General features: G+C 34.0%; 1 pseudogene; it reads left to right on the top strand.

Moving 5' to 3' along the window:
• Positions 1 to 26,747: 26,747 nt before the first annotated feature.
• Positions 26,748 to 54,893, top strand: LOC149194797 (serine carboxypeptidase-like 26; annotated as a pseudogene).
• Positions 54,894 to 72,089: the final 17,196 nt, after the last annotated feature.

Genomic DNA, 72,089 nt, shown 5'->3' with positions numbered 1-72,089 from the left:
TATACTAATCTACAAAAAGTTTTGGAAGGATCGTGTTCAACATGTTGATAGAGTGCTCAAACTATTGGATGAGAAACAATTATATTCCAAAACCTCCAAATGTTTCTTTGGAGTGCAAGAGGTGGAATACTTGGGTCATACTGTATCTCATGAAGGTGTTAAGGTAGAAAATCAACAACAAAAATTTCTCCAACTCTTAAAGGATAACCTCACTTTGGCACAGAATCGAATGAAACAATATGAAAATCAACATCCTAGTGAAAGATGTTTTGATATAGGTGACTAGGTATTTTTATGAATACACCATACAAACAAATGTCCCTCAAGCAAGCTATGAAGGATAATAAATTATCACCAAAGTACTATGGTCTTTACAAGGAACTGCAAAAGATTGGTACTATGGCATATAAATTGGAGCTTCTTGCATCTTCTCGGGTGCCCCCAGTTTTCCATGTTTCATGCTTAAAGAAGTTTATAAGTGACAAGATCCCAATTGAAACAATATTCTCAGAACTTGAAGAGGAAGGAAAAGTCATATTGGAACTTGAAGTAGTCACAAAAACAAGAATCCCACAGCTACGAAATCGATCAATATTAGAGTATATCATCAAGTGGAAGAGCTTACAAGCTGAAGATTCCAGATGGGAGGGCTCGAATTTTATACAAAAGCATCCAGAATTACTCAAACATTGAGGACAACACTTTTTGAATGAGTGAGGCATGTTAGGTCCCTATACTACTAGTGTAACCCCTTATTGTTATTAGTGCAACCCCCTTATTATATTGTTGTGTCCATGTAGTCCCCATATTGTTATTATTATGCCCCATAGAAGCCCACTGTTGTTATTGTTGTGCCCTTACATTATTATTTTTATGTCAGCTCTGATTACATTATGACCCCTTAGACTCCTATATATATAAAGGAGGTATTTTCATTTGTATCATCCAAGAATTGTTCATTTGTGTAATTTAAAGGAAGTTTCCCCTTCGAAGAGCCTTATTTCTAAGGCGTTTATCTATCTTTTCTATCTTTTTTTGAGCTGGTTTCATAACAGTCTTCAGGATTTAGGAGTGAGATTTGTGTTGAAAGGATTGAGGCTTTAAGAGTGTGTGATTCTCTTAAAGGGAAGGGTGAAGAATCCATGCTTGAAGAGTGGACCATGCGCCTAAGGCTTCCTGCTTTATGAGTGTGGCACGTGCTCTAATGCAAGGCTTTGTGCTTCACCAGCACACCATGCATTTTATAAGAGATGGAGGATCCTTCATTCTTGTGAAGTGTGCTTCATTTTTCTAATGTGAGCTCAAGCTTTGGAGAGCACAATTTTCTCCAACAGTGATTGCTTGTTCATTTCGAATGTGATTTTCACTAAGGGAGGCGGAAAAATGATAGGTTACTTATCATAGGAAGTACTAATTCACTTTTAGAGGTAGGATACCTTAGAAGATACTTAGTGAGCAAGTATGAGAGGAAAAAAAATGTCATTTAGGCTCATGAATAAGTTGTGTTCATCACCTAGTAAGAGGGTTAATTCCTTTACGACTTGCATTTAGCAGGAGGACCAAGAAGAACACTCAAAATGGCTAAGTCTGGGAACAACAGAGTAGGAGAAAGAAATTCATCCTAAATGACCCAAACATGGATCACACGCATAAAATCATCAGTACACATGGTTAATAATCAGAACAAAGAAACACTTATTCTGAGTGTGGTAGTTGAAACGACACATTATGACACTTAGAACACAAGTTAATACAACATTGAAGACTATAACCAAAAGGTGTGCTAAGATTTATAAATGTGATTAGCACATATATTAGTGATATATAAGACCATCCCATGCAAAAAAGTGCACCAGAAAGTCATTCTTTTGAAAGAAATGGTCAGTAAAAGCGAGAACTAAGAAAACTGACTGTAATAGAAGTACAACCACAATCAAAGTGAGGGAGACTATTAACAAACATGCACGCTGACTATAAACATGAGTTTATCATTGAAAAAGAACTATTTGAATGAGAAATTCTATACCTTTTCAAGCTTGCATAAAATAAGTTCGTTCATGAACCCATTAGAGACTGAGCATCTTTGTGCAAGTGACTTCGCAATTTGAAACTAGGAAGAATATTTAAATTCTTTACAAAAAATCAAATGACCATGGAGTAACCATAAGATGACAAAACATAATATCCTCAATAAGATCCAAAATGAAAGTGTGCCCAAAATTTTGGAGGGTGTTGATCGCAATGAAAACAACATATAAAAAGCATAAATATCATCTAAAAGACACATTCAACTTCGCTAACATCGTCTAATTATATTCACCTCTAAAACATATAAACATAATTAGCTAGCACACAAGCATAATAATCTAATAAGACATCATCATCATGATCACTTCTAACAAAACATAAGCATTAACTTACATCATCACCACACACATCCTCAAATATTCATCTCATGTCAAATGACAACTATAACACACACATCTATCTGCAAGAAAATTAAATGAGCATATGTAACATGACCTAAAAATGTACAAATCAAAACCAACATAAGAAATATGTACATGAATAGAAAAAATTTCACTATCCATATATATATATATATCTCTCTCTCTCTCTCTCTCTATATATATATATATATATATATATATATATATATATATATATATATATATATCCAAAGAATCCACCTCCTACTTCAACTCTTGACGAGTTGACCATTCATTGTCTTCTGCTACAAACATATTGTCCACTAGTACTATTAGACAAGATAATTTATACTAGTTATTTGACTTGTATATATGTATATGTATATGTATATGTATATGTATATGTATATGTATATGTATATGTATATATATATATATATATATATATATATATATCTATGTACATATACATATATATGTGTGTATATATATATGTGTGTGTATATATATATATATGTATATGTATATATATATGTATATGTATATGTATATATATATGTATATGTATATATATATATATATATATATGTATGTATGTATGTATGTATGTATGTATATATATATATGTATGTATGTATGTATATGTATATATATATATATATATATATATATATATATATATATATATATATATATATATAGATATAAGTCAAATAATTATTATAAATTATCTTGTTCAGTAGTACTAGTGGAGGGTTCGTCTGTAGGAGAATACGATCAATGGTCAACTACCCGAAGAGTTGAAGTAGGAGGTAGAGCGAAAGGTGGAAGGTTTTCTTTCTAATGAGAAACAAATAGTGGGTGAATTGAAGTTGAAGGACTAGGAGGTGGAGTACTACCATGAATATCACCACCCTGATCATTAGCCAATCGGGCAGTACTGGGTGAATACTATGTATATGCATGGTAATCTCTCCTTGCTACTGGTATCCTAGAAGCTCCAACAATATGACGTAAAAAACTCATCATATAGTGTGGAAATTCCCTCTAGAGCTCCGAGAGCCTAGGATTTTCCTTCATGTCTCGAGTCATCATAGGGAAGACTCTCGCCTCAACCAAAAAGACTAGAAGGTCAGTCACCAAACTCCATTCTAAATATATTATCACCTTTACATGGCCATATGCCTACAAATATCTACATCCCAGTACATCCCCCACCCACACCAACGTCAACCTTCTCCTCATCTGCATCTGGTGGGGGAGGAGGAATGCCCCAACAAATGTGCCAATATCTACAAAACATATAGTACACAACAATAATTAGATAATTTCATTAAAAAAATTAATAAAACAAGATGCAGTACATGCTAGAATAAATTGTATTCTAATTAATTAAGAAAATAAAATAAAATTATATTAATTTAAAAAAAACACTAATATTACCTCTATCATTTGTTTCCTTATCCTATGTGAAGAGGATGTTGGGACATTATCACTAATCCATCCCTATGTAATGACACGACACCATGATGAACATGTGGTCAGCCTCACTGGCTAGTAGCTCTAGTAGCTTGGTGGATATCTTAGCCAGATACTCAGGCATGCCCCTTTTAGGCATCATATCACCCCACATGCGCATCCCTCACTCAGTCATCAACCTAGGAAGGAGATGATCAAAACTACACCTCATCTCCAGAAACCTCTCAAAAAATAAACATAATAACTCTGAAACAAAAGGAAATTCTGACCTCCCATGTATCATACCATGACATCTATCTAAAATTATACAAAAATGTTTCAAAAAAATGGTAGACCATGTGACACATTGTGGCGTCTACACCAAAGAACCAATGTAAAATAAGAGAGGGAAACTAATGTGCTTCCCATGATTTGTAGAGTGTGCAATGGTAGTCACTAATAGAGAGAGGAACCTAACCTCCTATGCACCAAAATAATAGATTCAGAGCTATCCATCAGACACCAGAAATTCGCTGCAGAAACTACGTGTTCCCCAACATATCTTTAAGAGTAGATAAGATGAATCTCTACAACAACTCCGTGGGGACATCAGGGAACATGGGAAACTCCTCCCCTCTCCTAAATAGGACGGTGACAAAACACATGTCCTCATCAATGGGCTAGAACCACAAGGAAGGATCGAAAAAGAAAGCCTACAGGTGGAAATCTGACTGATGGATAAGATAGAACAACAACCTTGAGTGCCCCTTTAGGGATGTAGCCTCCTCATAGAAATTAACGAGGCCTACATTCCTCAATAGTACTTGGGTGGTTTTAAATAATAGGGAAAGGCTACAAATATCTCTCCCTCTCTTGTGCCTCCCACTTTGTGTCAGAATGTATTGGCAAACTCCTTGCTCCTACTATTGTTGCTCCTCTCTCCTTTGACATATCTGCATGATTGGCATATAAAATAGATCAACATCATACATAAAACATATTTTTTTTATTTAATGAAAAATCTGTTTATAAACATGGAATATAACTTTTAATTAAAAAAAATCAATTTAACGATGGTGCGCCAAAAACAAAAAAATGCATTGGACATAGTGTGCTAAAAATTTAGGAATGCACCAAAAACGTTGCCTATATGGACTTGGTGCACCATTTTTGGTTCACATACATACATAAAATTAGTTACTTTTATTTCTCAATTTGATGTTGTGACATAACATTTTTCATTGATGTGTTAATTTCAGGTCCATGCACCACACTGGAATATTTAGGTTAACAAACCAACCAAGATATAATTTTTCAATATTGTGAGTTGTATTTGGTAAAAATAAATGCACCAAGAAGTTAATTTTACTTGACGCATCACCGTATTTTTTTTTTTTTTTAAGTTCTGCGTCATGGAACATCATAGCTAGGTGTGTTTCCATTTACAAAACATAACAAATATTATTGAAAACCTACAGTGTGTTAACATTACACACCATTTGCAGTGCACCCTGTACATTTATAGGGTGCACCATGAACAATGCTTTTTTTTACTTAATTTTAAATTCTAATACACTAACAAATTAAGTTAGCAAGAAACATAAATATTACTTGGATATTTTCTCATCGGGGAGGCATGGTTGCCACGTAAACAAACAAAAAAATTTGACCACTATTTGACAAAATTTTAAAGGCACCCAGTGAGAAACGAACGCAAGGACGAAAAGAAAGGGTAGCACTGATGGCACGATGCTTCATAGATGAAAAAATAACACTGGTGCTTCAGAGCTCTATAACATTTCAAACGGTAAAAATGAATTTTATGGCACATAATTTTCTTTTCATTTAACCCTATTCCAGTGTGCTTGAGTACATGGTGCACCTGTCTAGATTATTTATGAACCACACAATTTTTTTTAAATTGAAAACCCTACTTTTGTGCACCATTTATTTACGCACCGGAGCATTCCAAAATAGGAATAACACTAGTGATTTGTGGGAGTATAGGTCTGAAATGGTGAAAATGAATTTTAAAACAATTTTTTTTTTTTTTAACGTTTTTTCTGGTGCTATTGAGTAGTATAAATATTGGTTCTCTAGTTTCACATGCACCATGTTATTTATGGATAGGGGCATTTGGAAAAAGGTAATAACATCGATGCTCGATGGGAGTATAACACCGAAGTGGTGAAAATGTATTTTGCAACCAACGTTTTTTTAGATTTAACACTAGTCCAATGTTATCAAGTACTATATGCACCGATGATCTAGAGTTACTTAGTGCAGACTTATTGTTTTGTTTAAAAAAATAACCCTTTAACGTTACATAATCATCTATTAAGCATTGGAACTTATAGTTCTATTAATGGCACTAGTGCTTATTATATGAGTAGCACACCAATATTTTTTAAATTAAAAAACTTGCGATGGTGCACCATGCTTTTACACATCTGGGCTTTCATAAAATGGGAAAGAATCGGTGCCTTATGTGATCATAACATTGAAATGGTGAAAATGAATTTCTATGACTACCATTTTTTTAAATTAAACCCTTTTCTACTGCTATCAAATAGTATATGCATCAGTGCACCTTATATACGTAGCACATCATCTATTTTATTTGTATAAAAAATAAAATTTTAATGATGCACCATTTGCTATTAAGCAGAAGGTCTTTCAATTTAATTAATGACATTTTTGTGTATAATATATGAAGCACAATGCTCTTTTCAAATTAAAAACCCCGTAATGGTACATCATATTATTTATCCACCGGGGCACTAGTATATGGGTTTAGCATTGGGATGTCATGATATACAACACCGAAATAGACAAAATGAATTTTATGACCAACAATTTTTTAAATTCAAACATTTTTTGGTGTTATCAAATAGCATACATGTGAATGCGCATTAAGTACTTAGTGCACCGTTAATTTTTTATTATTATTATAAAAAATAACTCTACCACGGTGCACCATATGTTATTAAGTATCAATGCATATAATAATAGTAATGCACCCATGAATGAGTGTATCATAGACTCATTGTTAAAAAACATATGCTAAAACATCTGCTAGCCAACTCCGTTAGCAACCTTCGCTATAAAAGGACTTTTGGGTTATTTTAACAGGGGCTTCTACAAAAACCTCTACTAGAGGGTATTTTCCTTACTTTAGAAGATGAAACGCTAAAATATTTATAGGTTGTAGGGCTACTAGTTGGTACATCAACTTCTTAGGGTGCACCTTTTGCATACAATATCTATTCAGGGTGAAATGTAGCTTGTTTTAAAGAACTATTAGACAACTACAACTTTCAATAAAGGGCAGGGCATGTCATAAAAATCTTGGCTTCCCCAAATTTCTACAAAACATCATTTGATAACACAAAATGCCCCTAGAAGTTTTGGTCCAAAAAATCATAGAAAAACTACCAAGAAGATAAATAACCATTGAGTCAATAGAAGAGGTGGAAAGCCACTAATATACACCTTCATAATATATTTTTAGAGAAACAAGTATATGTTTATTGGTTTACCCTTTATTGACTCTTATTTCTACAAAAACATTAATAGAATAAAATAATTGACATCAACATTATCTTGCAACTTATACTTTACTAGATATTATCTAATTCACTACTAGTGCTCAAGGGGATTCTAAACACTTCCCATGCCCATTTTGTAGAGTATTACGGTGCATTGTCGTAGGACATTGATTGCTATTGGCAATCGTAGAGTAGAAAATAAAATCTTAATGTTGATACCTCTAGTGTATATTAAGGATTTTATTGTCACACTCTCAAAGTAGATTATGTACATTGTTATGCCACAACACTAAATGAGAAAAATCTCCAAAGAAACATAAATTTTGACTATAGTTGAAATATTGCAACTAAAACATTCAGAATTGTATTTCCCATGGAGTCTCTAATCATGAAAACCATTTTTCAAGTTATATAACATCAACCAAGAGAAATGGAATATGCTTCAAGTAAGGTGCACTTGGAATTTTAAGGAGGACACATGTGTCCTAAGCATAGAAACTTTTCAAGGGTACATTTTGCAAATGCCATTTTTCTTTTTCTTTTTCTAGAAAAATGATTCAATAATTAATTTCCATTTTCTCTAAAAGTATTTACCCAAATTTTATAATGTAAAATTATCACATCTTAAAAATCACCAAAATTTGATAGAAACCATATAGAATCATTAGAAATTTGAATATTTTTTACAAAAAACTTTTCAAATATATTAATTTTTTCATATTAATAATTAGGAAGATTCACCATGGTTTATAAACTTAAGATGAATTTCCATCGCTAAAATTTTCCTTGATCCAAAATTTGTTGTACATAATGTCAACCCCACATCTATGATCACCATGGTTAATTCCTCCATTCTATGCTCCAAATCTATACATTTTTGTTGAGGTCATCAATTTTCTTTTTACACCATTCATACACATGACCTCCCATAGGTCAAATTCCTTTAGGAAATAATAATGTTGCCAACATGTTTTTCAAAGGAAAGGGTGATTCTTTCAAATATTCTCTCTCTTCTCAATATGAAGACATTAAATCCATTATCAATGTTCTCTTCTATATATACATAGAATTTAGTTGAAAATATAACATTACTATAGAGCTATTAATTGGCACTCAAGAGATTTCCCTTTATCACACACTCCATGACTTGACTAGATAACCAACCATATTTATATGTTCTTTTATACCTCATCAATAAGCAAAAGAATAAATGATTTCATTGTTACATGCATCTGAAATATTTAACCTCAATAATTTCTTTAGTTTATATTGGTACCCTAAAAGACCCTTCTTTCCTACAATAGTACAAGATAGTTACCCATTCCTGCACATGCTCATATTTTATATTAAGATTTATTATAGCACTTTGTTAATAATTCTATACATATTTCATGCCTATTTACATACTTCTTGTAACTCATATTGATTTCCTAGAGTAATCATGGAACTTAGTGTTAATGATGAATGAGTTGACTAGTGCAAGTACATTCCCGCACCACCACGAAGACTGTCAGAGATTTCTGAGAAGCTAAATATTCCACAAGGACGGGTCTCGATCCTCGACTGTGTCTAAATACTGATGAACTAAATTAGGATAATAGGTGGCACACATTTAGGGATTATTCTCCAAAGTTAGGTTACATCCAAGGGAAGCTCATGTGTATTATAACTGTTGGCCAAGTTTGTAATTTCAGTTTTCTAAGTCTATTTGGCCGAAAGGCCTGAATAAGAAATATTTGTAATTAGTGTAAACAACCTAGAGCCAAAAGGATATATATGATATAGATCATAGGTAGGAATCTAACGAACCATCGACTGTCATTTTTTTTTATGTAATCTGGTTGTCACCTTAGCTCTGTGGATGGACTGCTCTGTAATGTATATTTGCCAAATTGAGTAATACAAGAGAGTTGCTATGATTTGCATACGCAAAATTTTGTCTATCTTTGATTTAAATTTGAAGTGCTCATATTTTTCATTCCTTAGAAGGGGAACGAGCTAGTTGACTAGGGCCCAACCAACCCAACTCATTCACCCCTCTCACTTTAGCTATTCAGTAAGATGGTGTGGTTATTTCTTTTGCAATTGTTTGATGTTATAGCTTTAATCACTAATCTTCAAGTTCTGAATTAACATATCTTTTGTAGCTAAGGTGTGAAACAGATCCGTGGTTTAAGAGTAGTTGTGTTTATTTTTCTTATGAAATATGTTTCTCACATTTCCTTTACTCTCATTCTCTATCTTAATTCATTTTCAATCGGATCGTGCAAGGAACTCTTTCCTGCACTAGTGCATGTTGTTGCCTGCACTTTGGTGTAGTCATTCGTTGCAGCAAATAGTGAATCACTTACCTTCATATTATTTTCAGTTATTTCACAAGTGAATGAACTATTAATTAAGTAACTATTTTCAGTATTAAAAGTTAATCTTTAAAATATCTAGAAGCAGTTGCATCAAATTATCATATTATACTTGCAAAGAACATAAGAATTTTGGGTGAAGTACCAAAGTTGATTAGCACATGCAAAATACTAAGGCTACTATTTGATTCTTTTAAAGTGATTTTATTTCATGAAGTTTATTTCCTTTGTAAAGTTTAATGAATTGAAGTGTTTCCTTTTTCACAGATAATTTACTTATAAATTTCATTTACAGTTGCAATTATTTTTTAGCACATCCTTCAGTTCTTTTGAAAGTAACTTCGAAACTGAGTGAAGGGAGTCTCTTGTTGTAGAAATAGAGTGCTCTAAGCCTTGAGGCTTAGAGCACCTTCATTCAGATATAAGTCTTTAGTAAGGAAGGTCAAATATACTCTTAAACATAAATATTGTACCTGCACTAGTGCAAGCAGATTGCAACAGTGCAAGGATAGGTTATTTGTCTAAGAGGAAGATCAGAAGGAAGACAGAATTCTATAAGGGCCCACTTGTCATATTGTTGACCATCCATCTAAACATGAACATAGCATTTCATTCCATCATTTAAGATTTTTTCCATTGTGTGGAATTTCTTTACTTGATTTACTTGCAAATTATCTTTTACATTCCAGCACTAGAGTTGCTTTGGTGTTAATTACCTTTCCGATTGTTTTCTATCTGATTCTGTAAAGAATTTCCTTTAAGAAGTAGGATTAGAGATAGGAAAATTTCATACCATTTCTAGCATTTCCTGTGCTTTTTGTCTAAGTTTACGAAACCATTGGGTTGACAATTAAGTGTTGAGGAGTTTGCTTAAGCGCAATTCCTGCACCCAATATTTTAGTTTTCTCAAGTGCAATTCCCGCACCCAACATTTTGGCACTGTTTCCTTGGAGGATATTTGAACTAGTAAGAATTTTCCATATTTTTCAATAGGGGTAAGTTTGCTATTTTTTTTTTGTAGTGTGCTTGTATTGTTTGGAGGAATTTATAGGTGCCGAATTATTTTTTGAAACTTGCATTTTTTATTGTAATTTTGTTTTTTCATCATTTGCAATGAATTCGTAAAAGAGTTAGGGGTCCGAAGCCCACTAGGGGCCAAATAAATAATGAAAAAAATCTAAAACCAAAAATCATATTCGGCCTTCTTTTGTAGGCAAAAAGACCAAATAAACTTAGACTCATCACGCAGGAACAATCCACGTAGGCCCTTGTAGTAGTGGTTCAGTTGTGACACAACCCATAAACGGGAAGAAGGGGATTGTTGGAATCAATAGTCAGCCTTCTCATCCTGTTAAGATCTGTTTGGCTAGAAGAACAAAAATGGAAGGTATGGAATACCATGTAGAAGAAAGTGAAGAAAATCAGGTAAATGAGGAACAATCCACTTTCGGATTCCCAGTTGTGGATCCTGATACACAAGTACAAATGAAAAATATTTCACCATCAACTCTTCCTCATTTTTATGGTAAGGTATATGAAGACCCAGACTCTTTCTTATTTGAGTTTGATATTTTGTGTAGGATTTATGATTATTCATCTGATTCCCAGAAGTTAAAGTTGTTTCCTACAACCCTCAAGGATGCAACACTCTGATGGTTCATGGTAATAGGAGGAAACACTATATCTCCTTGGGATGGAATGAAGAGAGTGTTCTTGTCAAAATATCAAGAATATTGTAAAACTAGAGATACTCAAGATGAAATCTTTACTATTGTGCAAAATAATGATGAGACTTTAGAGGACTGCTTGAAGTGATTCTTGTATATTCTTCACAGGTCAAAGCACAAATTTTATCTAAGTACCATTAGAAATTTGTTCTTATGTGGGTTAACTGATGATGCTAGAAATAATTTAAATCTATTAGGACATGGGGATATTTCTCAAAAGACTTTTGTTCAGATCTGTGACTTGTGCAGTAAATTCTAGAGGAATCAATATAGATCCGGTAAAGGAATTCAAAATATAAACAGAAAAACCGAATCTACTGATGCTATGATTATTGGATTAGAAAACAAAGTGAACAATATTAAAATTAAAATAATGAATACTATTAGTAAATAAATAGACTCTTTTAATTTTCAATAGAAACTTGTGTTAGAGCAAGAGATATTATCTATTTTTTGTCCTAAATATAGAAGAAAGCATCCTTTAAGAGAATGTCCTCTAGATATTAAAGAAACTGATAAATGTGCAATTTGTGCAGATAACCATGCTATGGATAAGTGTCCCTCTATACCTGGGCTGAAAGATGTATTGGAGGGGCAGAAATCTGAAGCTAAATCATTGCATGCTATGGGTACAAGAAGGAATTGGCCTTAGGTAAGTGCAGGTATGGTTCCTGAACCTCCACCACATTTTTTTGGTTATAATGCACACTCATATTCCCATCCTAACACTCATCACTCTCAAAATTGGCAACATGGGAATCAATATCAATATGGACAACCCTCCCAATCTTGGCAACAAGGATGGAGAGGTCCAAACCATTCACATCATTCACATAATTCCTACCATGCACCTATGCAATCATACCTGCCTACATATGCACCTTACCCAATGTATCAATCATCATTTCCTCAGTTGAGTCAACATATGCCACCATTACCCTTACCTCCACCATTTCAACCTTCTTAGATACGTGCTCAACCTTTACCCAACCCCAATAATAAAGAGGTACAAATGATGCATTCTATGACCCTTCTTTCATCATCCAGATTTTAGACTATGTTAGTTGGATTCAAAGATCTCCAACTGAGATCAGGGAAAGTGGTAACCTCAGAAGATCAAAAGCAGCCAATGGCAGCAATTATTAATGGGAGAGGAGAGGAGGAAAATCCTAATCATTCTGAATAAGATGACACCATTCAGCCTGTCCTTGTATATTCTGAGCCCCTATCATCTTCTCCCAATCGAACTCCCTATCTAGAGAGGTTAGTTGTGGAGAAGAAAGACCACATTCCTGAGTCTAGCCTGGTTTCAGAGGTTAGGAACCTTTTCATTAGAGTACCTTTGCTCCAAGCTACTATAGAGATCCCCATCTATACAAAAATCATTATGGAACTCTGTCTCAAGAAGCCGGGAAGGAGAAGATTGGAATCCCAAACCATTCAATTTGTTGGTAGAGCAACAGAGTTAATGACAAAATGTATGCACATGGAAAAATATACCGACCCCGGAAACCCTATTGTCTCTATTCAAATAGGTGATGTTCTTGTCGCCAATGTACTTATAGACCTAGGGGCAACCATTAATGTTATGATGAAGCAAACCATGGATCAACCTGGATTGGTCCATATTTGTCCTACTCCCAGGATACTTGAATTGGAAGATAGATCTAAAATCAAGCCAGAAGGAGTATTGGATGATGTGGTCGTTTCCCTAGATTCTTGGGAATATCCCACAGATTTCATTATGCTTCTGCCAAAGAATCCTGTGGGAGGGCATCCCTTGATCTTGGTACAGCCATGGCTTGCTACGGCCGATGCTTATATCGGATGTCATTCTGGTGATATGTATATTTCCCATGGAGATTCCAAAAATAAAGTCACCCTATATCCACTTGCTAGATCTATTGAGGACATGCAAGACACTTTATGGTTAGACTACAATAATTATGAGGAGACTCAACCTGTTTCCTTGATACATCAGAAGGCTGAGTCCCCACAGGAGGGGGAGATTCAAGACTTCCTAAACAATCTAGACACCATGCCTATTTTCGAGTCATTGAGTCAAAATTTTAGTCTAGATTTTCATGAAGGATATGACTCTCTACCCCCCACCATCACCATCTCTAGCAAAACCCTTATGTACTCTTGAGCGTGATACTACTCTTGTTGAGATTAGTTCAGGTAAATCCATGTATTACAGTTCAGACTTGGATCCTTCTCAACGAGAGTAGCTTGTGAATATGTTACAAAACCATCTTGATGCCTTTGCATGGGGTTATTAAGATATGAAAGGCATCCCTCCTGAAACTTGTACACACCATATCTATATTCAGGATGGAGCTTGACCTGTACAAAAACCCCAAAGGCGAATGGACTCAGCTCTAAAAGACATTGTAAAAGAAGAAATGCAAAAAATCTTAGGTTTTGATTTTATCTATCCCATTTCTGACAGCCAGTGGGTCTCTCGATTAGTATTAGTCGCAAAGAAATATGGGAGATGTCACATTTATATTAACTACAGACAATTGAATAAAGCCACTCTCAAAGGTTACTCCCCCCTTCCTTTCATCGATTAGGTACTCGATACACTTGGTGGTAAGAACTACTTTTCTTTTCTAGACAACTTTAGCAGATATAACCAGATATAGATAGCACCCGAGGATCAAGACAAAACTACTTTTATGTGTCCATAGCATACATTTTCTTATCAAGTGCTTCCCTTTGGGCTATGCAATGCTCTAGCTACCTTTCAATGAGCAGTCTTAGCTGTTTTTGCTGACCTTGAATGCGTAGAAATCTATATGGATGATTTATATATGTTTGGTGATTCATTTTAAGAAGCCCTCAAGAATCTAGAAAAAGTGCTTCTTCACCGCCAAGAAGCTCATCTCACCTTGAGTGAAAAGAAATGCAGATTAATGTGCAAGGTGGGAGTAGCTCTTGGCCATCTTATTTCCAACAAAGGTATCCATGTTGACCCTACAAAAATAGAAGTCATTTCGAGTCTTCCTATACCCAAAACTCAAAGGGATGTGAGAGGTTTTCTAGGAAATGTGGGCTACTATAGGAGATTCATTAAGAATTTATCAAGGATAGCTACCTTCCTTTTCCGACTTTTGTCTAAAGATAGTGAGTTCTCTTGGTCCACAGATTGCCAACAGTCCTTTGAGACATTGAAGGAAAAAGAGTTCAGGCACTAGTATTGAGAGGAGCAAACTAGTCCCTGTCATTTCATATTTCCTCTGATGCCTCAAATACTGCTATAGGTGCAACTTTAGGACATGAAGAAGACAAACAATCTTATGCTATTTATTTCATTAGTAAAAACTTGTCACCGCTAAACTCAATTATACAATTATTGAGAAAGAGTTTTTAGCTGTAATTTTTTCCATCAATAAATTCAGACATTAGATTACAAGATATGAAGTTTTTGTATACAATGACCATTCCACTATAAGATATTTGATGAATAAACCATTATAGGATGGTAGAGTGACTAGGTGGTTAATATATTACAAGAATTTAATATTACCATTGTTGATAGACTAGGAAAGTCAAATGTAGTTGGAGATTATCTTTCAGGATTAAATAATCTTGGTGAAGCAATTCCTGTTGATGATGATTTTCCGGACGAACATATTTTTGTTGTGTCAACAAAATCTCCATGGTTTGCTGACATAGCTAACTATTTAGTCACTGGAAAATTACCGCCTTGCTTATCCGCTCATGAAAAGTAGAATATCATTTAGAAAAGTGCTGCATATTCCTGGATCCAAGGAGACCTCTTTTACACCAGAGAAGATCTCATTATCCGTAGATGTGTAAGAGAGGAAGAGGTGTTTGATATCTTAAAATCTGACCATCATGAACCTTGTGGAGGTCACTTCACCAATAAGAACACTGCATACAAAGCATTACGAGTTGGCTATTTTTGGCCTTCCTTGTTCAAGGATGCTAAACAATATGTCAAGTAGTGTGATTGCTGTCAGCGAGTTGGCCAACCTATTCAAACCAATGAAATGCCATTATGTCCTCAGGTTATTATTAAGCCTTTTGTAAAATGGGCCATTGATTTCGTGGGAACAATAAATCCTACATCATCAAATACAAAGCATAATTTGGTTTGTACAAATTTAGTTACAAAATGGGTAGAAGCTAAAGTTGTTTCTTTTGCTACTGATTTAGTGTGCCTAGAGAAATTTTTCCTGACAATGGATTTTAGTTTATTTCTAATCTGGTATAGGGTGTGATGGAGCAATACAAAATATGGAATAGGAAATCTACAACGTATCATTCACAAGCAAATGGTTAGGTGGATTCCACAATTAACGTAACTGAATCCATCCTCACAAAGGTGGTAAACATGCACAGAAAGGATTGGGATGACAAATTACCAGAAGCATTATGGGCCTACCGAACCACTTGGAGAAACAACACGGGACACACACCATATGAGCTAGTGTATGGGAAACAAGTCCTCTTGCCGATAGAATTCCAGATAAAGACTTTTAAGACTGCAGTCCAATTGGGTTTAGATCTCTCTGAATCACAACAACAACACCTTCTACAATTAAACGAGTTAGATGAAATCTAAAAGGACGTTGTTCAACAAAACATCTTTGTTCAACAACAACGCAAGAAGTGGCATGAAAAGTCCACTCAGAAGAAGCAGCTCCAACCAGGTGATTGGGTACTCCTTTATGATTCAAGATTCAAAAATTTTAAAGGAAAAATCCATACACACTGTATGGGACCCTATGAGGTGGTCAAAGTGTTCAAAAATGGAGCAGTAGAGATCAAAACTATTAATGGACTGTATTCTGTGTTCCTGGTAAACGGGCATAGAGTAAAGGTATATTTTCAGGCCCTTACTAAAGGATATTTTATGCAGCAAGTCCAATAGCCATTTCAAAAGGAGTTGGTAGGTGATAACACCAATCTATTGAAGAATTGATTCCTTCTTGTCCTTATTAAGAAAAATATAGTCAAAGAAAATAATAAGAAAAAATGACAAAAATAAAAAGTATAAAAAGAAAAAAAATTCTGTAATTATGAAAATCAGTTAACTGAATTTATTTTAGAATGATTGACCTGAAAAACAACATGCTGGCAGGAAGATAAAAATTATAACCGAGCACTTACCCAAGATTGGGTAACTAGAATGTACATTTTTATCCAAGTAAATGCTTACTTCCTGCTGTAGTTATTTTTCCTCCACCAATGTAGGTAGATTTCAAGGTAAAAATATTTTATTTCTTCTATTTCCCATTTCAAAATTTCCTACTATTTCTTTTCTAAATTCGCCAATGAATTACCTTCCTCTTTCTTCTAAGAAATTGCCCTTAACTGATTTCGTAAAATCCTTCTTTTCCCTTAATTTTTTTCCCGCATCTAATTTTGTTTATCCCTCTAGGTGATATTTTTTCTGAAATCACTGTTGTAATGTTCCTTCCCATTCTAATTTTTTTACCCCTTTCCCACTTCTTTATTCCCTCATAAATTAATTGTAGAATTTGATGCAGTCAATCCAGAAGGCATGTTCGAGAAACACCAAAGGATGGTGAATAATTTTTTCGTCAATAATGAGGAGAATTTTTTTAAAAGACTAGCTACAGAAGTATGTCCTATCAAATTCTTTGTTTGGTAAAAATCTCTGGTGCAAGCACAGCACAGTGTAAGAACAACAGTGCACGCAAGTCTGGTGCATAAATACAGTTGACTGTGAAAGCAACTTACACAGTCTTGAAATGGTTTATCAAGGGTTTATGGGCATATATTTTTCTGCACATGTGTTGATATGTTATCTCATTTCATGTTTTAATTAATACTTTGTTTCATTAATTACTAATCTACGAAAAAATATTTAAAGTGCAAGATGTGTAAGGTTTGAAATCTAATATTTTTTAATAAAAGCTGAAATATATCTAATTGAATTATGATGCTAACTGTGGAAGGGTACTACTATCCAATAACCTACACTCACCCTCCTTGCAATAATTCTGCATTGCCTCACCATCATAAACTTACTGTAATCCGATCATTGTAGATGTTGCGTCACTGTCACCTATACCGCTACTGCATCCAATTATTATAATTCACCTGTAAGGAGCTAACACAAATATTCACCCGATATAGGGGGGTTGTTCCATCATAGCCAAGTGAGTGGGCCTGAAAAGATGGAGGGCGAGGAACCTCTGTCATAAAACTCTCAGCGAACGTTGGAGTCACTCAGAAATTCCTTCAAGGGTGTGATCAGTGATGTAAAGGAGGTTCGAAATGGAACCCGTGAGGAGTGAAATGTTGTCACTACAGGAGATTCAATAAACCATCAAGTACAGGAATAGTCTTGCAATATTGCAAGAATCTTGATTCCTGCCATTCCTACAAAAGTTTGAGAGGTTCGACATGGCCGTAGTGTTAGAGTTTGCAAGGACGTTCAAAGAAGGTCGAGTCAAGGTCGGGTCCTTAAAGTTCAAACTTACAGAAGATTTCATTGCACAAGCCATAGGCCTACCACTCACAGGGGAGTGATGGTTTAAAAAGGAATGTTTTGCAAAGAAGTGTTGGCACCGATTCATGGTTGATAAGAAAATTAAAGTCAATTGTTGAAAGGGACATCCATAGACCACCATGGTTGGGAAGTGGTGAGATTTACTCTTTATATTACAGAAGTTTGTCACAAGGGAAGGATGCTATACCTTTGAATTTGTATACCACCTTTGATTGCTGTTGCATTTCAAGGTAGGAAAATTGATTAATTTTCCTCACTTCTTTCCCATAAGCCTTGAAAATATGGCGAAAAACATGCAGAGTGGAAGTGCAAGCTAGGTTGCAAATAAACTTTGCCATCATGGATTCATTATGATGCTGGTCAAGAAGAAGTTAGAATACAAGGGAATAACATGGGGGGCATTTCTGAAAGAATTCCAAGAAAGGGGTGCAAAAGAGTCTGCTAGCACCAGTATAAGTAAGAAGAGAAAAGTGGGGACATTGTCTCCTGCCAAGCAGGGAAAATTTTAAGAACCCCCCCAAATTTACATGTATAATAAATGGACGAATCTCCATGGTATATAGGAAAAATGGAAGGCCATTTTATCAATAATATGATATGTTTATATAATTTTTTGGCGAATCTATCACGAGGCATGGCGAATATGTTACTCAATTATAAAATCTTGTGTATATTGAATACACAAATGAAATCATTGCATTTCTTTAAAATATCTTTTGAAACCAAAATTACTGAAATTACATATCGATAACCCACTGGGTGTAGGATAAAATTCACCCGTGCCATTCACAGAAAGCATGAGAAAAAACCTAATACTATATATAAAACCAAGAAATATTCAAATTCATCACTTCTAGGGACCTTGTAACCACCCTACCAATACACAAGTATGTTCCTGTTTTCAATTAGAAAAATTACCCAAATTACAATCTGTTTACTCCAGCATATGTTGGAAAGTTATAGAAGGATGACTAGTGCAATCAATCCTTTCCTTTTAGCCCTGGATTTGTTTCAGTTTAAAATAGAAGTATACAAATATACTTGTCCAATGTCTATGCTTTAACCATTCACCTTAAGATGTTTTTACAATATAATTTCCTAAGTCTATTTAATATCTTCATTATCATAAAAGCCAACCTATATCCATCTTAACTCCACATCTACCACTCTTAGGGGGATGAAATCTATTTATCCCTCTGAGCACTTGGTAGACCCAAAATTAATATGGATCTAAGATGATATAATTTCCCCTTTAAATAGTCTATGTCACATGAATACCATGGTATTACCATGGGTCAATACCATGGGTTATCATAAACGTGGAGCTTAAAAATTACTATTAGTAATTTATAAATATTAATAAAATTAATAGTTGATTTTTATTTTATTTTTTATTTTAACCAAGCTAAAATGTTTAACATACATTAAATTACAACATCCATTTTTACTCTTGATTGGATCAAATATTTTTTCACTCTATGCTAGTTTTCATATTACGATATTTGATACCTCTCGTAGATCCAGAGTAAAGATTGATCTATGTTGGTTTAATTCCCCCATTTAAATAGGCTATATTCCATGTGAATACCATGGGTCAATACCATGTGCAGTGAATACCATGGGTCAATACCATGTGCCATTTTTATTTTTATTAATACTAATATTAGGGTTAATAATGTTTTTTTGCATGGTATTAATAACAATCTAGTCCATGGTTATTGTCCCATAGTATTTTTCCCATAGGTTTCACCTAAATATAATGCATTTTTTGAGTGTTCATAGATATCAGGTGACTTATGGAGTAAATATAAAAAAATGTTTTATTTTTTTACCATACCTCTCGTCTATTTATATTTTTATTAATTTACCATACCTCTTTTACAAATATGGTATTTGGCCCATAGGAATCACTTAAATAAAACCTCTTTCTTGAGCCTTCATAAATAGAATGAGGGTTATGGACTAAATATAAGAAGAGGTTTTATTTATTTACCATGCGTCTAGTTTACTTATATTTTTATTTATTTACCATACCTTTTGAGTAAGTATAAAAAGACTTTCTATTTATTTACCATACCTCCACTTTACTTATATTTTTATTTGTTTACACACTTGCATGTATATAAGGTGACTTATGGAGTAAATATAAAAAATGTTTTATTTATTTACCATACCTCTCATATTTTTATTAATTTACCATACCTCTTTTATAAATATGGTATTGGGGCCTTTGGCCCATAGGATTCACTTAAATAAAAACTATTCTTGAAAATGGGCGAATGGATTCACTTAAATAAAACCTATTCTTGAAAATGGGCGAATGGAAGGTTGTAACTCCTAATTTCAAGGGCTAAATTTACCTTTTTTACCCTCTCCCTTAAGATAAGGTGGGCTATTTGAGGCGATTTGTAAAAATGTACTATGATACAAAATATTCGCTCACTAAAAATTTAAAACCCCTTAATTTCGCCAAAGGGTGAAAATTCGCCACTAAAATTTTCTATGCTACCAAGAGGCAAGGTAAGAGTTCACCAATGCAAGCAGAGAAGAGGGTCATTGAGAACACTCCACCGGTGGCAAAGAAGAGGAAGACTAGAGCCTCGATGAGGAGGAAAATTTTCACCCAAGGCACAAACCAGTTGAGTTCTCTAGTCATAATCGATGAAACACCCCAAAGTTACCCCACATTTCATAATCTCTCAATGCTTGTAGACACAGTGGTACACACTATGGAGGATGAGGAGAATGCAAAAGATAACGTCCTGTTGTCAACATTTGATAGCAGGCTAAAGAGCAGAAAGACAACGTCGACACTACACACAGGTGAAGTGCAAGTAGAAGAGAATGAAGAGGAACAACATGTAGAGTGTCTTGATAATTTCAATAAACCAGATGTGGAGACACTCAATGATTTCGAGGAGCGGGATATTAAAGACTGTGTGGTTTTTGAAGGTTAGGGCCTTGAAGACCCTGTGATTTTTGAAGATCGGGGCATTGAAGACCCTGTGATTTTAAAAGGCCAAGGTATTGAAGACCCTGTAGTGTTATAAGGTCAGGTTATTAAAGTCCCTGTAGTGGTAGAAGAATGGGGAATCAAAACCCCTATTGATTTGGAAGGACAGGGTGTTGAATCCCCTGAGAAGTTAGTAGAACAACGTGTTGAGAGCCCTGGGGAATTGAGAAGGAATGTTCAGTCCTTGTGCACTCAATTCCCCAGGGCTCTTAACACATTGTTCTCCTAACTTCTCAATAGTAGAATATTAGACTTGGAGCAACAAGTCCATGACTTGGAAGCTTTGAACTAGATCATGAAAGAGTAGAGTTGGCAGAAACAGAGTGAGGTGGAGTTACTGGCGGAAGTAAAGAGGCAGAAGCATCAAGTAAATGTATGGAAATAATAGACTTCCATATGCTATAGAAACCTCAATAAGGTGACTAAGTAGCTATGAAAAGCTCGAGAAAAGAAGCCAAAGATAGTAAAGATAGGAATAAACATTGAAGTGCAGAACTGAGGAGCAGGCCATTCATTTTTGAAGGTTTATTGCAGAGGTAAAACATTGTGTGAGGACACAAAACAACTTAAGGATGGGAGGATGTTAGTATCCTAAATTTCCCTATTTTCTACCCCATTTACATCAATATCAACCTCTGTTTTATCTCAATAAAAGACCCTTCTCTCCTTCACTAGTACAAGATAGTTACCCATTCTTGGACATGCCCATATTTTCTACTAAGATTTATCACAAAACATTATTAATATTTTTTTACATATTTCATGCCTATTTAAATACTTCTTATAAATCATATTGATTTCTTATAGTAATCATGGAACTTAGTGTTAATGATGAATGAGTTGACTAGTGCAAGTACATTCCTGCACTGCCACGAAGACTGTCCAAGATTTCTGAGAAGCTAAATCTTCCACAAGGATGGGTCTCGATCCTCGACTCTGAGTCTAACTGCTAATGAACGGAAGCACGATAATAGGTGGCACATATTCAGGGATTATTCTCCAAAGTTAGGTTACGACCAAGTGAAGTTCATGTGTATTATAACTGTTGGCCAAGTTTGTAATTTCGGTTTTCTAAGTCTATTAAGCTGAAAGGCCTGAACAAGAAATATCTATAATTAGTGTAAATGGCCTAAAGCCGAAAGCATATATATGATATAGATCATAGGTAGGCAGCTAGCGAACCATCGATGTCATTTTGTTTTATGTAATCTGGTTATCGCCTCAACTCTAGGGCTGGACTGCTCTGTAATGTATATTTTCCAAATCGAGTAATAAAAGAGAATCGCCCTAATTTTCATACGCAACATTTAGTTTATCTTTGATGTCCATTTGAAATGATGAGCTTTTATATTCTTTAGAAGGGGAATGAGTAGGTTGGATAGGGCCCAACCAAGCTCATTTACCCCTCTCACTTTCACTATTCAGCAAGATGGTGTGGTTATATATTTTGTAGCTATGTGATGTTAAAGCTTTAATCGTTAATCCTTAAGTTCTGAATTAAGATATATTTTGTAGTTAACGTGTGAAATGGATACGTGGTTTGAGAGTAGATATGTTTATTTTGCTTATGAAATATCTTTCTCGCATTTCCTTTACTCTCATTCTCTATTTTAATTCATTTTCAATCACATTGTGCAAGGAACCCTATCATGCACCAGTGCATGTTGTTGCCTGCACTTTGGTATAGTCATTTGTTGCAACAAAAAATGAATCACTTGCCTACATATTATTTTTAGCTATTTCGCAAGTGAATGAACCATTAATTGAGTAATTGTCTTCAGTATTAAAAGTTCATCTTTAAAAGATCTAGAAGCAGTTGTATCAAATTATCATATTATACTTGTAAAGAACATAATGAAGTACCAAAGTTGATTAACACATGAAAAATACTTAGGCTATTGTTTGATTATTTTAAAGCGCTTTTATTTCATGAAGTTTATTTTCTTTGCAAATTTTAATGAATTGAAGCATTTACTTTTTCATGGATAATTTACTTTAGAATTTCATTTACAGTTGCATTTCTTTTTTAGCACGTCTTTCAGTTATTTTGAAAGTAAGTTTGAAAATGAGTGAAGGAATATTTTCCTTAATGCAAGAGCAAGTATCCTGTCACAGAAACAAAGTTCTCTAACCCCTGAGGCTTAGAGCACGTTCGTTTAGACATAATTCTTAAGTAAGGAAGGTCAAATATACTCTTACACAGAAATACTATACCTGCACTAGTGCAAGCAGATTGCAACAGTGCAAGAATAGGTTGCTTGTGTGAGAGGAAGATTAGAAGAAATACATAATTCTGCAAGGGCCCACTTTCTAGAGTGTCGACCATCCATTTGAAGATGAACATAGCATTTCATTCCAACATTTAAGATTTTTTCCATTGTGTCGAATTTCTTTACTTGATTTACTTGCAAATTGTCTTTTATATTCTAGCACTAGAGTTGATTTGGTGTTAATTACCTTTCTGATTGCCTTTTGTTTGACTCTACAAAGAATTTTCTTTAAGAAGTAGGATTAGAGATAAGAAAAATTCATACCATTTCTGGCATTGCCTGTGCTTTGTCTCTAAGTTTAAGAAACCCTCGGGTTGACAATTAAATGTTGAGGATTTTTCTCAAACACAATTCCTACACCCAATAGTTTACATAATAAGAAATTGAAGTATATGGTATGTACCCCTCATTAATAACCAAAAGGAGAAATCATCTCATTATTACATGCATCTAATATATTGAAAATTAATAATTTCTTTAGTCTACATAATAATAAATTGAAGTATATGGTATGAGCATATGTTCTTAAACTTATTTCATGTCTTCACCTCATATATGGGTTAAGGTTCTTCATATAGTTGTTTTTACCTTTGGATACTTCCCTCCACATAGGAAACATACTTGTTTTAGCATTCTACATTTACCCTAGATGCAACATCTTTCAAATAGTAAAAACACTATAAATTTCTTTAAGGATGGCTCCTCATAACAACAATAATAACATACACTTGGTTTCCATCCAATAAAAATAAAATATCCATGTCACTCAAATGCAAGACATAGCATTAATGAATGATTACTACAACATTTTTATTTTATGTAGCTTCATTCCTAAAGTAGGAGAACAAAAGGGACATTTTCCATCTAAACCAAAAGGAATTAATACATCCCAAAATACCATTACCCTTAAGGAGCATGCCTCACTAGAACTGCATTCGAGAATTGTTCATTTCCATAATTATAACATAATTTTTGGAATACCTATTATCTGGTTTCCTCTTCCAATTTTCTAATTATATCATTTACACATTTTATTTATTTCCTTTTGAACCTTTAAACTATATATGAATAGTTTAAAAATAAAATTTATCAAATATAATCTCAACAATTTCAATAAATAAAAAAAATTAATAATATAATTATTGATAAATAAATAAAAATTAAGAAATATGTTTTGATCTCTTTTGGGTCTGGAGTATGCCTTAAAACCACTTATTCTTGGCTAAAATCTTGTCTTCTTTTGACATGAGGAAACATGTTAACATCCCAATTCCCAAAACTATCTGGCAGGAGCAAAAGCCTTCACCCTTATGGACCACTCGTGGGTAATTATAGGTTATGTGTTTTTTCTGAATAACAATGGTGAGTCAACCTACGTTTGTATATATCAACCAATGATGTCTACCCCCATTATTTGTTTGAAAATTGAATTATGATCATTTTTTCCCATTGTTTGAAAGCATATGTTTTGATCTCTTTATTTCTAGTTTTCTATTCATGCTAGAATTTAGAAATTTTCTTATAAATCAGCGATGCAGTCACACAAATTTTACATTGAACTTTTAATATATGAAACAATTATATCTTTCATCATAAAATATAGAATACATATAGAATTATAGTTATAAAAGTGTATTAGGGTTCAATAAATTTTATTTTTTTGTAAGTACTTTATTTTGTTTGTCAGATAATGTGAGTCATGAAATGACTAGAACACCTAAGTTGTAGCTTGAGTAACCATGAAATAAGGGCTTCTAAGTTGTAAAATTTGTTATTTTTTGTAGTTTTGGTTAGTATTCGTAATTATTGTTTAATCTATCCAAACATTAAATTCGACACATGTTATTCATGTCAATCTCGAAAGAATGAATTTAAATTTGAATATTTGAATATTTTGACACCAAGAATGTCAAGTCGGCCCTCCACATAGCCAAATTGGATCAGATTTTTGTGGTGTCCATTTAACCTCCCAAGAAGTCTATATATGACACTTAACCTTCTCCCCTTGAAAACATTCTACCACACAAAAAAGACATATTATATTCTGATATGGGTGAAGGAGTAAAATAAAACAAGGATGAAGACAAATACATCATGTTCACTCTCTATTTTGACATTGCACATGTGACTTTCTCTTTGTTGACCTCACATATGCTGTCAAGCTTCTGGGCATATTTGTTAGCAATTCCAAGTTTCTTCAGTTGCATAAGAAGGCCAATATCAAGCTCTAAAAATGAAAACCAAGGTGATTCTTTTAGGAAGCTATGTTACTTGATAATAGGTAAGTTTGACGAATTTTGACCAAGCCTCTCTTGCTGGTCATTTTGGAACTCGTTTTGACTACAAAGATTATATGTATTACATTTTGAACTGAACAATATCTACAAGGAGAAATGTTGTTGGGCTTTTTTTCCAAGTGGCTTTTCCTAGGGTTGAATTATGTGTTCCATGTGTTTTGTTGTCTCTTTATGACCTTATTTTAATTTATGGTTTCCACTATTGAGATATTCTATGTAATGCCATTATGATATGAACACAAGAAATATTACCTTAAGAAAACATGATAAATAATTATTGGATTAGAATACCTTTGAAAGATCAACATGGTATTAGGGCATGGGTGAAAGAGAAGCCTAGTCAAGTTAGCTTGCTTTGAAGGAAAGCTAACCCATACACAACTAATCTCTATCTTAAGAAAATATGTCTTCCCTACAAGAAATCCAAGTCATTTTGAATCCAAGTTTCTCCTTTCCTTGAAAACCCTAGATAAGAGCCCTCAAATAAGGGTTGAAATTATGAGAAGTCCAAACGGCCTCAATCCAAATTGCAAGAAGACCAAAAATGCTTCATAAGATGAGCGTAGGGGAATCAGAAACTCAATATTGTCCCGAGGAAAATTAATCAAGTTAAAAATCCCTTAATAACTATTAAAATTAGGTTCTATAACAAGGGAAATAAAACCCTTGACAATTCAAGTCCAAAATGCCTTAGAAATTATAGACAAAAGGTGAAAACAATAACGATTCTGCTTGAAGAGGCCAATGATTATGAGGATTTCAAGCATTTTGATTGATCAGTCTTAAGGAAAGCATGCAAAAATCTCAATCCCACTATTTAGAATATGAACTCATAAGATGTGGAGGGTTGTTTGAAAGCACTCTCCATGCATAGGGAATTTTTGATGTTATAAAGGCACACTTAAATATGATATATCCTATTGCAATGATCGAGGAGGAAACATGTAAAGCATATGTTCTCTAATGTTTTTGCATGAGTGATGTTATATACACTTTGTTTTAGTATGTTATTTCCTATTTTGAATAACATATTGAATCTTGTATGATTATAATTATATCGAAAGGAATGTATGGAAGGGAGATTGGATTCACTATGATCATATTTGTGTTCATTTTTATGGAGTATGACCAAATATGTCTGAACTCCAATTTGATATGTTACAAAAATCAATTCTCTATCATGTTGCGAATTGATATTGTCACCTATGATTTGTGGAGAGATTAAGTGAAGAAGATTACAATATGGAATGGGGAAATATATATGGAAAAAGGAGAAGGAGTTTGATGAAATGTGAAATTGTGGAAGAAAGGTAGCCTTTGATACAATCACAATGACTAATCCAAGATTTGACTTAAGTAATGATGAGATTAATGAGTCTAAATTCTTTGGAATAAGATGAACAAATTGAGAGTAACTATGAAATTAGTAATCCAACATTCTATCGAAGATTGTTCGATATGCAAATGAAAGTTTGGAGAATGAAGCCTCATTAAGAAAGATGAGTCATTTGTAGAATTGAAGGTGCTCTTATTATTACTAATGTTATGATGAAGGACAAAGTTGCTAAATTTGCAAGATGGATACATGAATGCTAATATCAATAGGGAGTTGAATTTTCCCTATAATCCTCAAAATATAAGTAACTTATATCTCTCCTCCTTGAAAATTGTTGTTTTTACTATTATGACAACTTCTTGAATTTTTATCTTTTGTTTGGTTATAATCACTCTTCCATTTCTTCCTAATGACGTTTGTAGGTACATTATGAAATGTGCTAGGTATTTGGTAGTAGGAGGAAGCATCAAGAAGAACATTGAAAACATTCCGGCAAAAGGATTTACGCTCAATATGGAAAAAATGATAAATATATGTAGAAGCATGTCAGAATACCAAATTATCTTCTAGATGAGAGGGAGAAAACAAGCTAACAATTCGGAAGGAAAGTGTGCTAAAAACCTAAAGAGAAGTATGTGTTGACTTCCAAGTGAATCATCAATACGTAGCTTGTAGCAGGTGGTATCATAAAGAAAAACTCATGGCAAGAGGGTTCTCCTAGTAAGAGGGAGAATATGTTTACTCTAGTTATCAAGTACACTTTTTTTAGAACTATTACTATTACATTCAAAATTTCACTAGGTGGATGTGGAGATAACTTTCCTCAAATGAAGTAATTCAGAGAGAAGAAGTGTACACAGAACTCCCTTAGGGTTTTTCAGTACATGAGAATAAGTCATTATTGTAAAATAGAGAAGGCTTTATATGATCAAAAGAAAACAAGTTGGCCCTAAAAATATCTAATGAGTCTTGGTTGATATTACTATTATATGAGTTGTTTTTTATAAGGGCGGAAAGAATCATGTGATAAAGGGAGAAGTCAAGCCATGCTTCATTTTTAGTGGGAGTTGACATCTGAGTTTAAAATGAAGGATCTTGGTTGGATACATTACTTCTTAGAACTAGAATTTGGATAAGAATATTATCACGATCCTTTAGAGAATTGGTATGATGCACCACTATTCCATGGCCATTTCCATAATAACTAATATGGAGAATCTAACTATTAGAGGGAGAAACCAACATTGCCATAGAAGAATCTATCGCAATGTTAGAGGGAGAACCTAGTCACGATGACAAATAGAGGAATATAAAAATTGGGGAGAGAGTATAGAAGATACGAAGAGGATGTTGGGATGACAATTTAGTTTTTTTATTCTAATTTGATATTTTGGATGAGAAATAAATGTACATCTATTGCACTCAAAATTATAGAGGCCAAGTATATTGTAGCCAGGTAGGCGTGTTGTGAAAACGTATGGCTTGAGTAACTGCTCACAAGATTTTTTGATCAGGTATACGAGATGACCATGATCATAAGTGGAAGAAAATTGAGATAAAATATTGAGACATGGTACATAAGGGAGAAGTGAGGATCTAATGCATTTCTGCAGTTAAGCTAGTTGCTGGCATTCTCATAAACCCTCTGTACCAGGGAATTTTTTTCACAGTTTAGGGATAAGCTTGAGAAGCTTGTATAGTTTAGGGACAAGTTTGAGAGGTTTGTGCACATCATGGAAAACCTTGAGAAGTTTGAATACTTTACGGACAAGCTGGAGTGGCTAAGAATGTTTTCCTCAGTTAGAGGGAGTGTTGATGTTGTTTCATCTAGGGGTAAGCATTCGCACTAGATCAAAATACATATAGATCAAGATATTGACTAGGGGCTACAAAATGTGGCTAGGAAGAATGACCTAGTGAGCATTAAGGCTTGTTGTGCTCCCTAAATGGGCAAGTTAGTTCCTCTAGCATCGAGTAGGAGTTACTGCTCAATTAACATGTAGTAAGGTTAATATCTCAGCTCTTCAGCATAGGTCACAAGTATTGACTAGGTTCCAATTGATGGCTTGGATAATTGGTGAATGGATCCAAATGAGATATTTTTGAGGATGATGTTGATGTAGGATGCTTTCCAAAATTAGTAGATAGATACATCAGCATAGCTAGCTCACTAAACCTTTTCATGGAGAATTTTTTAGCAAGAGAATATTTGATGAAGAAATTATAAGTACCTCCCTAGCTAAGAGGTAGTGTTGATTTTGGTAGCTACGGTTGGTCTTTATAATAACTATTTTAGCCTTCTAACTATTAAATTCAAGGCATGTTCTTCATGTCATTTTCAAAAGAAAGAACTTGAATTTTTAAATTTTAATATTTTGGAACCAATATATTTAGGTTGACCATCCATATGATCAAGTTCGCCTAACATGTTGTGGCACCTATTCAACATCCCAAGAAGTCTATCTATATAAAATTTTAACTCCACCTCTTCGCACTATTCAACCACACATAAGAGACATAATGTCTCTTGATCTCGACAAAGGAGTAAAGGACCATAAAGGCAAAGAAAAATCTAGCTTCTTCTCTCTAGTTTGACCTCATATGCGTGACTTTCTCTCTATTGATCTCACACATGTGGCCAAGTCTCTGTGTATATCTGAAAGTAGGTCCAAATCCCTCTAGGTGAAAAACAAGGACAAAATCTTGCCTTAATGGAGTAGAGTAGGCCAATTTTTTTGGGAAGCTATATGACTTGATAAGTGGGAAATTTTACTAGGTTTGCCTAGTGGCCCCTTTGTCGGTCAATTTCATATTCATTTTGTCTAGAAAGATTAGATGCATATCTTATTGAACTCAATAATTGTATGAATATACAGGGTAAGTTCCTTAGATAGAACACCAAGGGACACCACTCACAAACAAATCACAGATCAATAAACCAATATTCTTGACATGGTTAAAACCCTCCAAGAGGGAAACAATCGATGATCTGAGCTAGCACGACCACTTTAGGAAATTTATTGATGTAAAAAAAAGAAAATTTACATAACCTTCACTCATGAACGGTCACCTTACAAATGACCCTACATGCTCTTTAAATAGAGATCATGGACCAATTAGGTGTTAAGCCATGGATCAAGTGTCTGTAATATCGATGAGAGAATGAACAGTTGGACCACTTCATGTCTAGAACATATCGTGACCATCACATTGTAATTTACAAAAGTACATAGTAAATAAATACACTTTACCTAACTCTACACTAGACCAAGTTATACTTAACTATTTCCTATGTGTCGAAATATCCTAACAAAAATTTCTCTAATGAAAAAGGTTGTTGGGTTTTCCCCCAAGTGGATCCATGTTTCATGTGTTTGGTTGTCTCTTTATGATCCTACTTCCATTTATTTTTTCTACTATTGAAATCTTCTATGTAATTTCTTTATTATAGGAACACAATAAATATTAACTTAAGAAATCATAAGAAGTAACTATCTTGTGAGAATAACTTTGAAAAATCAACAAAAATAAACTAGGTACTCACCCGAGCCACTTCGGCCCTTGACTAACCATGACCCAAGGGCATCTAAGCTATCAAAATCACCTGGGTATCATACCTAGCATAGGCCACACCAACCCTTATCATGGTTCCCTTATCATGGTTGGACTTTTGACCACAAGTTTCTAACTCGCAACCTTTTCACCACAAAGTACCTTAACATAACACTGTGTCACCATCTATTCTAGACACGGTTTAAATTAAGTATGAACATTTTTTTCATTTTCTTTATTTTTTTTAAATAAATAAAATAAAATTATACGAATTAAATACTATCGAATTTTTCAAATGGATTTTTCTACTCATAAATTTAAATATTATCATTCAATTTTTAAAATTAATATGCATATATAAATTATAATATATATATAGCAAATTAGTTTCTTTAAATACAACATCTGTTTCTTCCTTGCATACAACAATTCTACACCTAACATATAAATCCAAGAGTTTCCTTTCCCACTCTTCACATTTTTAAGCATTTAAATATTACTATTTTAAAGTTGAATCTTAAATATTGGTATTTTAAAACTGAATTTTAAATATTACTATTTTAAATCTGAATCTTAAATATTACTATTTTAAAGTTGAATCTTAAATATTACTCTTATAAAGCTGAATCTTAAATATTACTATTTTAAAGCTAAATTTTAAATATTACTATTTCATGGTTCCCTTATCATGATTGGATTTTTGAGGACGAAGTTTCTAACTCGCAACCTTTTCACCACAAAATACCTTAACATAACACTGTGTCACCATCTATTCTAAGCACGGTTTAAATTATGGCTTTTTTTTTCATTTTCTTTATTTTTTTAAATAAATAAAATAAAATTATATTAATTAAGTACTATTGACCTTTTCAAATAGATTTTCTACTCATACATTTAAATATTATCATTCAATTTTTAAATTAATATACATATTTAAATAAATAATATATATTATTATTTTATTTTTTATGAGAATCAATTTTTTTAAATACAACATTTGTTTCTAGGAATTTTCCACCTAACATATAAATCCAGGATTTTCCTTTCCCACTCTTCACATTTTTAAGCATTTAAATATTACTATTTTAAAGCTGAATCTTAAATATTACTATTTGAAAACTGAATCTTAAATATTACTATTTTAAAGCTGAATGTTAAATATTACTAGTTTAAAGCTGAATTTTAATATCAATTCTCCGCCTAACATATAAATCCAAGAGTTTACTTTTCCACTCTTCACATTTTTAAGCATTTAAATATTACTATTTTAAAGCTAAATCTTAAATATTACTATTTTAAAGCTGAATTTAATATTACTATTTGAAAGATGAATTTTAAAATATTTAAAATATTACTATTTTAAAGCTGAATCTTAAATGTTACTATTTTAAAGCTGGTAAAGCCTAAAATGTCTATCTCGAAGCACTTTTCTCTGATGTAAATCCGTGAAGATTTTATTTCAAACACTCCTATTTGGTGTAAACTTCTGAAGCTTCTGGGTAAACCGGGTCAGCCCTGACAAAATTTTCTGAACGACTTTCCAGCTGGTAAAACAATATCCTATGAAAGGTTGAGTCTAGTTTTGCAAGATTGGCGTACTATTTTTGCGATATCGTTAAAACAATATTGAATATCCGAAGGCGGAGCTACTATTTTCGCTGACCAGATGGAAACGGCGATGTGGTTTGTTGTGAAAGGACTGTTCCAACTCAACCCTAACCCCTTTCCGATTCCAAGAACATCCCAGCTTGCATCATGCACGCCCTCTGTTTCCCAACTATTTGAACTAACTATATATAATGCATCCCACTACAGTAAACATTGAATTTGTAGGTTTTCCTGTGCGTTTCCTCGTTGTTTCTGCCAGAGATGGAGATATTAAAGGCAGTTGAGTTATTGATTTTTTCTGTGATGATGACAGCAGTAATTGCTCCCTCCCATCAACACACTACGCAACGTGACGCACTGCGATCGTGGCGCAGAGATACAAGATATAATAGCCATGGCCCACAAACTGCAGAGTGGGCTTCTGAGAGTTCCCTCATCAGTATCAGGAACGACTCCGAATATTTGAGTGAGTCAAAGAATGAGGGTCGCCGGAAATCAACCGATTATCTCCCTCGTGGTCTCCCAGGACAGCCAACGGGCATGAAATTTAGACAATACTCGGGATATGTAACAGTTAACGCCAGTGCAGGCAGAGCGCTTTTCTACTATTTCGCGGAGGCGTTTCCACATCCCAGCAAGAGACCGCTGGTTCTCTGGTTTAATGGCGGTACGTTCATTTGATATTTGTGTTTTTTTTTTTATGTTGCTGTTAATTCTATATCTATTGCCCAATGATCCTGGTCGTCACAAACCGCTATTTGAGCAGGGCCTGGATGTTCGTCACTCGGATATGGAGCAATGGCGGAACTGGGACCTTTTAGGGTAAACCCAGATGGAAAAACGCTTCGCTTCAATCGCTACTCATGGAACCGAGGCTAGTATTGCACCGTTTGTTGTTTATTATAGAAAGTCGGTTAACAAATATTTTTGTTTATGACCATTAGCTAGGAAGGACAAGTAAAGAACGTCAGCATAAATACTTATTGGAATTCATTTTTTCAATTCACTTGTCTGCACTTAGATTTATTTTAATTTTTTATTGATTTATATTAATTTATTTTCTTAATTTATTTTAGTTTTAATTTTTATTGATTTATATTACTTTTTTTTCTTAATTTATTTTAGTTTTAGATTTATTATATATAGAAGAACTAAATTATTTAAAATAAAATGAGATTTATATATCTTTGTTATTATGTATTTAGAAGAATTAAATTCTTTAAAATATAAATATTTTCTTTGTGAATTGGGGTAATCTAGGAATGAACATATAGCATTTATTTAGTTTCAAACCAATTACAAATAACTTTTTTTTATATCTGAATAAAGGCACAACAATTTGTCAATTTCACTGAAAAATATTAGACACATTCTTCACAATGAGGAATATACATTGAAATATAATTTTTATATTTCATATTCAGTTAGTTTTATTTTTTTATATTTTTCGTTTTTTAATATTTATAATTGATATTGTTGTTTAAATAATTTATTCATATTTAAATATTTTTCTCATTAATATTTTTTTTAAATATTTGACTTCAATGGCATACTAAATATTATATGAAATATTTGGTATAATGATTTTATTTACTTACAATTATATATATATATATATATATATATATATATATATATATATATTATAACTATACAAATATATAAATATTTTAAAAGGAAAAATATATATTTATATAAATATTTTTTCTTAGATAGATATGTTTTAAATAAAACACATTATTTCTATCTCAAATACCTAAAAAAAAATAACATATCTCCCTTATACTTAAAAAAAATAAACTATACATAATAATAAGAATTTTTTTTTATTTTCAATTGGTTTTTTCTTATATATAATTTTATATTTAAACTTCAAATTTATAATAAATTAAAATTTTTAATTCACACCTATACTTCCATTTCATTTAAATTAAATTTAAAACTAAAAATTTAAATAAATTTGTTTTTTAATTTTATATAAAGGTTTTTAGATTAATATTATTAAAAAGAGAACAATTATATTTAATCCCTTGTCCTGTGGCAAGAAGCATAATAGTCCTAACATGTATCCTATCAATCTTTAAAGACTACACCACAATTGCTTAAATAGTTCTAATGACATTCTATGAAATAAAAAAGAGCTGTTTTAGAAAAAAAAATAGTTAAATGTTACCTTATGTAGAAAAGAAAACTATTCAGATTTACTTTAGATTGTTTTCGTAGATACTTTTATACGCTAGGGTCTCTCTTAAATAATGTTCATGGATAACAAGGAATTATTGTAAAAGAAATAAAATTAAAATTAAAAAAAAAAATAAGATTAGTTTAGGTGGTTTTTATAGAAAATTTGGAATTTTCTAACAATTAAGTTTGGTCAAAAGGGGTGTCTTTTTTTTTTCCAAATTAATAATAAAATAGAATACATAGAGTATAAGCAAAGAAGCATGGAGAGTCACGACCCACATGTGTTACAAAAGAGTGCAGAAGATCTATCCTAAGAAGGGGAAAGCAAAAGATCTATTTTAAGAAGGGTAAACCATATAATTTGCCATGAAGTGGAAGTATGGTGTCATTGTTACAGTTAAAAGAGGAAAAAAACACAAAAAACAAAGGTGGGAAGAGCAGTTTATAGAGATCTTGCCACCACCACTATTGTAACATTGGATTGTGTGCAAAACTAGCGATAAAACATACCAATGACAAAATAGACATAGTCAAGTTGAGTTGGCACCGCATAAGTTAGATGGAGCATGGACGTGTTGTTGTTGTACATGTTCACCATTGGTTGGTCCAACATCCTCTACATTTCTAGGGCTGGAAGTGCCAACTTTAGGTGGTTCTTCCATGATGAAGCAACTAAATCGAATGGGGCGAGGGGGAGAGGACTTGTCTTTAGTTATCTGCACATCAATGAGAGAAAATGAGGCGTTGCATGATCCACTAGCTAGAGAATTATGCCCAATAACATAAATGGTGGCTGGAAAAGAGGAGCTGAGAGGGATCCAAACTAAAGTAGAAGAACCAAGAAAGGATGAGGTAGGAAGTTCTAAATGGAATGTTATGCTAAGATTGCAAGAGAGATTACAAAGGAAAGAGTAGATATGGATGGAGTGAGCATTGACTTTGACAATCCTTTTTGAATCACTGAAGCTATCTCATTCCTATCTGAGGAGATAATGGGAGAGGATATTAAAAATAGTTTAGAGGGCATTCCCCCCTCAATCAACCTCCTTAACTTCTAGACTTGTGGCCTCACCCCTAACCATGACCACCATGTCACGCCTAACCGTGTTCTCAAATCACAGGAGAAAATTGGAAGACAATGAAGTTTTGCAAGAGGCATATGGATATAGGGGGCCAATGTAGTAGAGCAAGTGGAGATGAAAGACTGGGCATGGAGCAAGATGACCAGTGAAGAAGGAGGGATACTCCAAATCACTGTCATGCTTTGAAACATTAACGAATATAGAGTAGTGTCTAGGAATGTGTTGGGTCAAAGCATGTGAGAACATAGTGAAAGATGGACGTTAAAGGAGGGTAGGAGCATGTGTGAGCAAGGCATGGAGAGAAAATGCTAGGTGGAGGTCAGCTTCACACAGAGGTTGGGAAATTGGGTGAGCCAATGTGAACACATAGATATGGGATTAAAGGAGTGTATTATTAGCTTTAAATATAATGTATTTTATATTTCATAATATTATATATTTATATATTGAATTCGGTTTTAAGATAAACTAAACATTTTAGTCAAATGAATTTTTTAGTTGAGTATCTCAACTTCACACTAATATAGGAGTAAACTAGTTGGAGAACTTGTATAACCAGAAATATCTAATAACTTCCAAAATCATATAAGAAAATAATTCACTCTCTATGAGAAGGAATATCACAAATTAAGCACAAGATAAGTAGTAGTTAGTTTCTTCCCACAAGAAAAGGGTTAATATGTCCAAAACCTTCCCTTAATAAGTACTTGCCTTTATTTCTGATCTCTATTTGGTAAAGTATTCATAGGAATATCTAATCATTTTTAAATCTTGGAGATTAAAATCCATCTATATGTCTCCTAACTCTTGTTAAGGTGTAGTTCCCTAGTTGAAATCTTGAATTTCACTCGTAAACATATGAACCATGAATCTATCAAATTCTATTACTAGGCTACACGAAGTTGCATTACCTCACTAGTAGGCCACCGTCATGTCATTAACAATTGATGGGGATCCTTCCCTAACTCCAAAACTCTTAAACTAATAGGAAAACCATCCATAGTAAGCCTTACTTCCAATAGATCCCTTGAAGATACAATTACTTCAAACCACTAAATCAATCATTATTTCTAATGAAAAACTACTAGTTTCTCTATGGACATAGTTATATCTACCGAGGCGCATGGGTGTTATCCACTATACTCACTAGTTAACTAGGAATGTAGTATAGCTAGTAAATGTATCTGAGTCACTCTTACAACATGATCAATTTTATCTGATTTTGAGTCTTCATCATCACTTATTCTATAAACAAATATAATTCTAATATATTTACACTACTTCAAAAATTATCTTCCACTCCTCTACTATATGGTATATGATCTATGTATCCATGTTGAAGCACATGATGAGAATAGAGGCCTAAGGTTTTAGCCAGGAAATTATTGATGGGAGAATGTAAAATCAAAGTTGCAGTTATAGTGACTTTAAAAAACAATCACATAATATCGAGTATAGTTTTATTATGATATCCCATCACATTTCATTCGTCATTGAGGTAGAAACTAGGATAAAGGACTCCCCTTCAACCATATCCAATTTCAAGTTCATATTCTATAACTTTGCTAATGTATATGGGTCATTTTCCCTTGAGTAATGACTCGAATTAGTCATGCTCTCATCATAGTGTACCCCTAAGGATAAAACTAAGTAAATTCCCCTCTATTGTTGCAAGAAGCTTCTAGTTCTAATTTGATTTCATTGCTAGCTGAAAAAGGCTTATCTCTACCTTTAATATTGTGCAATGCCTATGAAAATCAGGGCATAAATATAATTCTCAAGTGGGCACAATCCATAGCCAATAATAAACATTGATTGATTATCTCCTTAAATTCAAAATTAAACTCTAAGATATTCTCAAGGTGATAACCATTGAAAAGTGTGTCACAACGAATCCTTAACCACCATTTAATATATGGAAGTCTCTTCATTCTTTTGTTGCAATTAGGAAAAATAGACTCATCTTTGTATGGTGCACGATACCCAACAACAATCAAAATTCAGGTCAATGTTGATAAATAGAGACACACAATGTGGGTCACATTTGCAGTTGCTACTAAAGTATGGATTATTTTGTGCGAAAATGTACAAAATACAATCACACAAAAATTAATCACACCTAGACTAATCTAATATATATTTACACTAGATTAATATCACATTTTTCTAGGCACTCCCTTAAGGGAGTTACACCAAAAGTAGATCTTATACCCATTCAGAGTAGTTGCGCACGAATAACTATCACTAATATCTAAAAATATCACACATTTATGCATAAAGTTTGGCATTAATATATATTAAATATATTATACATACAACCCATTTAGATGAGAGAACACTTGAACTACTTAGTAATCTATGAGTCACATAGTTGGAGAAGATCTCTTAGAATCACTTAGATGTGACAAATTACCAAATAATACAACAAAAATCTCATGCTCTATGATGAGGAATACTACATGTTAAGAACAAGAAAAGTAAGAGTTAATATCTCCAACATATTGGCTTCATGGTATTCTTCTATGTTTCTTATCACTAGTAACATACCAATATAATTTATTGAAAATAGAGGTTATGTTATCTATACTAGATATCCTAATAAATGGTGTTTGGTTGGTGAAATCATTAGGGGTTATGATTAACCTCACTATGATCATAGACCAATAGAGAATAGAGTCCATGCTAGACCCAATGGTAACAAAGTAAGAAGTAGAAAATAATTAGCATTTATTTGATAATTTTTGTCTTGTGTTAGAGGATGAAATCACTTGAAGTGATTATTACATGTCGAGAGGTATCAAATATCTTACTAATTATCATTTTCATTAATTATCATGGCTTAAGAGAGATTAGATCCCTTAAAATGCAAATATTTTTTCCAAGTATATTTTTTCCAATTTTTACATCCTTAGAAGAGAATTTCACCTCAAAGAATTGCCAGTTCCATGTTGAGAATGTAAAAAACTACATGTACCCCTCACATCAAACAACATACATTGAGATTATATATAAACTCCATCTCAAGTATAGAAAGTGCAATAAATTTTATACAATATTAAAAATTAAAATGTTTCAAATAAATATATATATATAGTTAATCGTTTTGTATTATATATAATTTATTTTATACAATATTAAAAATTAAAAGGTTTCAAATAAATATATATATATAGTTAATCATTTTGTATTATATATAATTTATATTAACATTAAAATAAAATATTCTACTAGAATGTAAAACATTATATTAATACAAATATTTTTAAAATTTTACCTACATTTTGTTTTATATAAATATTATATAAATTTTATTTCAATTACTTGTTCTTTAATATAAGAATTATATAATTTTTGTTTAATTTAAATATTAAAATATTTTATGATTAATCCTTAAATAATTTTATATATATATATATATTTGAAAATTTTAAAACATGTATTTCAACATTCAAAATATATATAGGTATATAGGTAAAATAAATTTATATTGAATTGCTCTTCATACGAAAACAACTGCCACAATCATAGCCTATCATCTTTAAACAATAGCGTACAATGTTTGAATTGGTGCTACTGGTTATCTAGGGATTAATAAAGAGTTATTATAAAAAATAACATATTCATGTTAAATAATATAATTTAGGTTATGGTTTGTTGTTATTAATTTTTTTTAAGCTTGTTTAGTGATATAAATTAAATAGATAAATAGTTATATTTTATAAATGGAATATTTAAGTAATTATATTTTATATTATAAAAATTAATTAAATTTTAATTTTATTATTCATTATCAAAAATTAACATGTCAATTAGATATATTATATTAAAAAAATAAAAACTTGTAACAAGATTATTAATTATAAATATTCATAAATATTTTATTTTTAAATATGTTTTGTTATAACATTATGCTTTATTCATATTATTTGTCTTATTTTTATATGATATTTTTATGTAATGAATTGATATAATAAAATTCTTAAAAATGATATAATTATTTTTAAAATAATTCTTAATATTTTAAATGTGATTATTATTAACAATATTCTATCATATTTTTAAATTAATTCCATATCATTTACTTATTAATTATTAATAAATAAATTAAAAAAAAATTCTAAAATAAATACACTTATGGAATTATTTAATTTTAAATTAGAAAGAATGCCTTCAAAATATTAATGTGCATTGGATTGGGCCAAGCATTCTTTTCATACTAAACTACTTGAAAATAATAGTTTCCTTATTTAAATTAGCTAACTTAAGAAATGCTTTTTGGTGGGTGGACAACTATTAAGGGTTATGGAGAACCTCTCTATTACAAAGGATAGGAGCATAGGGTCTTAAATTGTAGGGGAAGTGATGCAAGCTCAAATCAAAGATGGTATGAGTAAGAATTAGAAAAAAACTCACAACCGAATAATAGGTATTAAATAAATACAGCAAACATGAACTAAGAGGAATTTGAATAAATGATAGTGGATATGCATTCTTCTGACCGGATTTGTCAACAAAAATCTGAGAGGAATGATAGGTTGTGATAGATGATGAGGCCTGTGCCATGAAATTTGATTTATAATCCAAGTTAGGTGTGACTTGGCTCTTCGTGCTTTCCCAACCACTAAAAAGATGCAATAAGGTCAATATTGATGCCCTGTGACTGTTCATAGCCCTTGCCATAGAGAGTTGAGAGTCTCATAATGTCCTTGTTAGTGTTTTTTGTTGGGGTTCTCTGTGCAATCTAGCTTGAGTAATTGGTACTTTTGTTTCATCATTTTTTAGTTTTTCTTTGTGAAGTGTGAATCAATTAATGAATGTAGGAAGATAATTAAACTAGTCATTCTCAATGTACTTTGGTGCGAAGAGAATATATCGCTAAGTTAATTGTGTAAATATGTTATAAACTTAACAATCTTATTATGTTTTAGGCTTCAAGAGTGCCAGTTACAAGTTATGTAATGAGATCCATGTGTGTAGAAAGGTCAAATTCATAATTGACTATTGGATACAAGGCAATATCGATATTGGCCTTGAGGATATTGAGAAGCATCAATTATACAAAGTTCGTCAAAGATGGTTAAAGGAAATTATGTATTAAATGAGTTGAATGGGAAGATCAAAATATTGTGGTGGTGAAAAGAGCGTTGTCCATGAGACTTCAAAGTGACGATAAGTGTCGAGGAAGACCAATGAGATAGATATGACATATGAATTGCAATTTGTCTTCTTTTTTCTAATAATATTTGAAAATATGTAAATGTAAGCATTAAAGGGGCACTTGGAAATAATGCGTACATTAGTAAATTGATAGATTAGGTTGGTTGGTTGTTGGAATTTGTTGAGAGATTTTCTCGAAAAGAAATTCCTTGTTTGGAATCTCTTGGATCTCATGAGCACTATTTGTGTGTCTTGTAATTTGGCTTTGATGGAAACATGCGAATTATTTTTGTGTGTAATCTGTCCACCATGTCTTTTCTACCAATTGTTTTGTGAATAGAAGAAACAAATAGATGTTCTCGTACAAAAACAAATATTTTCTATTACCTTGAAAAACTCAATTGCATGGTGTATTTACCATGTTACTAAGCTCCAACTGATTCTAAAATGATGGATTCTAGTTGAGAAAATATCTCAACTGTCAAATCCACTCAACAAACCAATCTTACCCAATTTATAATATAAGTGTTATTCCAAGTTCCCCCCTTAACGCTTTCATTATTACATAAGTCACAAATTATATATAATTGATATCAAGTCTAATATGGTCTTCATCAACAATTATGTTCATTGTGGGATCTTTTAGACATTTCTCTTTTTCGGCACCACACGAGTGATCACTTGATTTTCACTTGAGGCATACCTGCCTCTAACCACTGTTGAGAAGCTTTGAAAAAATAACATTTCTTAACTACCCCGAAGAATAGCTGAGATATTGAATATCTCTATGGAAAAGTTTACATCCTAGTAGTATGCACTAAAATACGTGTTTCCAATTATATGGGTAACCTGTCTAAGTATAGAGATTATCCAACTATCAATTATCTTTCTTCACACACATATACACACATTAATAAATAATGTAAATGATAGCTATTCAAAAAAGCATGAAAGGATCTGAATTAAACTCATTATCACTGTCATAATCTGAGAAGTCTTGAAGGTTGACATCTTTCAAGTCTTGAATAGTAGCTATGTTGGACGATTCCTTTAATTTTTCATTCAAAAGATATCTAGGATGAATTTTTCAATTGAACGTTGTGTGTCCATATCTTTGATAGTAAAAACATTCTAACGAGTTCCTATTTTTATTGAATCTATCATTTCAGAATAGTTTCATCTCATCATGTGAGATGTGCTCTGTATTATCAGATTTCATCATCTTCTCTTTTGGTAAGCGTGATACAATCATTCCATCTGATGATCTAGAGGAAAATTGAATTAAGGTGAAAATAACATTATCATAATTTGAAGGTAAGCTATTCAATCAAATAACCTTAGCATCTTCTTCTATTTTTAGCTCAATGTCCTTCAGCTTCTTTATGAGTGATTTTAGATATTTTATGTGTGTAGACAATGAAACTCTATTATGCATTTTGAATTTGAATAACTACAATTTCAAAGAGAATTTTTAATCCATGGCCTTTTCCCCAAATATCTTGCTTAAGTGTTTCCATATTTGTGAAGATGAGTTTCCAATGTCTAGAAAGCGAAGTTGTGAATCTAAAGAAGATAATCCTATAATCAACTTAGCTCTCTCTTCCCTTTTCTGTCATTCAGCTAATTTTTTTGAATCTTGGGTTGTTGGTTCTAGTCCTTTTACTAAACTCCATAGGTCTTTATGCATCAAATTCATTTGGACTTTCATCTTCCAAGTGTAAAAGTTTGACCCATTGAGTTTTTCAATAACTATTTGCTCCATATTTAAAATAAACAACTACTGTAAAATTTTAGTATCTCGTGCACTTTCTCTACTACTTTAGACTCTAATGGTGCATCCTGTCACTGGACTTCTGACAATTATGCAACAATACACAGCACTATCTAGGCTGACTCGTGGGCAATAAACTTACTAGGAAAATATGAGACTAATAGCTCTTATTGCAAGACCATTCATAGGGAATAAAGACGAAAAAAGACATAGTAATTCTACAATAGATTTGACACTTCATGAAAGAACCGATGGTTGGATTTATTACTCTATTATACAGGCTAGGCGATTCCTATTTCCACCACAATTTCATATTTAATGCGCCCTGACATGTGGGGGCGATAGCGAAATATAAGGCGCGCCGTTTTTTTTTCCCTCCAGTCATGACAGTGCGCTTTATATTTAGCTATCGCCCCGGCATGTCAGGGCGCATTAAATATAAAATTGTGGTGGAAATAGGAATCGCCATACAGGCTAGCAATATATGGAAATCTCGATGACAACTCGCGCTCATTTGTCCGTTGGTCGACTCCTCCATTTTTTTCTTGTACTATAACGGAAGGACTGAAGTCAAATTCGATTGCCCAGGGCATGGAAGTAAGATTTGATTGCAAGATAACAATGATCACCTATTGCTTCTTCGAAGGATAATCCTCGGGATAAAAATGATTACCTATTGCTTGAATGTCTCGTTGTTGCAAAGAAATGAATCCAACCATCAATTGTCATGACCCATGAAATTTGATGTAAAATTGCTATATCTTTCTACGTGTTTATTTCGTACGAACTTTCTTGCAATAAGAGCTGTCATTCCTACACTTTCCCAGCAAGTTGAGTTCCCACGAGTCAACCCATATAGTGATGTGTATTGTTGCATATTTGTGACAAAGCCAACGGCGGGATCCACCATAAGAGACGTAAGCAGTAGAGAAAGTGCACGAGGTAATATTTGTTTACAATAATGGTTTATTTTAAATATGGAGCAAATAGTTATTGAAAAATTCAATGGGTAAATCATTTATACCTGGAAGATTAAAGTCGAAATGAATTTGATGCATAAAAACATATGCGTTTAGTAGAAGGACTAGAACCAACACCACAAGATTCAAAACAATTAGCTAAATGGTAGAAAAGGGGAGAGAGAGCTAAGTCTACTATAGAATTATTTTTGTGAAATTCATAACTTCACCTTATAGACTTAGGAAAGTCCTCTTCAAAAATATAGGAACACTTAAGCAAGATATTTGGGGAAAAGACCATGAATGAAAAATTCTCTTTGAAATTGTTGTTATTCAAATTCAAAACACATATTGGGGTTTCATTGTCTACACCCATAAATGATCTAAAATAACTCATAACGCAGCTAGAGGAGATTGAGGTAAAAATAGGAGAAGAAGATGTTAAGGCTATTTTGTTAAAACACTTACCTTCAAATTATGATAATGTTATTTTCACATTAAGTGTATAATCCTCTATATCATTAGATGAAATGATTGTAGCATTGTAAGCAGAAGAGGAAAGGACGAAATCACATAATACAAAAGACAACTCACATGATGAGATGGCACTATTCTCAAAGGGTAGAGCTAATAAAAATATGACCTGAGTAGAATGTTTTCACTATTGAAGACATGTACACACAACGTTCAATCGAAAAAGTTGTACTAGAGATATTTTAAATGGAAAGTTAAAGGAGTCGACCAACATAGCTGCTATTGAAGATTTGCAAGAGGCCAACCTTTAGGACTTTTAATATTATAACAATAATAATGCCAGAGATCTTTTAAATGGAAAGTTAAGGGAATCGACCAACATAGCTACTATTGAAGATTTGCAAGAGGCCAACCTTTACGACTTCTAATATTATAACAATGGTAATGAATTTAATACAGAGGCTCTCATGCTTTTATAAATAGCTATCAATTATATTATTTATTAATGTGTACATGTGTGTGAAGAAAGGTCAGTTGCATAATTGACTATTGGAGATAGGTTACCTATATAACTCGAAGTGTGTATTTTGGTGCATACTACTAGGATAAAAACTTGTTCGTAGAGATATTGAATATCTCATCTATTCTTTGTGGTAGTCAAGAAATGTCAATTCTGCAAAGCGTCTTAATAGTGGTCAGAGGCGGTTATGCTTCAAATGAAGATCAAGTGGTCACCCATGTGGTGGTGAAAATGAGCAATGTGTGGAAGATCGAAAATGAACATAATTGCTGATGGAGGCCTTATTAGACTTGATATGATTTATATGTAATTTGTGACTTATGTAATAATGTAAGAATTAAGGGGGAACTTGGAATAATGCTTACTTTAGAAAGTGGGTAAGATTGGTTTGTTGAGTGGATTGGACACTTGAGATATTTTTTCAATTAAAGCCGCTCATTTTAAAATAGTTAGACCTGAGTAACACAATAAATATGCCATGTAATTCAGTGATTCAAGGTAATAAAATCATTTGTTTGTGACTTTATATTTTTTTTTGCAATTTAGGAAAATCATCCAATATTTTAGAATGACTCGTTCAATTTACTAATTAAGATTAATAAAAAATAGTAATTATTAATATATCAAATTTAAAAATAAAATAAAAAGATAAACTACTAAAATGAAATATGAATTATGAATTATTTAGCTGTATATATGATTTTAACACATTACAATTACTAAGCTATTTAACCAAAAAAATATAAATTAAATAAATTAGTAAAATGAAAGATGGATCAGCAACATCAAATATTAGATAGTGATATTAGCAATTGTCGAATATGTTTTTCGTTATCATATATAATTGGTAATTCGGCTAATAATGTATTAGCTATTACTATAACCCTTACATGAACCACACTACTGGCTAGCGCAAAGGACACAAGTAAGTAATGTTAAATTTGAACATGAAATATGGTCAAGGGCACAGTAAGTAGTGCTAAATTTTAACATGAAATATTGTAATGATATTTACTTTATATTTTTACAGACTTACTAATTAAATTCCCAAAAAAACCTTCACATATTAAAAAAATACTAATAAAACTATTATTTTCTTTATTGCACACATGCAATCTTGTCGACTAATCAATTACAGGCTCGCAGAATAGACATATTGTTGCACACAAATCCAATCATATCATCTAATCAATTACAGGCATGCAAAGTAGACAAATTGGTTTACAAATAAATATACTCATCCTACTCAATTTTTTATTTTTTTTTCTAACTTGTCTTGCAATTTTTTTTTCTAACTTGTCTTGCATGACGCTGTGTATATCGTCATTCATGTCCATGTCCATGCCCATGCCCATGCCCACCTGATTTAAATAATTAATATATTTAAACATTTTTAATATAAAAAGTTAATTTAAATTTGTAACTATAAAAATTTGACAAACTAAAATGTTCAAAATTTTAGCCTTAATTGTTCCTAACCTAATTTGACTCTGCATACGCTAACAAATAATGTAACATCGCTTTCACTTCATTATTTAATAATTGTTGTAACATATTAAAGATGTAACGATTAAAGTAAGACAATTTAGATACATAATAAATGCCATATAGATTTAATCCGACCTCCACATCCTAAGCATGAACGCACGTCATAACAAAATTTTGATGATATTAATGACAGCTTTAGTCTTGTATTTCCATAGCCTTGAAAATTCGTTCAAGATTTATGATTTTGCATCTAAATTTTAACCGTCCATTGTGGATTCTCTTTACAGCGGCCAATATCTTGTTTTTGGAGTCCCCAGCGGGCGTTGGGTTCTCTTACTCGAACACGACCTCTGATTATAATAAAAGTGGCGACAGTCGAACGGGTAATTAGTAAGATGTTTAATTTCATTAAAAAAACATTCACGAAGATTAGGAAACCCTGTACATGTACCAGATATCTCTAAACATGTTGTTTTTCTTTTTCTTTTTCCAGCTGCAGACGCGTATGCATTCCTAGTAAATTGGTTCAGAAGATTTCCAAAGTACAAATCCCGAGATTTCTATATATCAGGCGAAAGTTATGCAGGTAGTCTTGGAATATAGAAAAGAATATGATGTAAGTCACCTAACAAGCCAAATTCTGGAACTACAATACAGCATCGCTGCAGCCTGGGTTGTAAGCTGCTAGTTTTCATTTTTTACACAAACTTATTCTCGAAAGCTCTGATACTATGGAAAAAAGAATAAGGCTCAGAAATATGGATATTTTTATAATAACATGGTTTTATTAATAACCATATTCAGTTATATTAAACTTAGGTTTAAAAATAACAACCAAATTAAATTGGAGAATCGAAAAATCAGTCTTAACAGCACATTGTCTATCCCAAACGCTTGCGCAGATTTTAATAGCTGTTAACTGTGATTATTGAAACATGACTGCAGGACATTTCGTTCCAGAGTTGGCTGCAACTATTTTATACCAGCAAAAGAAGTCGCAGGCGTCCTTCATTAATTTAAAAGGAATACTGGTGAGTTGAACTGAAAGTTGGGTATATTTAGAAAAGAAATTCAGCTTCAATAATCTGAAGCTCAGAACGCATTACAAGGAAATGCAAAATTAATTTTCCGGTCAAGTTCTTCATATATATAACCATGGATTGAATAAAACATTGTTTCCTCTGGACATATCGAGGCATCTATCACAAATAAAACTTGACCAACTCTGTTAAAAGCCATCGTGCTACATTCTAAGTTTGTGAAAGTACAGTACACAATCAATTTCAAGCATGCTCATTTAATTTATACAGGTGGGGAATGGCGTAATGGATAATGATAAGGATAGAATTGGAATATTTACGTACCCGTGGTCACATGCATTGATGTCGGATGAAACTTATAATGGTCTAATCGATAGCTGTACTAAAGAAGAATTGAATTCGAAATCGTGCGACGACTTGGAAAATCAAATGTATACGGAGATAGGAAATATCGATCCGTACAGCATCTATACTCCCATATGCTCAAAAAATTTATCGAAGGTATGTTGATCAAATTACAAGTTTATACAGCATAATGTTTTAATATGTATTATTTAATTGATGGTAATTTTAACAGGGTTTTGGAATATTATTTTAATATGTATTATTTAATTGATGGTAATTTTAACAGGGTTTTGGAATATTATACAAATTTGATTGACAGAATCTATATTAAACACTTATTAGAAGTTAATTATTGGTTTATCGTCTTTTTATTTTGTATGTTGTATGAGAAAATTCAAGATTCAATGGACAGGATAAAAAGGTAGTAAGGCAATGAACTACATGTTATTTAATATTTTCCCTTCTATATTGCATAAGAATAACCCAATATTCAATGGACAAGATAAAAAACAGTAAGCCAATAAACTACATGTTACTTAATGTTTGCTCTTCTATAAATGATTTAGTACTTCTTTTAAATTTAGCATATTCTTTCATCCATTGTTACCAAGTTCAAGTTCAAATTCATATACAATACAATATACAATTAAATTCAATTCAATTGTAAAAGATTCGCCTATATACTTTAAAAAAATTATCTATAATTCCAAATTTACTTGTAATTTGACTCAAGTTTCCTGTTGCTGCCTTGCCTTGGTGACTGCTCCCTCTCTCTCGGCTATGAGAAATATAAGCCGCAAAGATTTCTGATGCTGTCCTTCCCTGCTGACTGCCCCCTCTCTCTGGGCTATGAGCAATATAAGCCGCTAAGGTTTCTGTTGCTGTCTTGCCCGGCTGATTGGCACCTCTCTCTGGTCTATGAGAAATATAAGCCTCTGGGCTATGAGCAATATAAACCGCTTGGGTTTCTGTTGCTGTCTTGCCCGGCTGACTGGCACCTCTCTCTGGTCCGTGAGAAATATAAACCTCTATCCATTAATGTGTTTTTCACCGTTTCGACGAGGAGAAACCTTGATCACCCGATACTTCTTTTTGATCTCCCGCCCATGTAATCTTTATGTATAGTGAAATGAATTGATTTTTTACAAATAATTTTGCATATCTCAAGGAATTAAGGGATATTTAGATCAGAATTTGGTAACTATGCTTTGAATTTGCAATGTAGTTAAAAGCTTAGTTTTCTTTTTTGTATGTCAGATTTTGGAATATTTTTTTAATCTGCAATTTAGTTGAAGTGGAAGGAAATTCAGAGTACACAACTACAGCTGGTAACTAAACGTAAAACTACACATGAATTAACAGAACATTACACAGCTACGGCTGCGTACAATTCGGATTGTGCATCCCTACTCTGCATCACCACAACAAATTACTACTGCGTCAAGAACATGCAGCATCATTGCAACAAACTACTACTGCTACAAGAACATGCAGCTACAACTTCCTACAATTTCGACTATATGCATTTCGGTTATGTTTCATCTCAATTTATAGAGGAAACTATGTCGGTTAATTGCCTCCTCAGGTTGGAAGGGTCATGACGGTGATGTCTCTTTCAATACGAAGAGGGTAAGGCAGTGATCGATGATGCTACATTGTTAGTGAATTGATAGACGGTCATAATTAATATTCAACACTCCCACTAAATTAGGATGGACAACATAATCTGGAATCAACATAACTTAAACATGCTTGTTGGTCTAAGTTTAAGCCAGGCTTACAATGATTCAAAATCTTTGACATAAACTATTTTGCTTGATTTCTTTTTCTTTTTCTTTGAGGTCTTGTATCCTCTCAACTGCGTCATCTTTATCTTTTTCGGGTAGTTTCCAAATTTTAGTTTATTTGTTGTTTCATCGGTACCATGTTATATCTTTATTTATCATAAAAGGATAGAAAATCATTTAAAAGTGTCCATGAATGTCTTTTACCTCTTCAAAAATTTGTTGGTATGTGGATTGATGCCGCCACATGCCATCTTCTATAGTTTTCTCTACATCATCAATCTTATGATTATCAATTTGTTGCAACATAAGTTCATAATAGAGTTTTATCTTTTCGGGACTCCAATACATGAAAATTTCATTTTCAACATCATCCCTATAGTCTTTGATATTCATAGATGCAACTTCTATACAGGGTTCATAAATAGATGGTTTTTTAAGCCATGCTCCAAGGAACTTTAATTCTTCTTCATAATTATTCTTTTCTTTTTCATTATTATTCTTTATACCTGCACACTGTAAATCAATGTTAGAATTATAAATATATTCAAAGCCACATTGATTATGTTCCTTCTCTCGCTCTTCCTATGTCATTGTTTTCTCTTTGTGGGCTTCCTTCTTTGTCTCTGACTCTATTTTTGTGTCTATCTCTATCTCTGTATCCTCCACTTGGCTTTTAGACACAAGTGGGATTCTCTCACCAAATAACAATATATCAATAAGATGTTTTTGTTGGATCATATCCAACCACTCATTACTAGCGAATTGTTCTTTATCAAAGTTAACATCCACAATTTGAATTGTTGGATCCACTAAACCAGATGCTTCTCCATTGGCAACATTATCTATGCCAAAATCAATGTGTGTTACTGATAACTCACCATCAATATTGTGATCCACTTTCAAGTGAGATTCACAAAATCCTTCATCTCTCTGTAGATTTGCTGCTACAGATCCATATTCATTCTCATCTTCAAGCACTGCTACAACAGGCTAAACAACACTATTGTCTTCGACTTGATTACTCCCCCTTGCACCAAATTCTACTTCGAGGATCTTCCATGCTTCATTGGAAATTGTAGCTTCTACTACCTTGGACAAAAACTTCTCATCCCATTCTTGTTTTATAAAATTTAATGCTAAATCATCACATACCTCATCATATGGGTTAGTAGACCAATGTTCAATTAAGTCTTTAGTTCGAAGAAAGGTAAGGATTCTAATAACCCACAATTCAAAATATTTACTAGTAAACATAAGTGGTGGTAGCAGATCAAAGCTACACCAATCACCCTCCATTTCTTCTTTGCCTTCTACTAGACTTCTTAATTCGGCTCTGGCCCGAGTGAGCTTCTCTAAACATGGCAACGATTTTTTCCTTTTCTTTTCGATTCATTTTCTTTCTTCATCTGCCTCAGTCGTGCTTTGTGACTCATAAGTGTTCTCCTTCCTCTATCTTACAACTGCTTTCACAATTGAATGAGAATATCTTCTATATCGGCCTTGAAAAAAATGTGATTTTTAATATGTACCTCATAAAACACAATCTTCATCCAAAAATATAATGATACTTACAAAACAAAAATTTGAACACAAATTAAACTTCTACAAAACAACCTATTTCCCATAAAACCGTTTGGTTTTTTTTTTTAATATAATAAAAATCAACTCAACTTATTAAAAAAACACTCTTATTTGAATCCCTTTTATTAACCTTCATAACCCACTCTACAACCATGAAACATACTTCCTATCGTTCCATGAGGCTTTTATAACCTATCTTACCGAGGTGACTTTAATATTTACAACACTTAAACAAAACTCCTTTCCAAATATATGCATGAATACTTATAAATACCTTTGACTCTTTTAGCATGCCCTTTTTTAATTGATGGCAACTCACTTACTTTTGACTTCGTTCTGCGGAACCGTCAGCCGACTTTTCACACTGAATTTACGCCTCCTTTTAATTTCGAGTCGTCTGTCTAGCAATGTGGAGGAATTGCCCGTCAAAAGTGGTAGGAATTTGGATTAAAAATTTTAAAATATTTCATAGAATTAGTGTTTGAATCATGTTTTGGTGATGGAAATACATTCAGCACCATCAAAAACATCTGAGACACCCAAAATTTTGAAATTTAACAATTATAACGTAGATTTACAAAAATCTGTTGGGAATTTATGATAATTCCAAACAAAAACTGAACAGAGAATGATGCTCTGTTTTTACACAGGATCTTAACACAGGGTAGCGAACAAGTTGTTTGCCGGAAAGAACAGAGTTTTCACACACTCATAAAATTTTGTGTTCATTAATAAAACTGTAGTAGTTGTTACAAAATAAAATATCTTCCTCTCAACAGAAAGATTACAGCAGGGACGATTCAGTTCCACAGAAACAAATTTCTCTACACAATATTACACGGCTGTGTGTAAATATTTCTTACATTACATTGCCTTACCAAACAAAACCATTTCTTCATACTGCTGTAAAAAAAATTTCTTCATACATTCGCTGCTGCTAGTTTTTCGATTACATTTCAAAAATCAACAACCAAAAACTTCTCTGCACTGTTATGCATTACAAAGAAAAATTACATTTCACTGCTGTGTAATTTTTTCATATGCGCGCTGCTGCAAGTTTCACTTTGTTCTTTCAACAAACAAACAACACTCCTTTCGCGCTGTTGCCAGTTTCACTTTGCATTACATAGGCAATGAACATCATAACAAAAAAAACATAACAATCCCTATTTCTATGCTATACTCCCTTGACAAATAAAAAAGAACATTAAAATTAAAAGACTTCATCAACTGTAGTAAATTTCCTTAAATTACCATACTGACAAAATCGGCGGTCAATGTAAATTCTAATTTACTTCACGTGAGAAATAAACAAAAACATTAAAATTAAAAGACTTCATCAACTGTAGTAAATTCTTTAAATTACCAAACTGACAAAATCCGCGGTCAATGTAAATTCTAATTTACTTCACGTAATTTGATGCAGCCCTCTACATTCAATCGTTGACCTCCATCGAACGGCTTCAAACCAAAATTTGGTTGACGGACCATATCGCAAGGACTTATTTGCTGAAGTTTGCGTTCCCGGAAAAAGGTTGTTTTCCAAAAGTGCTGATCCACGTGTTAAATGGTCTACATTATCGCCCAACGGAGGAAAACTACTTGCTTGTGAAAAGCGGTGCGATAAAAAAATTGGTGGTTTTCTGAAATAAATGTGATAATGAAAATGAAATTGACTGGAATTTCCATAATTTTCTAAACAACTCTTAACAACTCACAACTCTTCTGCCTCATTAGACTACGTGTTTTAATTTACACAAACATACTTTTTTAATTTTAAGGACACAGACTTCCCATCCTAGGCTGACTCTTCAATGTAAAGGCGTAGATATTCAACCACACAAAACCTGCGAAACTCGTTTTATTTAGAGCTCTGCAACGCAACCAGAAACTGTAAACAACTGAATGCAAGGGTTGTTGCCTCTTCCTCTGGTTATGGCGGCTCACAAACTTATAACTCACTGCCACAACGGCTACTCTGCAGACTGCTGCTACAAACTTCTCAGATGCGCAGGATCTTTGAAACCTGGAGTTCTTTGAAACATCGATGATGGTTGTTCAATCCTCTATGAACAACGAAAAATATCTTTGGCTTCTTGGACTACTGACTCCTTTAATCTTCAAGCTGGAAGCTCCACAGAACACACAGTTTGCGGCTTTTCCTTCAAAACAGATGGGTTTTGAAACCCTTTTTGAAACGCTCAACAAATTCTATTGAATATCAAATGAACTCGAACTCGACTACGGTGACCAAGAAACCCACTCCATGTACAGAAATTACCAATTGCTCGTACCTCAGCCACTTCACACCACAATACTTTATGGTGTTCTCACACACTCACTGCAACTCAGACCCATGGGGAACCGACCTCAATGGTCACTGTATCACGGGTTGAGTCACGCACACAGGTCGCTAATTCCTTAATTCCTTAGTTGCTATTTCACGCTAGCCGGCACTGGCTTACACTCCAACCATAGTTTGACTTCACTGCAACTCTACTGGGACTGAGTAGGGGCGGCTTTATCTTCAGACAATCTTCTCTTCACAATAAGAACGGGGCTGCGAAATTCGTGTGGGTGGTGGTTGTTCACATAGTAATGACCATCTCTCTCTGGAAATGGTTACTCTAACAATTCCTTGCTCGTTTGGCTCTGATACCAATTGAAGGAAATTCAGAGTACACAGCTACAGCTGGTAACTAAACGTAAAACTACACATGAATTAACAAAACATGAAGCAGCTACGGCTGCGTACAACTTCTACTATATGCATTTCTGTTATGCCTCATCTCAATTTATACTAGAAACTAAGTCCGTTAATTGCCTCTTCAGGTTGGAAGCATCATGACGGTGCTGTCTCTTCGAATATGAACAGGGTAAGGCGGTGATCGATGAGGCGGTGTGTAGTGCGGCCGTGGTGGGCAGTTGTTAGTGAATTGATAGGCGGTCATAATTAATCTCCAACAGAAGTCTAGTTTCTATTTAGGACCATTTATAACTAGTCATTCAGAATTTATGAAAATTTAAGATCATTTTTTGGGAATATTTTTGTAATCTGTAATATAGTTGAATTCTAGTTTCTATTTAGAACCATTTATAATAGGTCATTCAAAATTTATGAAAATTTAATTTAGATCATCTTTTTTTGGGCAGATTTTGAAGACATTTCGAAATTTAATTAATTTTTTTTTCATCCATACTTTATATAACACTACTATTTCAAAAATCTTATATTCAGAACTCAATAGCATGAGTATGCCGCCACTCTTTCTTCCTTCAACATTTTTCTTACTACAGTTATAATTGCCGTCTTAAAAGGAAGAAGAAACTGCATTTCCGGGATATGATCCTTGCATCGATGACTATGTATACACCTATTTTAATAGGCGAAGTGTTCAGGAAGGCATACACGCAAACGTGACAAAGTTACCTTATCCGTGGAACCAATGCAGGTAACACTACTTAGACCAACTTATTTGTAATCGTCAATTTGCCAAAAATTTATTCAACCTCTTCGACATATAAGTTGATTGATTGAAATGTGTGTGTTATCTTGCGCCTACGGAATAGTTCTATTCTGAACTGGACCGAGTATGGCTCAAGAAGCATGATACCGACCTATCGGCGTCTTATTGCAGCAGGGTTGCGAATATTGCTCTTCAGGTACGACTTGAAGTATAAATTTTAGACACAAATGTCGTTAAATTTTAGACACAAATGTGGTTTTTATAGTGAATTTGGTGGAGGGTATATAATTTTTTCCAACTAATTATTGACCTAAAATATTTTGACAAGACACCACACAGTCAATTAGTTTATCAATTAATTTGACTTGAGTCACTAGATAGTCACTAACTCACTCACTCTTTATTTTTAGCTGAGTCCTCTTGCTAAAATAATTAACTTATTTTAACAATTAGATAGTAAGTTAACTCACTCTCTAATTTTAACTAACTCCTTGTGCTAAAATAATTAACTTAAAATATTTTAACAATTATTTCATCATCAGAACAATTCTACTAACGGCGTTTTATTGCTTGGTACTCAGCGGAGACACGGACACCGTAGTGCCCGTGACAAGTACAAGACTCTCCATCAATGCGCTGAAACTTCCAGTTGAGACTCCGTGGTACCCCTGGGTTAATGGCGGCGAGGTAATTATATCAGTTTCGCCTATTCCACAAATAACGTCCTCACGATACTGATTTTTATGTACAGAAATATTCTGACTCCATACATGCATGCTCGTGTGCAGGTAGGGGGATATACTGTAATTTACAAGGGATTGACATTTGCCACCATTAGGGGAGCAGGGCATGAAGTTCCGGAATTTCAACCATCCCGGGCTTTGACGTTGCTCAAATATTATCTGAAAGGGAAACCCTTGCCAAAATAATTTGATCGTGCGCAACTAGTCGCCAGTGGACCTTTCATGCATAACAGATATTCCCAATAATATTTTTAGTTCAGTGTGGATGCAGAGCCGTTCTACCCTACTTGAGTTCGCCAGTTCATAATTTTCTTTTGTGATAATATCTTCTACAGAAATTTTCAAATAATATCTTGTAGAGAAATTTCGCGTTTTTTTTGTTATCTTCCTGAGTTGAATATATTCTATGTTAGAGTTTTAACAAATGCATCGAATGAGATTCATTTCAGTATACTTCTCTTTTTCTTTATTTACATTATAACTATCAATGCTAATTAACTTTACTATTTGATTATTAGTTACTACTTTTAATAAATTTTAAATTATAGGATCAATAGTATTTAAATTATAAAATTATCTCTATAATAATAAAAAATTAGCACAACCATGTTGTAAATGGTTGATATGCTTAATGTAATCGAATACTATTGAGGTTGCTTTTGGAATTTTTCTTTCCCTTTTTAAAACCACCCCTTCTTCCTTATTCTAAAATCGCCGTATCATATTCCCTTCAATTCCCTATTCAAAATCATCCCCTAAAACAAAATCCAGCACTTATTGCTTATTCAAAAGCGGCCACTTCACCTCCACTTACGTTTTATCTTAAATGCATCTCCTCACGATATATAAAAAGAGCCATAACTTTAATAATTTTGATATTGTATTGAGAAAAAAAGTCCATTTCAATTACAAATTTCAAGGTTTAACAAAATTACCTATATCATGGTTTGATTAATGATAATCCTTTCACTTACCTCTTTTCTAAAAGAACACAATTACAAATCTTTACTTTGTTTTTAAGATTTTTTTTTAACCATTTTATAGAAAAAAACCACTTTAATATGAATAATTAAACATTATTCATTAATGTTAAGAGAGTGCTGAGTTCAAAATACATAATACATAACTCATCTTATACATAACAAAGTTGTCATTAGTCATATTCCTGTTAGTGCAATAGCCATGTGTTTGAAAATAATTTTTGTAGTGTTGAAAACTAAAATTCCAACCATCTTGATGTTGTGATTAATCATGTCCTTTTCATTTCAAATAGTGTCAGCTTGGGAAAAAGAACACAAATATAACTTGCATTTTTAACTTAAACAGTGCCGTTGAGTTTCACTTGTTTATCAGGAGCGAGTTGTTTTTTCCGTATTCTAAAATTCAAAACAAGCATCGGCCCGCTTCGATTCTCGATGGGTCCAAATTCCATCATGGTGTTTGTCATATTGGTTTCGTTACAGTACTGAATGTTTCGAATTTTTGTTCAGGTTCTGATCGCTCTTTTCTTATAATATCCAGACGTGCCGCTGATTGATATCTTGACGTGCCGCTGATTGATATCTTGAGATTACCCGTAGGAATGGTTAAAGTTACAATTATATCTGCAGATTCCTATCACACATTTTATTTAATGTATTTTATTTTTCATTTATATTATTTAAACATGAAATCTTCATAAAGATAAGCTAGAATTGCAATTTTATGTTATTGTTGTTTTCATAATTGTGAAATGTATAAAAATAAAAATAAAACTGCATGTATTTTACAATAATTCGAAAATTCTAATTACTTCACAATTTAAGGTTTGGGGTTAAGAAATAAGATTTTGGCACGATCAGTAAATAGGATATTGACGAAAATTTTGGCAGATAATTAAGAATTTCACATGATTTCTACATAGAAGTATATAAGTATTATTAGAAATAACTAACCATCTATGTTAATAATTTAAATTAAAAGATTTTAGGATTAGTTCAATGGGTTAAATACCAGTTGTTAAAGCACTTCACTATAGTGAAGGTCACAATATCAATTTCTTTTGGATGACTTTGTCGTTAAGCATTGCTAATAAGCTGGAGGGATGTGATCTCTTTTTCTTAATTATTATTACAAATAACTGACATATATATTAATAATTTAAATTCAAAGCTTTTAGACTTAATTTTATTGATTGAATCCCTGGTTGCCAAAACATCTCCACAAAGGAAGGTCACAATGACAATTCTACTCCCCACCTTTCTAGTTAAGCATTGCTAATAAGCTGGTTGTATGTGATCCCTTCCCAGAAACATAAATTAAATTACAATCTACATTTTCCTTGATGTACGGAGATTTTATGTTCCAATCTACTTTTCCCTTGGAGATTTCATGTTACAATCTGCTTTGTCCTTAATATAGGGAGTTTTCATGGATTCCACCAGCTCTAGTTGTTGAGGAATTCATTGACTATGAATGGCTCGAAAATGTTATACTAGATCATTGTTGCCTCAATGGTGTCCCGTACCTTTCTTTTGTCCCTCAAGGTTATATTTCCTTGTTCATTTGCACGTTCAGTTCTATATAGGTTGAATTTAGATCGGAAAAATATGTACATACATTAATCGGAAGTATATAATTGTTATTGCAATTGATCCACACATATGTTAATAACCTAAATTACAAGCTATTATTTCCTTGATGTTAGGTGCTCCTCTCATGGATTCCACCAGCTTCAACTGCTAAAGAATTGTGTAACTACAAATTTGGTTTACAAGCATGGTGCAAATGACAACACAAACTGCGTTGGAATTGGCCACGAGATTCTCATGATTATCAAACAAACCATGTGATGCCCAATAAACCATAATACTAAATCAAATGTGTTGAATATAACTGAAAATTACAATGACACGGAACTGAAGAAGGCCTATAATGTTATGCTAATAGTCATAAAACTTAAAAGATAGTGTTAGAACACATACACAACATTATAGAACAAAGATTGATCCAATGAGGTTGTGATTTGAATTGATCCCGGTCTCGGTGTGACAAAGGACCCTTCCAAGACATTTTACTTTTGTGATGTGTTAAATTTAATTTTTAAAAGAAACATAAATGAATACATGTGCATATTGTAAAGAAGAGGAACATGAAAATCCTCAACAACATAGAAACATAAGCCGTTGATAACGGAGTTCATCTAGGAGGGACTGCGTCTCCGGGCCCGGTGTTAAGATGGTGTACATCGCTGCATTAAGTGCTATCAATAGTGATGATGTACACAAGAGATGATTTCGCAATAAAACAAGGAAAATGACCTCAAGCAGGAGTGGCTCTAAGAGATGTTCTTCTATAGGATCTTTCAATCAAAAAAGACTCCTATCAGTATGAAACAAACTCATGCATGATGGAGCATCCCGCCAACATGGCATAAAAGGGATCTCAATGAAAACATGCATGATGACAACATGAGTATCCCATCAACATACAAAAAAGGGATCTCAAAACACATGAAGAATCATGAAAACAAATACATCACATAGACGTTTCCGCATCACATCAAACAGGAACCATGAAAACAAGTAATAAACAAGATTCCTCATCAACATCAAATAGGGATCTGTGCAGCACAATGCATAGCAAAAGAAATACATGAACACACTGCATATACCTCACAACTAGGGCCCATCTGAAGAAGCGGACGTTAAACTGCTGAAGTTGTTCGTGCCATTGATCTCACGACATCAATCGCATGGAAATGGTTGCTCGCACATAAATGCTGACACCTGCATTCCACTTAGAAAAGTGGCTAGAAAATAAAATGAGCAAATGAAAAATCTAAATGCACCATCAGATTTGTGGCGTCGAATAGTGCAAAATCGACTATCAAATTTCTGAATTCTGAGAAATTGAGAATCTGGGGCTCAAGGACTATTTTACATTCCCCCTAAATTCCTTAAATATTCCCTCCTCCGGGTCCTCTACAAAACGGCTGCTCAGATCAAGAAACTGATTGCACCATCGGGTTTGTGTCGCCGAGAGGTGCTGAAACCATATAAACTTGTCAAATTCTGACAAAGTTGAAATTCGTCCCTTTTGCAAAATTCTGCCTCACACTGTGTGCTACCTCCTCTGCCTGGGCGCACTGACAAACTGTGTTTAAATAAAAATTAACCAGTAGATTTTTCAAAGTGGATGGTTGGCTGAGTTGGTTAAGGATCCCGGTTAATAGGGAGGAGGTCGGGCGATCAAACCCCACCTCCTCCTTTTTCCATATAACAAAGCTTTTTTAATTAGCAATTTGGTTGGGTCAGGCCCGCCTTAGGCGGCCCACCCACTATACCCACCTCTGCCATGGTTGTTTCTTGTTTACTTTGGGCGTGGTTGGGTCCCTGCCCCAAGGGCCGACCCACCACCCACTGTGTATATTTGAAAAGTGTCGTTGGGTGTGAGTTGTGGGGTGGCGGGGTCATGGCCGCCCACCGCATTTTGGGTTTTGGTTCCGTGGGAGGGGCCGAGTGTCGTGGCCCACCCATCCACCAATATTTTTATTGTTATGTGGTTTTGGCAGATAAGAGTTGGGGTGGCGGGGTTGCTGGCCCGCCACCCTTCTTTTATATATATTTTTGTTATATAAATAGAACTGGATATTTTTGAAACTTTGGTTTTGGACCGAAGGAGTCATTTTAACGAGGCAACAATTTTGCCCAAAATTTGGCCAAAGTTGGCTAGATTCCGTCCGCTGGAAAAAGTTGAATTGTGCCTTCATTAATCTTTCCCAGTCATCAAAAAGTCAACCTAACTTTGACTGCCTATATCTCCTTCATCCATACTCGGATTGGAGTGTCATTTGCACCATTGGAACTAGAACAACGAGCACTTCGATCTGATGTTAAGTTCATCATCTCTCTATCACTTTGAATTATGATCGTTTTCCATGCCACTAGTGTCTAGAGATCCACCTCGATCAATCATCCCCACTGAGGAGCTTTTTGTCCTCCAAAAGCATGAAAAACAATCTGCAAATTCTCTGTAACTTATCCGCATCACAAGCATTCTGAAAGGCCTCGCTTCCATCTCCTTCACCTTTGTTTTTCAGAGCTTTAAGTGATGAGACAACACCTGCAACCTCTACAATGTGTAGTACATTGTTTTTGCAAGTTACATGCTTGACTTTCATGACCAACTAATGACCCAAGCATCCCATACTTGCCATGATTTTATAACACATACCCAGTGGTCAAGTTTACATGAAGATGGACACAATACCCCAGCCATGAAAACATGGCCAACATATCATTGTTGCTTCAACAATTTATGGAAAACACATCATCACTGTAACACATGATTTACAAAAATAAGGCCAAACACTATTTGTTTTGACAAGTGATGGAGACACGACATGACTTTCACAGTTTATCATGCAACTCAAAATAAGGCCACACATCATTATTGCTGAATAAGTGATGGAAAACACATCATCACTTTTACGTTTTAAAATGCAACAAATAATTTACAAAAGCATGACCATGAAACACTAACATATTTAGAAACCAGTTTTCACTTATCAATGTGAATGGGTCGCCTCCTTGTGGCAGTTTTTCTTGTCAAATGACTGTTTCACCTGGTTCACGCATCGACACTTTGTCTTTAAGGTACTGCTCTGGATGGAGCTTCCAACAAGTGCCTCTTCGATGGCCGCTTCTATTGCAATGACTGCAATAGGTTTTCTTCCTCCAAATCTACTTAACATGTTTCTTTACCTACTGTTGAGAGGCTCTTTCACGTCTCATCCTTTTGTGTGCTGCCATTCTTTTCCAACACTTAGAAAATGTATGGTTATGTAATCCACAAAAGGTACATGTTTTTCGATTCCATGGTTCACGTTCATCCTTAACAACATGATTATAATCAAAATGAACATTCGAATGTCAAGAGTGGTTATACCTTTCCTTGTCATCTATGGTGTAAGTATGGCGATGAGAGCTTGCCTCAGCTCTTTCCCTGCAATGGAAACTACCATATGATGATGGGGATGTGTTCCCATCATTCTCTTTCGTCAACGATTTCAACGACGTCTCGAAAGACTCTGACATCTTCGAGCATTCTCCTTTGGTATCTCGAGCCTACAAATTTAGGTCTCTGTACAACCTCCAATGGTTGAGTTATGTCTTGGTTATTAACACCAAGTTTTTTTCCTCCTCGTGCCTCGTCCTTGTAAGGAGCCTCATGTTTTTCCCTGTAATTGGGATCTCCAAATCTCGAATAAAAATCATACTATGTGAAGACGAAACCAAAAGGAAATCAACATCTTTTACCTCCTCTATCGATTTGGAAAGCACTTATGAGGGCCTCTGATCATCTGTTGTTGGTGGTTTGCTAGTTGCTTCGACGCATTCCCCAACTTCCTTTCTGACATACCCAAGTCCTGCCTAACAGGGTAATTCTTCTACTTTGATGGGGTAGATAATGCCTTGGCCATTAATGCCCAAGCATTTTCCTTCATACCCTATTGTCTTCAACAATTTGGAGCCAATACCTGTGGTCTGATTTTCAAAAATAGCGAAATCATCATCAAGAAATGTACATGATTTAGGAGAACTACCTTTTACCTCACATGGGTCATGCTGCAACAATTCCAAGGCCTTGTCCTTCGCTTGCAGCTATCACAGAAAACTATGTTTTCCCTCTTTCTCCTCATGTAGAAGGGTCTTCAATTCTGTTATCAACCTAAAATTTTTGTTTTTAAGCTTTGGAAAGTTTTCCTTGTTTCTATTCATAGTCTTATAGGTTTTGAGTCATCCCATCTAAATAAGCGTCATTCTCTTTTCCAAAAAAGGTTTCACAGCCTCATTCCATGTCCTAAAAGCCTCACCATGTGTTTTGACATCACTAGATTCCAAAGCATTGGTGTTAGTCTTGGTCTAGTCTTTCCATGGTCGCTTTAGTGTCTAAGATTTAGAAAATAGTCTTGTTGGTATGAAATAGGGTCAACACTCCGTTCTTGCCCATCACTGGTCCCACATCACCTAAAATTCCATGTGTCAAACTTGTGTCAAGGTTTTTCGTAGTGCAAAACTCACTCTAGGTGCTTTCGTAGAGCAAAACCCGGAATTTGCACTGGCTGCGCTACGAAATTGGGGATTCTAAACTAGGACTTTTCGTAGCGCACTACGAAACCCCTGAAGCAGCATGTTTCAGCATAAAAATCTATGTTTTCTACTTTTACTAGTTGAATTCCAGAAGGTCTCCTGAGCAACTGAGAACTCAATTTCAAATAATGAAAGAGGCTTTTCTTCCTAACATACTAAGCTACAAAAATGTCTTTCAGTTTCTTCAAATTCGTTCTAAGGTGTGAGGAATTTATGGTTAAACTTGCGCTACGAAACTGTTGTAGGTGCAGTTTTTCACAAACCAGAATTTGCCAGTTTGCATCTGATATTCAAAGACAGTTTGTGGTCACTGTAAAAGGTATTTTGGAATTTTGAAAGATGTTTTCTTCACAAGCTCTCCAGATACAATAACCTATCTCACTTTTTTCATAAGTGTTTTCAGTTGGGAGATAATAAGCTTTCTTTGAAACCCTAATTTCAGGGAACAGATTTTTCCTGTTTTACACGTGTTTTTCAAGGAAATATTTTGAACAACTGGAGAAGTGTTTTAAGAAACAAGGATATGTTTTTGTTCTAGAAAACATGGAATAAGAGAAACTCCTTCAGTTTTGTAAAATGTGTCATGGATGAGGAGATAAAGGCTCTATCCCACGTGCCAACTTTCAAGGATCCTAAACCTAAAAACAGAGAAACATGTTCCCTAATTTCTAGGGTTTTTCATCAACAGTCAGGTGATAACGTGGGAGGCTTCATCAAATCTGACTTCATGAGGTTACAATTGTCAAAGAATTCATTCAATGTTTATTTGATGTGGTTTAATCATAATAAGGAGTTACACTCCTAGTTGTATTAGGTCTCTAGGACTGCTAGTTAGCTGTCATTTGCATTTAATAGTTAGTTTTAAGTATCAATAGGTGTCATAGTAGGATGAATTCAAATTCCCCTCATGCTGGAGGAATCTAAGTCATGTAATGAACTCTATATATTGGAGAAGATGTAATACACCAAGGGTTGGCAATTTTCAAAGAAACAAGCACATTGTGCTATTGTATGTGACTGTATGTTTTCAGGTTAATACAAAGAATTGCTTTCACTACTCAGGATTCAGAAAGGGTTTCAATGTTTGATTTTCCTCATGGCTTCCTTCATATACTTACTTGCAGTGGTATAGACACATGTTACTTAGAATTCATTTGATGATGCTCTAACTTCCTTCATGTGTTTGTAGGCTGTGTTCTCTATATTATATCTCTATTTTTCCTTTATGTTAAAACCCTCTATGCCCTCACTTCAATGTGAAATTGATCTTGTTGTTGTATTGAAGCTCTCTTTGACTCCATAGCCCAATGGAAGTTTGTTAATTGGTATTTCAGCCATTTATACATTGTTGTTTGAATTTTCCATAGAGTTAGCCATCTAATCTTCAAAGTAAAATATTTAATCCAGTGAGACAACCCTCTCAGATTGAGGAGGCTAAGCCTCAACCATAAGTTTGTTTGAAAGAGTTACACAAGGTCTACCTGATCAACAGCCTATCAAGGTTGTATTTTGGGATAACATTTTGGTGCGTCTACCAGGAGCCTGAAGTCTATTCATTCCCGAAATTAAGAAGTCGAACTTCTGAAGGTAGCAGGAGCTCAGACATCTTTTCGAGGATGAAAAATTACCTTGGTGACTCCACACATCAAATAGCAAATTGGAAGGTGACTCCACTGCTAGAAGATCAATAGCTTGATGAAGTTTCAAGATGAGCTCTATTGCAAGAATGAATGCCAGGTATGCCCCTATGAATCGGTCTCATATCCCTGGTTTTTCAAATCCTATGCCGAAGGTTGATTGGTTAGATGATCTTCCAATATTCAAAGATGAAAAGAAAGACAATGCTGCTCTTCATTTGGTTAGGTTCCATAAGCATGTACGCAGTCTTAAGGTTCAGTTCCCTGAAGATTGTCTCATGAGGATGTTTATGACCACTTTAGAAGGAAAAGCATGGTCTTGGTATAAAAGTTTGGAAAATGGTTCAATATATTCGCTTGCTGATTTCCATGATGTATTCTATGACATGCATAAAGAGTGTCATCCCTCCTTATTGCTGGTCAAAGATTGTTGTAAACACTTTATGATTTTTATTCAATATTTGGAGGATTTTTATGCTGATGATGAGTTTATGGATGAAGAAATTTTAGAGGCTCTTCGTAACAATACATTTCAACACCAAGAAGAAAGTATAACATCCCATGAAATTCAACATGAAAATCAGTAGGGGTTTACTTATGAAAAACATATTACATCCTCTGAGATTGATGTAGAGATGCAACAAACTTGCCAGTCTTTTGATCATAAAGAATATGAAAATGATTACAAACACCAAGAAGAAATGCTGGAAGAAATTTTTTATAACCCTCAGGCAGAGGAAAAGGTTGTTTATTTTTGTAATTCCTTGCTGCAGCATACATCAAAGAATGATCATAATAATGCGGAAAATTACATTGTTTGTGGGAATCATTCAGAAAAGCAGTTGGATGGCATATCAAATAAATGTTGTGTAGCTAAGGATCAATTGTTTGAAGATATAGAATGTTATGACAATCATCAAACTAACCATGTGTTTTTTGACCCTATAGCTGACTACATGGAAAAGATTTACTGTTCAGGCTTCTCGTTATATTTTCATCTTGAAGAACAGTTACACCTCATGTTGCATTGGTTATTTCAGTATCTGGTTTATTTTTTATTCAAGCATAGTCAAAAGTTTCAAGTGTCAGATCAGATCAATGACTGGCTTCATTGGAAGTTTCATGTTCCTTGAGCTACAAGTGGAGATTGCAGCTGATAGAGTAGGTAGGAATGTGCAAATAAGCTCAGGGTAGTTTGATTGAGCATCTGTTTCAGTAGGTGTAGTATTGAATTCTTCTTTCAGAAATCATTAAAGGTTTGAGGAGAAAATTGGGCAGAAGTTTAGAGTTTTATTCTAAAAGATGGATACCGGCACTAGAGCTACAAGTTCTTAGTATTCCACAAGGGCAGACTATCCCTAGTGGAGCCACTATTATCACCCTAAAATTTTTGTTTCTAAGCTTTGGAAAGTTTGCCTTGTTTCTAGTCATAGTCTTATAGGTTTTGAGTCATCTCATCTAAATAAGTGTCATTCTCTTTTCCAAAAAACGTTTCACAGCCTCATTCCATGTCCTAAAAGCCTCGCCATGTGTTTTGACATCACTAAGATTCCAAAGGCTTGGTGTTAGTCTTGGTCTAGTCTTTCCATGGTCACTTTAGTGTCTAAGATTTAGAAAAGAGTCTTGTTGGTATGGTCAGATAGGGTCAACACTCCGTTCTTGCCCATCACTGGTCCCACATCACCTAAAATTCCATGTGTCGAACTTGTGTCAAGGTTTTCGTAGTGCAAAACTCACTCTAGGTGTTTTCGTAGCGCAAAACCCAGAATTTGCACTGGCTGTGCTACAAAATCAGGGATTCTGAACTAGGAGTTTTCGTAGCGCGCTACGAAACCCCTGAAGCAGTCTGTTTCAGCATAAAAATCTCTGTCTTTTTCTTTTACTAATCGACTTCCAAAAGCTCTCCTGAGCAACTGAAAACTCAATTTCAAAAACTGAAAGAGGCTTTTCTTCCTAACATGCTAAACAACAAAAACATTTTTCAGTTTCTTCAAATTCGTTCTGAGGTGGGAGGAATTTATGGTTAAACCTGCACTATGAAACTGCTGTAGGTGCAGTTTTTCACAAACTAGAATTTGACAGTTTGCACCTGATATTCAATGATAGTTTGTGGTCATAGGAAAAGGTATTTTAGAATTTTGAAAGAGGTTTTCCTTCACTAACTCTCCCGCTACAATAACCTATCTCACTTTCTTCATAAGTGTTTTCAGTTGGGATATACGAAGCTTTATTTGAAACCCTAATTTCAGAGAACAGATTTTTCCTGCCTTACACGTGTTTTTCAAGGACAGATTCTGGATAGATGGAGAAGTGTTTTAAAAAATCAGGAGAGGTTTTTGTTCTAGAAAGCATGGAATGCAAAAATATCCTCCAGTTTCATAAAATGTGTCATAGATGAGGACATAAAGGCTCTATGCCACGTGACAACTTTCAAGGATCCTAAACCAAAAAACAAGGAAACATGTTCCGTAATTTCTAGGGTTTGTCATCATCAGTCAGGTGATAACGTGGGAGGCTTCATCAAATTTGACTTCATGAGGTTACAATTGTCAAAGAATGCATTTAATTTTTAGTTGATGTGGTTTAATCATAATAAGGAGTTACACTCCTAGTTGTATTAGGTCTCTAGGACTGCTAGTTAGCTATCATTTGCATTTAATAGTCAGTTTTAAGTATCAATAGGTGTCATAGTAGGATGAATTCGAATTCCCCTCATGTTGGAGGAGGAATCTAAGTCATGTAATGATCTCTATATATTGGAGAATATTTAATACACCAAGGGTTGGCAACCTTCAAAGAAACAAGAACATTGTGCTATTGTATGTGACTGTATGTTTTCAGGTTAATACAAAGAATTGATTTCACTACTTAGGATTCAGAAAGGGTTTCAATGTTTGATTTTCCTCATGGCTTCCTTCATATACTTACTTGCAGTGGTATAGACACATGTTACTTAGAATTAATTTTATGATGCTCTAACTTCCTTCATGTGTTTGTAGGTTGTGTTCTCTATATTATATCTCTGTTTTTCCTTTATGTTAAAACCCTCTATGCCCTGAGTTCCATGTGAAATTGATCTTGCTATTGTATTGAAACTCACTTTGACTCCATAGCCCAATGGAAGTTTGTTAACTAGTATTTCAACCATTTATACATTATTGTTCGAATTTTCCATAGAGTTAGCCATCTAATCTTCAAAGTAAAATCTTTAATCCAGTGAGAGAGCCCTCTTAGGTTGAGGAGGCTAAGCTTTAGCCAAAAGTTGGTTTGAAAGAGTTACACAAGGTCCACCTGATCAACAGCCTATCAGGGTTGGATTTTGAGATAACCTTTTGGTGTGTTTGCCGCGAGCCTGAAGTCTATTCATTCCTGAAATTAAGAAGATGAACTTCTGAAGGTAGCCAGAGCTCAGACATCTTTTCGAAGCTGCAAAACTACCTTGGTGACTCCACACATCAAATAACAAATTGGAAGGTGACTCCACTGCTAGAAGATCAATAGCTTGATGAAGTTTCAAGATGAGTTCTATTACAAGAATTAATGCCAGGTATGCCCCTATGAATCAGTCCCATATCCCTTGTTTTCCAAATCCTATGCCAAAGGTTGATTGGTTAGATGACCTTCCAATATTCAAAGATGAAAAGAAAGAGAATGCTGCTCTTCATTTGGTTGGGTTACATATGCATGTACACAATCTTAAGGTTTAGTTCCCCGAATATTGTCTCATGAGGATGTTTATGACCACTTTAGAAGGAAAACCATGGTCTTGGTATAAAATTTTGGCAAATGGTTCAATATATTCACTTGCTGATTTCCATGATGTATTCTATGACATGTCTAAAGAGTGTCATCCCTCCTTATTGCTGGTCAAAGATTGTTGTAAACATTCTACGAGTTTTATTCAATATTTGGAGGGTTGTTATGATGATGATGAGTTTATGGATGAAGAAATTTTAGAGGCTCTTCATAACAATACATTTCAACACCAATAAGAAAGTATATCATCTCATGAAATGCAGCATGAAAATCAGCAGGGGTTTACTTATGAAAATCATATTACATCCTCTGAGATTGATGTAGAGATGCAGCAAACTTGCCAGTGTTTTGATAATAAAGAGTATGAAAATGATTACAAACACCAAGAAGAAATGATGGAAGAAATTTTTTATAAACCTCAGGCAGAGGAAAAGGCTGTTTATTTTTGTAATTCCTTGCAGCAACTTACATCAAAGGATGATCGTAATAATGTGGAAAATTACATTGTTTGTGGGAATCATTTAGAAAAGCAGTTGGATAGCATATCAAATAAATGTTGTGTAGTTGAGGATCAGTTGTTTGAAGATATAGAATGTTATGAGAATCATCAAACTAACCATGTGTTTTTTGACCCTATAGCTGACTACATGGAAAATATTAACTGTTCAGGCTTCTAGTTATATTTTCGTCCTGAAGAATAGTTACACCTCATGCTGCCTTGGCTATTTCAGTATCTGGTTTATTTTTTCTTCAAGCATAGTCAAAAGATTAAAGTGTTAGATTAGACCAACGACTAGCTTCATTGGAAGTTTCATGTTCCTTGAGGTACAAGTGGAGATTGCAGCTGATAGGGTAGGTAGGAATGTGCAAATAAGCTCAGCGTAGGTTGATTGAGCATCTATTTCAGTAGGTGCAGTATTGAATTCTTCCTTCAGAAATCATTAAAGGTTTGAGGAGAAAATTGGGGAAAAGTTCAGAGTTCTATTCTAAAAGATGGATTGCAGCACTGGAGTTACAAGTTCTTAGTATACCACAAGGTCAAACTATCCCTAGTGGACCCACTGTTATCACCCTAAAATTTTTCTTTCTAAGCTTTGGAAAGTTTGCCTTGTTTCTAGTCATAGTCTTATAGGTTTTGAGTCATCTCATCTAAATAAGTGTCATTCTCTTTTCCAAAAAAAGTTTCATAGCCTCATTCCATGTCCTAAAAGCCTCACCATGTGTTTTGACATCACTAAGATTCCAAAGGATTGGTGTTAGTCTTGGACTAGTCTTTCCATGGTCGCTTTAGTTTCTAAGATTTAGAAAAGAGTCTTGTACGTATGGTCAAATAGGGTCAACGCTATGTTCTTGCCCATCACTAGTCCCACAACACCTAAAATTCCATGTGTGAAACTTGTGTCAAAGTTTTCGTAGTGAAAAACTCACTCTAGGTGTTTTCATAGAACAAAATCCATAATTTGCACTGGCTGCACTACGAAATCGAGGATTTTGAGCTAGGAGTTCTCGTAGCATGCTACGAAACCCCTGAAGCAGCCTGTTTCAGCATAAAAATCTCTGTTTTATGCTTTTACTAGTGGACTTCCAGAAGGTCTCCTGAGCGACTCAGAACTCAATTTCAAAAACTGAAAGAGGCTTTTATCCTAACATACTAAACTACAAAAACCTCTTTCAGTTTCATCCAATTTGTTTTGAGGTGGGAGGAATTTATGGTTAAACTTGCACTACGAAGCTGCTCTAGGTGCCGTTTTTCATAAACCAGAATTTGCCAGTTTGCACCTGATATTCAAAGACAGTTTGTGGTCACAGGAAAAGGTATTTTGGAATTTTGAAGGAGTTTTTTCTTCATCAACTCTCCAGCTACAATAACCTATCTCACTTTCTTCATAAGTGTTTTCAGTTGGGAGATACTAAGCTTTCTTTGAAACCCTAATTTCAGAGAACAGATTTTTCCTGTTTTACACGTGTTTTTAAAGGACAGATTCTGGATAGTTGGAGAAGTGTTTTAAAAAACCAGGAGACATTTTTGTTCTAGAAAACGTGGAATACAAAAACCTCATTCAGTTTCGTAAAATTTCTCATGGATGAGGAGATAAAGGCTCTATCCCACGTGACAACTTTCAAGGATCCTAAACCTAAAAACAAGGAAACATGTTCCCTAATTTCTAGGGTTTGTCATCATCAGTCAGGTGATAACGTGGGAGGCTTCATCAAATCTGACTTCATGAGGTTACAGTTGTCAAAGAATGCATTTAATGTTTAGTTGATGTGGTTTAATCATAATAAGGAGTTACACTCCTAGCTGTATTATGTCTCTAGGACTACTAGTTAGCTATCATTTGCATTTAATAGTTAGTTTTAAGTATCAATAGGTGTCATAGTAGGATGAATTCGAATTCCCCTGATGCTGGAGGAGGAATCTAAGTCATGTAATGAACTCTATATATTGAAGAAGATGTAATACACCAAGGGTTGGCAATTTAAAAAAAAACAAACACATTGTGCTCTTGTATGTGACTGTATGTTTTCAGGTTAATACAAAGAATTGCTTTCACTACTCAGGATTCAGAAAGGGTTTCAATGTTTGATTTTCCTCATGGATTCCTTCATATACTTACTTTCAATGGTATAGACACATGTTACTTAGAATTCATTTAATGATGCTCTAACTTCCTTCATGTGCTTGTAGGTTGTGTTCTCTATATTATATCTCTGTTTTTCCTTTATGTTAAAACCCTCTACGCCCTGACTTCCATGTGAAATTGATCTTGTTGTTGTATTGAAACTCACTTTGACTCCATAGCCCAATGGAAGTTTGTTAATTGGTATTTCAACCATTTATACATTGTTGTTCGAATTTTCCATAGAGTTAGCCATCTAATCTTCAAAATAAAATCTTTAATCTAGTGAGAGAGCCTTCTCAGGTTGAGGAGGCTAAGCCTCAGCCAAAAGTTGGTTTGAAAGAGTTACACAAGGTCTACCTGATTAGCAGCCTATCAGGCTTAGATTTTGAGATAACAGATTCATCATTCTCTGTTTGAAGATTATGTTTGTTGTGCTTCAGTTCTTCTAGTTCCTCTTCCATGGCTCTCAACTGGAGCTGTAATTACTCCTTTTCCTCTGTCTCTCATTGTAGGGTTTCATACATTATTTCCACTCGTTTGAAAATTTTGAGCATGGTCTCGTACATCGCTCTTTCATCCTCTATCGCTGCATGCTCCATTGTTCACGCTTGCAATTTACATCCACGGAAAGACTACTCTAATACCACTTGATCTAGGTCTGAGTGTGACAAAGGACCCTTCCAAGACCTTTTACTTCCATGATGTGTTAAATTTCATTTTTTAAAAGAAACATAAATGAATACATTTGCATGCTATAAAAAAGAGGAACATGATAATCATTAGCAACATAAAAACATATGCCATTGATAATGCAGTTCATCTAGGAGGGACTATGTCTCCGGGCCCTGGTGTCAAGATGGTGTAGGCCACTGCATTAAGTGTTATCAATAGTGATGATGTACACAGGAGATGATGTCGCGATCATACAAGAAAACTTCCCTCATGCAGGAGTGGCTCTAAGAGACGATGTGCTATAGGAACTCTCAGTCAAAAAAGACTCCTATTAGTATGACATAAACTCATGCATGATGAGCATCCTGCCAACATGGCATAAAAGGGATCTCAATGCAAACATGAATGATGATAACATGAGTATCCCATCAATATACAACAAATGGATCTCAAAACAAATTACGAATCATGACAATAAGTACATCAGATAGACAATTCTGTGTCACATCAAGCAAGAATCATGAAAACAAGTAATAAATAAGATCCCTCATCAACATCAAACAGGGATCTGTGCAACACAATGCATAGCAAAATAAGTACATGAACACACTGCATATACCTCACAACCAGGGGCCATCTGAAGAAGAAAATGTCAAACTACTAAAGATGTTCATGTCATCGATCTCACAACATCAATCACATGGAAATGGTTGCTCGCACATAAATGATGACACTTGCATTCCACTTAGAAAAGTGGCTAGAAAATAAAATGTGCAAATGAAAAATATAAATGCACCATTAGATTTGTGGCATCGAATAGTGCAAACTCAACTGTCAAATTTCAGAATTCTGAGAATTGAGAATCTAGGGCACAAGGACTCTTTTAGATTCCCCCGAGATTCCTTAAAGATTCCCTCCTCCGTGTACTCTGCAAATCGACTTCTCATATTAGTAAACTGATTGCCCCATCAGGTTCATGTCACCGAGAGGTGCTAAAACCATATAACATTTGTCAAATTCTGATAAAGTGAAAATTAGGCCGTTTTTGCAAAAATCTGCCTCGAACTGCATGCACTACATCCTCTGCCTGGGTGCCTTAGGCGTCCCACCCACCTTACCCACCTCTGCCATGGATGTTGCATGTTTCCTTTGGGTTTGGTTGGGTCCGTGCCCCAAGGGCCTACCCACCACCCACTATGTATATTTGAGGAGTGCCACTGGGTGTGAGTTGTGGGGTGGTGGGGTCATGGCCGCCCACCTCGTTTTGGGTTGTGGTTCCATGGGAGGTGCTGCAGGTTAAGGCCCACCCTTCCACAAATATTTTTATTATTATGTGGTTTGGGCGGATAAGAGTTGGGGTGGCAGGGTTGGTGGCCCACCACCCTTTTTTTTATATATTTTTTGTTATATAAAACTTACTGGGCATTTTTGAAAATTTGGTTTTGGAACGAAGGAGTCATTTTAATGAGGCAACAATTTTTCCCAGAATCTGGCTAGAGTTGGCTGGATTCCATCTGCCGAAAAAAGTCAAATTATGCCTTCATTAATCTTTCCAAGTCA

The sequence above is a fragment of the Pinus tabuliformis genome, chromosome 2_2 (assembly GCF_031772625.1).
Source record: "Pinus tabuliformis cultivar Carrire ecotype Pingquan chromosome 2_2, CPIR1, whole genome shotgun sequence".
In the NCBI taxonomy this organism is placed as follows: Eukaryota; Viridiplantae; Streptophyta; class Pinopsida; order Pinales; family Pinaceae; genus Pinus; species Pinus tabuliformis.
Note: the sequence above shows the minus strand (reverse complement) of the source record. Positions and strands in the feature narration are given on the sequence as shown.